A 60,948-nucleotide genomic window follows, 5' to 3' on the forward strand; every position below is an offset into this window, starting at 1 on the left:
ATTTATAGGAACCACTAATAACAACCTTCACTTATTCCGCAGCTTTCTGGTATCGCACTACGAGATGCGTCTTGTTCGGACGTCGGGCGTCGGCATCGGGCGTCATCTTCTGACGTCATCTGACGTGTCGCGTCAGAGGTCACTGGAGGTCGTCGGAGGCCACTGTAGGTTGACGGAGGTCATTGAAGGTCGACAAAGGTCACTGGAGGCTTTTAGACGTCACTATAGTTGTCGGGCGTCAAGTATTGACGTCCATCACTGAGATGCGTCGTCACTAAGATGCGTCATTGACGTTAGTTGTTGCTTGGACATGGACATTAGTTTCCTTGGAATTCTCCATCTTATTCAACCTTAATTGAACACCAAGACTCGTCTAACACACGACCGTCTTGGTAATAGGACAACACTTCGGACTTTACTTTGTGTCGTGAGAATTACGCCCATAACAGTAAGCACTTGCTATTTAGAGAACACATTTCAACAAAGTTGGTTAAACTTTTTATTTACCTTGGGTTTTTTAAAGCAATTTTTTTAGGGAGCCCCAGTAAATCTCTAAGATTAACATTTTAAGTTAATCTCCTCTCTGTAGAATTATTTAGAGTATTAAGACTATTTTCATGTTAATACTCTTAATTTGCTTAGGTAATGGTGTAGCATTTTGGGTTTATTAAGTATTAGAGCAAGTAATACAATTTATACATTGTATAAATTGGGTCAAAGGTTTAATCTAAAAGCAAGAAATTAAAGTGACCGTTGATTTCTTGATCGGTTATATTATTTGCTTTTGAGTATTATGTATACAATTATAATTAAAAAAAAATAAAATTGAATGACGGTTGCATTCAATGTTTGACGGTTGATGTTTCATGCATCATGCCTTTTGGAAGTTTGGTTGCTCTAATATATATATACATATATATGATGATTAAAGTTGTCCGAGAGAAAAAAGCAATAGAAAAAGTCAGTTTTCTGGTTTCCATTCTCTAACAACGTATTGCAAGTTCCCAATATTTTCATCATCACAAATACAAACCACTTGAATCATTGTGATTACAATTTGACTACAACAAATTGTAATTGTTCCGTTTTATCTCCTAAGTGAAATTTTCGTGAAACCCGGTTGTAGTATTAGGGTCAAAATTACACTTTTGGGAAAGTGATTCCGTTCACTACTCGGATAAATTTCTCTGTTTTCATTTCCATATTTCTTTGTAATTTCCCTTGTTTACTATTATCCCCAACAATCCAAAAGTGTAATTTTCTTTACAAAGATGTCTTCGGTGAAGGAGATGATGACCAATTTTCAGAAATTGGAGAAATTTGAAGGTGTGGACTTTAGGAGATGGCAAAAGAAGATGCATTTCTTGTTGACTTCCCTTGGTGTGGCTTACGTTCTTTCAACTCCGAAGCCGGTGGAGGAGGAAAATGAGACGTTGGATGCCGCTCGTAAGAGGAACAAATGGGAAAATGATGATTACATATGTCGTGGTCATATACTTAACGGTATGTCTAATGTCTTGTTTGATGTTTACCAATTTAGTGAATCTGCTAAAATACTTTGGGATGATCTAGAGGCCAAGTATTTGGCCGAAGATGCTTCAAGTAAAAAGTTTCTTGTTAGCAAGTTTAATAGTTTTAGAATTGTTGATGATAGATCAATTATAGAACAATACCATGAAATTCAAAGTATTTTGGGTAGCTTTAGACAACACAACATTAATTTAGATGAGACTTTTATTGTCTCTTCTATCATTGACAAACTACCAAACTCTTGGAAGACTTTTAGGAATGACCTAAAACATAAGAAGGAATCTATTAGTCTTGAGGATTTAGGAGCCCACATTCGGATTGAAGAGGGAATCCGAATCCAAGATGGTCAAAAGGATGGTAATCCTAGTTCATCTACTATAAATATGGTGGGTGATGGTAAGACTAATAATAAGAAGAGGGGAAGTAATTCAAACACAAACAAGGGCAAGAAGCCCAAAGCGGATAGTGATGGTCAAAAATCACGAGCTTGTTGGTGTTGCGCTAAACCCGGTCACTTTAAGAAAGATTGTACCATATGGAAGAAAAAAGTGAGCAAGAATCAAGCTCGAGATGGGAAAGGCGAGCCAAGCCAATCCCATGAGAAACAAGGTAATTCTTGTACACAAGTTTCACTTAATTTTTTTATGGATTATGTGTGTATGATTTCTGAAATCAATTGTGTGCAGGTTGATTGTTCGTGGTACATCGATTCAGGAGCATCGAGGCATGTTTGCAAGGACAAATCATTGTTCAAGACCTTTACGGAGGTTGATGGTGGAGAGATACTCTACATGGGCAATGACTCTACCACTAAGGTGCTAGGCAAGGGACAAATTGAGCTAATATTTAGTTCGGGAAAATCTCTTATTTTAAGGAATGTGTTGTATGCTCCCGAGCTTAGGAGAAATCTTGTCTCCGGTGCTATCCTGAATCGTTTAGGTTTCAAATTAGTGTTTGAATCTGACAAATTTGTATTATCTAAAGGTGGTTTGTTTGTAGGACTTGGCTACTTGTGTGATGGAATGTTTAAACTTAGTATTTGTAATACTTTGAAAGATAATGTGTATGTTGTTAATGATTGCTCTTCTCTATGGCATTTGAGACTTGGTCATGTTAATTATAAAAAATTGCAATTTATGTCTAAGCATGCTTTAATTCCAGCTTTTGATCCAAGTGTAGAGAAGTGTAGAACATGCATGTTGACAAAAATCACAAGGAACCCTTTTCCTAATGTTGTTGAAAAGAACAATGCATTGCTTGATTTAGTGCATAGTGACTTATGTGATTTTCATAGCACTCCTTCTTTAGGGAATAAGAAATACGTGGTAACATTTATTGATGACTATTCAAGGTTTTGTTATGTTTATTTATTATTCTCTAAAGATGAAGCCCTTGACAAGTTTAAAATCTACAAGAATGAAGTAGAATTGCAAACTAACGGTAAAATAAAAAGGCTAAGAACTGATAAAGGTGGAGAGTACTATAATCCAAGTTATTTCCAATCAATAGGATTAATACATGAAACAACCGCGGCGTATACACCACAACAAAATGGTGTAGCGGAAAGGAAGAATAGGACATTGCAAGAAATGGTTAATTCCATGTTGTCCTATTCGGGTTTAAGTGATGGATTTTGGGGGGAAGCCGTTTTAACGACTTGTTACATTTTAAATCGAGTTCCTATGAAAGGGAATGAGGTAACCCCATATGAGCTATGACACAAAAGGAAACCAAACTTGAGTTATCTCAAAGTTTGGGGTTGTAGAGCAATAGTAAAAGTGCCGGAACCTAAACGTAAGAAGTTAGGTGAAAGAGGAGTGGAATGCATTTTTATAGGATATGCGGAACATAGCAAATCCTATAGGTTCTATGTGATAGAACAAAATGATTATTGGTCGGTTCATACCACCATTGAGTCTAGGGATGCATTGTTTGATAAAAGTATATATTCATCAATTCCTAGACAATAAGATATCACTCCAAGTACGGAAGCTCAAAATTTTGATCAAGAAGTAGATGAGCCATCTACGTCATCACAACCTAGGAGGAGTAAGAGGGCAAGGAAAGAAAAATCCTTTGGTCCGGATTTTCATGTGTATTTAGTTGAAGGATCAAGGCAATCGATTTCAACTAAGTTTCCATACATTTTTAATGTAGAAGATGCTCCTATGACATATAGTGAGGCTATGAGGTCTCATGATGCTCCATTTTGGAAGGAGGCAATTAATGATAAGATGGACTCCATCATGGGAAACAACACTTGGGTATTAGCTACTTTACCTCCTAAATGTAAACCTATTGGGTGCAAATGGATCTTCAAAAAGAAATTGAAGGTTGATGGAACTATAGATAAGTTCAAGGCATGGTTGGTTGCACAAGGCTATACACAAAAGCCGGGTATCGATTATTTTGATACATATGCACCGGTTGCAAGAATCTCAACTATAAGGTTTTTAATGGCTCTTGCGGCAATTAAAAATCTTGTGATCCATCAAATGGATGTCAAGACCGCATTCTTGAATGGAGATTTGGAAGAAGAGGTTTACATGCGACAACCGGAAGGGTTTGTTGTGGAAGGCCAAGAGCATAAAGTTTGCAAGTTGATTAAATCTTTGTATGGGCTTAAGCAAGCACCCAAGCAATGGCATCAAAAATTTGATGAGGTTGTGTTGTCTAATGGATTTAAATTGAACAATTCAGACAAATGTATATATAGCAAATTTGATGACAACGGTGAAGGTGTCATAATTTGTCTATATGTAGATGACATGTTGATCTTTGGAACTAGTTTGTCACAAGTTGAGTTGACAAAGGCTTTCCTTAGCTCAAAATTTTCCATGAAAGATATGGGAGAAGCGGATGTCATCTTAGGAATAAGAATAAAGAGGGAACAAGGCAAGTTGATTTTGACACAATCTCATTATATTGAGAAGGTGCTCAAAAAGTTTAATGTTGAGGACCATTCAACATCTCTTTATTCAACTCCTATGGATCCTAGCATTAAATTATTTCCTAATGAAGGTACTGCAATTTCACAATTGGAGTATGCTAGAGTTATAGGATGTTTGATGTATGCCACGACAAGTACAAGACCGGATATTGCATTTGCGGTAGGTCAATTGAGTAGATATACTAGTAATCCTAGTATGCAACATTGGCAAGCAATTCGCCGTCTGTTGAAGTACTTGATGAAAATCATAAATTATGGTTTGTGTTATAGCGGGTTTCCTTCGGTTGTAGAAGGATACTCGGATGCAAGTTGGATCTCTAATAAAGATCATTCATCCACAAGTGGATGGGTATTCCTATATGGAGGAGGTGTCATTTCATGGGCTTCTAAGAAACAAACTTGCATTGCGGACTCCACAATGACATCGGAGTTCATTGCATTGCATTCAGCTGGTAAAGAAGTTGAATGGTTGAAGGATTTAATGCATGAGATACCCTTATTGCCAAAACCGATATCACCAATAGTGATACATTGTGATAACAATGCAACTTTGGCTAAGTCATATAGCCAAGTTTACAATCGTAAGTCAAGGCACATTGGAGTTCGTCATAGCTTCATACAAGGACTTATCAAGGATAATGTCATTACTATTGATTATGTTCGAACAAATGTTAATCTCGCCGATTGCTTCACTAAGGCATTGGCTAGAGATGTAAATAAAAGGATGGCAATCGGTTTAGGATTGGAGGCCTAAATAATTACAAATGAGGGAATCTCAACTTGACGCCCAATAAGACATTGGGTCTCAAGTTCAACGAGATCAATTTCCTTATTTAATAATTGGGAACTTGTTTTTTCGTCCTAGGTAAGTTCCGGATTCTCTGTGATGTATAAGAGGTTGCTTCGCTTAATAGATTTCCTAATATAATGCTTTGTCACAGGAGCATGGTCTTTGGAAGTCTACCTATGTAAGTACGAGGGGTAGCCGCTTCAAGAAGCTAATTTGGGCATAGCTTTGATGTACTTATGAATAGATATGGACTCATGGCTTAAAGTGTCAAGTATAAAATGTATTCAAGTAATAGACTTTGTGTGTAGAGTATCTTCAGGTCTCCAATAAGTGTCGAATTTGGTTCAATTGTTTAGCAACACCAAATGGATACGGATTCTTGGAATGTGTACTACAGTAAGTGGGAGTTCAAGTCTGAGTACACTCTCATTTATGCATAAAGTTGTTTTGTGATGATGAGGTTTTTGCAATGAGTCTTGTATAATACTCTAAATGGGGGAGGATTGTAGAATTATTTAGAGTATTAAGACTATTTTCATGTTAATACTCTTAATTTGCTTAGGTAATGGTGTAGCATTTTGGGTTTATTAAGTATTAGAGCAAGTAATACAATTTATACATTGTATAAATTAGGTCAAAGGTTTTAATCTATAAGCAAGAAATTAAAGTGACCGTTGATTTCTTGATCGGTTATATTATTTGCTTTTGAGTATTATGTATACAATTATAATTAAAAAATAAAATAAAATTGAATGACGGTTGCATTCAATGTTTGACGGTTGATGTTTCATGCATCATGCCTTTTGGAAGTTTGGTTGCTCTAATATATATATACATATATATGATGATTAAAGTTGTCCGAGAGAAAAAAGCAATAGAAAAAGTCAGTTTTCTGGTTTCCATTCTCTAACAATGTTCCCAATATTTTCATCATCACAAATACAAACCACTTGAATCATTGTGATTACAATTTGACTACAACAAATTATAATTGTTCCGTTTTATCTCCTAAGTGAAATTTTCGTGAAACCCGGTTGTAGTATTAGGGTCAAAATTACACTTTTGGGAAAGTGATTCCGTTCACGACTCGGATAAATTTCTCTGTTTTCATTTCCATATTTCTTTGTAATTTCCCTTGTTTACTATTATCCCCAACAATCCAAAAGTGTAATTTTCTTTACAAAGATGTCTTCGGTGAAGGAGATGATGACCAATTTTCAGAAATTGGAGAAATTTGAAGGTGTGGACTTTAGGAGATGGCAAAAGAAGATGCATTTCTTGTTGACTTCCCTTGGTGTGGCTTACGTTCTTTCAACTCCGAAGCCGGTGGAGGAGGAAAATGAGACGTTGGATGCCGCTCGTAAGAGGAACAAATGGGAAAATGATGATTACATATGTCGTGGTCATATACTTAACGGTATGTCTAATGTCTTGTTTGATGTTTACCAATTTAGTGAATCTGCTAAAATACTTTGGGATGATCTAGAGGCCAAGTATTTGGCCGAAGATGCTTCAAGTAAAAAGTTTCTTGTTAGCAAGTTTAATAGTTTTAGAATTGTTGATGATAGATCAATTATAGAACAATACCATGAAATTCAAAGTATTTTGGGTAGCTTTAGACAACACAACATTAATTTAGATGAGACTTTTATTGTCTCTTCTATCATTGACAAACTACCAAACTCTTGGAAGACTTTTAGGAATGACCTAAAACATAAGAAGGAATCTATTAGTCTTGAGGATTTAGGAGCCCACATTCGGATTGAAGAGGGAATCCGAATCCAAGATGGTCAAAAGGATGGTAATCCTAGTTCATCTACTATAAATATGGTGGGTGATGGTAAGACTAATAATAAGAAGAGGGGAAGTAATTCAAACACAAACAAGGGCAAGAAGCCCAAAGCGGATAGTGATGGTCAAAAATCACGAGCTTGTTGGTGTTGCGCTAAACCCGGTCACTTTAAGAAAGATTGTACCATATGGAAGAAAAAAGTGAGCAAGAATCAAGCTCGAGATGGGAAAGGCGAGCCAAGCCAATCCCATGAGAAACAAGGTAATTCTTGTACACAAGTTTCACTTAATTTTTTTATGGATTATGTGTGTATGATTTCTGAAATCAATTGTGTGCAGGTTGATTGTTCGTGGTACATCGATTCAGGAGCATCGAGGCATGTTTGCAAGGACAAATCATTGTTCAAGACCTTTACGGAGGTTGATGGTGGAGAGATACTCTACATGGGCAATGACTCTACCACTAAGGTGCTAGGCAAGGGACAAATTGAGCTAATATTTAGTTCGGGAAAATCTCTTATTTTAAGGAATGTGTTGTATGCTCCCGAGCTTAGGAGAAATCTTGTCTCCGGTGCTATCCTGAATCGTTTAGGTTTCAAATTAGTGTTTGAATCTGACAAATTTGTATTATCTAAAGGTGGTTTGTTTGTAGGACTTGGCTACTTGTGTGATGGAATGTTTAAACTTAGTATTTGTAATACTTTGAAAGATAATGTGTATGTTGTTAATGATTGCTCTTCTCTATGGCATTTGAGACTTGGTCATGTTAATTATAAAAAATTGCAATTTATGTCTAAGCATGCTTTAATTCCAGCTTTTGATCCAAGTGTAGAGAAGTGTAGAACATGCATGTTGACAAAAATCACAAGGAACCCTTTTCCTAATGTTGTTGAAAAGAACAATGCATTGCTTGATTTAGTGCATAGTGACTTATGTGATTTTCATAGCACTCCTTCTTTAGGGAATAAGAAATACGTGGTAACATTTATTGATGACTATTCAAGGTTTTGTTATGTTTATTTATTATTCTCTAAAGATGAAGCCCTTGACAAGTTTAAAATCTACAAGAATGAAGTAGAATTGCAAACTAACGGTAAAATAAAAAGGCTAAGAACTGATAAAGGTGGAGAGTACTATAATCCAAGTTATTTCCAATCAATAGGATTAATACATGAAACAACCGCGGCGTATACACCACAACAAAATGGTGTAGCGGAAAGGAAGAATAGGACATTGCAAGAAATGGTTAATTCCATGTTGTCCTATTCGGGTTTAAGTGATGGATTTTGGGGGAAGCCGTTTTAACGACTTGTTACATTTTAAATCGAGTTCCTATGAAAGGGAATGAGGTAACCCCATATGAGCTATGACACAAAAGGAAACCAAACTTGAGTTATCTCAAAGTTTGGGGTTGTAGAGCAATAGTAAAAGTGCCGGAACCTAAACGTAAGAAGTTAGGTGAAAGAGGAGTGGAATGCATTTTTATAGGATATGCGGAACATAGCAAATCCTATAGGTTCTATGTGATAGAACAAAATGATTATTGGTCGGTTCATACCACCATTGAGTCTAGGGATGCATTGTTTGATAAAAGTATATATTCATCAATTCCTAGACAATAAGATATCACTCCAAGTACGGAAGCTCAAAATTTTGATCAAGAAGTAGATGAGCCATCTACGTCATCACAACCTAGGAGGAGTAAGAGGGCAAGGAAAGAAAAATCCTTTGGTCCGGATTTTCATGTGTATTTAGTTGAAGGATCAAGGCAATCGATTTCAACTAAGTTTCCATACATTTTTAATGTAGAAGATGCTCCTATGACATATAGTGAGGCTATGAGGTCTCATGATGCTCCATTTTGGAAGGAGGCAATTAATGATAAGATGGACTCCATCATGGGAAACAACACTTGGGTATTAGCTACTTTACCTCCTAAATGTAAACCTATTGGGTGCAAATGGATCTTCAAAAAGAAATTGAAGGTTGATGGAACTATAGATAAGTTCAAGGCATGGTTGGTTGCACAAGGCTATACACAAAAGCCGGGTATCGATTATTTTGATACATATGCACCGGTTGCAAGAATCTCAACTATAAGGTTTTTAATGGCTCTTGCGGCAATTAAAAATCTTGTGATCCATCAAATGGATGTCAAGACCGCATTCTTGAATGGAGATTTGGAAGAAGAGGTTTACATGCGACAACCGGAAGGGTTTGTTGTGGAAGGCCAAGAGCATAAAGTTTGCAAGTTGATTAAATCTTTGTATGGGCTTAAGCAAGCACCCAAGCAATGGCATCAAAAATTTGATGAGGTTGTGTTGTCTAATGGATTTAAATTGAACAATTCAGACAAATGTATATATAGCAAATTTGATGACAACGGTGAAGGTGTCATAATTTGTCTATATGTAGATGACATGTTGATCTTTGGAACTAGTTTGTCACAAGTTGAGTTGACAAAGGCTTTCCTTAGCTCAAAATTTTCCATGAAAGATATGGGAGAAGCGGATGTCATCTTAGGAATAAGAATAAAGAGGGAACAAGGCAAGTTGATTTTGACACAATCTCATTATATTGAGAAGGTGCTCAAAAAGTTTAATGTTGAGGACCATTCAACATCTCTTTATTCAACTCCTATGGATCCTAGCATTAAATTATTTCCTAATGAAGGTACTGCAATTTCACAATTGGAGTATGCTAGAGTTATAGGATGTTTGATGTATGCCACGACAAGTACAAGACCGGATATTGCATTTGCGGTAGGTCAATTGAGTAGATATACTAGTAATCCTAGTATGCAACATTGGCAAGCAATTCGCCGTCTGTTGAAGTACTTGATGAAAATCATAAATTATGGTTTGTGTTATAGCGGGTTTCCTTCGGTTGTAGAAGGATACTCGGATGCAAGTTGGATCTCTAATAAAGATCATTCATCCACAAGTGGATGGGTATTCCTATATGGAGGAGGTGTCATTTCATGGGCTTCTAAGAAACAAACTTGCATTGCGGACTCCACAATGACATCGGAGTTCATTGCATTGCATTCAGCTGGTAAAGAAGTTGAATGGTTGAAGGATTTAATGCATGAGATACCCTTATTGCCAAAACCGATATCACCAATAGTGATACATTGTGATAACAATGCAACTTTGGCTAAGTCATATAGCCAAGTTTACAATCGTAAGTCAAGGCACATTGGAGTTCGTCATAGCTTCATACAAGGACTTATCAAGGATAATGTCATTACTATTGATTATGTTCGAACAAATGTTAATCTCGCCGATTGCTTCACTAAGGCATTGGCTAGAGATGTAAATAAAAGGATGGCAATCGGTTTAGGATTGGAGGCCTAAATAATTACAAATGAGGGAATCTCAACTTGACGCCCAATAAGACATTGGGTCTCAAGTTCAACGAGATCAATTTCCTTATTTAATAATTGGGAACTTGTTTTTTCGTCCTAGGTAAGTTCCGGATTCTCTGTGATGTATAAGAGGTTGCTTCGCTTAATAGATTTCCTAATATAATGCTTTGTCACAGGAGCATGGTCTTTGGAAGTCTACCTATGTAAGTACGAGGGGTAGCCGCTTCAAGAAGCTAATTTGGGCATAGCTTTGATGTACTTATGAATAGATATGGACTCATGGCTTAAAGTGTCAAGTATAAAATGTATTCAAGTAATAGACTTTGTGTGTAGAGTATCTTCAGGTCTCCAATAAGTGTCGAATTTGGTTCAATTGTTTAGCAACACCAAATGGATACGGATTCTTGGAATGTGTACTACAGTAAGTGGGAGTTCAAGTCTGAGTACACTCTCATTTATGCATAAAGTTGTTTTGTGATGATGAGGTTTTTGCAATGAGTCTTGTATAATACTCTAAATGGGGGAGGATTGTAGAATTATTTAGAGTATTAAGACTATTTTCATGTTAATACTCTTAATTTGCTTAGGTAATGGTGTAGCATTTTGGGTTTATTAAGTATTAGAGCAAGTAATACAATTTATACATTGTATAAATTAGGTCAAAGGTTTTAATCTATAAGCAAGAAATTAAAGTGACCGTTGATTTCTTGATCGGTTATATTATTTGCTTTTGAGTATTATGTATACAATTATAATTAAAAAATAAAATAAAATTGAATGACGGTTGCATTCAATGTTTGACGGTTGATGTTTCATGCATCATGCCTTTTGGAAGTTTGGTTGCTCTAATATATATATACATATATATGATGATTAAAGTTGTCCGAGAGAAAAAAGCAATAGAAAAAGTCAGTTTTCTGGTTTCCATTCTCTAACAATGTTCCCAATATTTTCATCATCACAAATACAAACCACTTGAATCATTGTGATTACAATTTGACTACAACAAATTATAATTGTTCCGTTTTATCTCCTAAGTGAAATTTTCGTGAAACCCGGTTGTAGTATTAGGGTCAAAATTACACTTTTGGGAAAGTGATTCCGTTCACGACTCGGATAAATTTCTCTGTTTTCATTTCCATATTTCTTTGTAATTTCCCTTGTTTACTATTATCCCCAACACTCTCACAACTTTATGCATTTATTTTTATGCCACTTTATTATTTCACTTTTATTATTTAAAAAATAAAGGTAAAATAATATATGTGAGATGAGATATATTTCAATGTTAATCTCAGATATAAACTTAAATTTTCCCCTTTTTATTTACCTTTTTACAACATAACTCATTTTTATTTATTTATTTATTTATTAAACACAACAGAACTCATATAATTTACTATAAATGGCTCTCTTTTAAAATACGTAGGAAATTTTGCCTCTCTATTTTGTGGGTTATACCAAACTAATATTATTGGCTTAGGGTTAATGATTAATGATTTCATATTCCTTTGAAAGTGGCTGAAAATTGGATTTGGTTGTAGTTTAAAGTATTTGGTAACGTTTTTTTGTTATAAATAAACTTTGATGGTTATAACCCGTAAAATGAGTACTTTTATCGGTTGTAATTGACACATTTTTCAAATACTTATACATTCATATATTTTGGACAATATCAATGACCTTGTGTGACATTTTAAAATCGAGCCATTTATAAACAAAAGTTTTTCTTACAACAAAACTTTACCAAATTCAATGTGTGGTTCCTAGAAGCGTGGGTACCTAGCGTCATACAATCGTTTTGCAGAAAGAACATATTATGCAAATGTAAAAAACATACAGTTGTAGTGAAAAGAACATACTATATAAATATTATGAACATATACCTAAAGTAAAAAGAACATATTTGCACCAAAAAAGAGTGAAAAGAACATATATCCATGTTATTTGATTATCAGTGTAATGTACTTTTATTTGTGATATAATGTCCATTGCTTATTGTGAAATGTTCTTTTAATTTTGTCTTAAAATTATGGTGGATATATATAAATAATGTTCATTACATAATATTTTCATGTTCTTTATTAATATTACAAATGCTCTTTAAATATTTTAAAAAAAAAATTAGATGTTTTTTGCAAAAGAGCTATATGTTTTTTACAAAATAACTTTATGTTCTTTACAAAACAACTACATGTTTTTTCCGCGTTTTTTATCTGTACCAAGTAAGGTACAGGCTGTTGTACCTTAAAATTTTCATACCAAAGTAGCTAATAAGCTTCACAAAACTCAAATAATTAATTATTGATCCACATTCATTTTTTCTTTGTATATAGTGATGAATACCAAATTTTAAGGCCATTTATTTTCGGGAGTCCTGTGTAGTTGCTCACTCTGACTCAGAACCACCTTTGTTTTGAAATAAACTCACATGTTATCTAACTTCGAAGACTAAAAATTAAGGTTTTTGCGACCGAACATATTTTCTTAATTGATATATGCAAGTGTAAAGTGTTGCGATTTTTGTGAAACGAAGAAAGTAAAGTGTAACAACGTTGCTTACTAACTTGTGATTCTCAACATAGATGTACTATGGGGATGTCAATGAGTGTTACTCAAATTGGTAAGAAGGGGTTATTGTCCTTATTGAGCAATATTTCTGTTCACAAGTTATATAAGCTTCAAGAATCAAAATATATATACACCATAAAATATGTTCAAACAATTTATTATGTACAAATAATGCATTCCTTATTCCTTAACCTACATTTAAAAATCGAAGTACTCTTTGTTTAACACCAAACTCAGGATGCAAAACTGATGGTTAATGCCACCATGACCGAGATCATACTCACTGCCTTTAGCAACCTCGAGGATGATGATGATGGAGTAGGGCTTCCATTCTTCGGAGTCTTAGTAATATCGATCATTATTTCGAATCGACATCCACGTTGTGAAGGATCAGTTGTAGTAGTCATTGCCATATTATTGAAATTACATGCACCAGCACTCTGGTTCTTAGTCTGATAGTACATGTTAAACACATAAGACGCGTTACTTCTAGCATCCAAGTTACCACAAGAAGAGCCGTATGCAAGTGAAGTGCAGTCAGCAAATTGGCAAGCATAGCTAATGCTGCTGGCAATAGTTGACGGAGAAGGACTCGCTTGAGGAGACATAACACACCACTTTTTAGGCAAATACTTAACCCCTTTTGCAGGAACAAGGGTTTTACCTCTTCCTATGTTCAATTGATACTTTAAACTGCCATCATAATTGAACATCCCCCAATGCCTCTCAAAGTTCCCTGGATCTACACTCTTTGCATCTTCGTCGATGAGGGAAAATATGTAAACATCTGGTGGTGTATGGCGTTTAGGAGTGCCCTTACCTTGGATGATCCTACTGATAAGCCCTTGGTTAAACTTTTTAGCATTGGCTATGTTTGCATTAGGAGCACCGTCAGTAGGCCACCCTACTTCCCCTATGATAATGGGCATGTTAGGGAAGCCGCTCTTCTCTAGGGCTGCTATAAGGGTATCATAGTTGGCGTCAAAGACATTGGTGTAGGTAACAGGGCCATCGACTATAGGGTGTGATCCACCCTCGAAGAAGGCAAAATCCATGGGGAAATTGGGGTCACTGTTAAGGCTGAGAAATGGGTATATGTTAACCATTATAGGGGCAGCATTATTACTGAGGAATTTGACAATAGATATCATGAGGTCATGTATATCAGCTCGAAAACTGCCTCCTGAAGGAAGAGTGGTATCAGATTGGTAGACATCAGCATTCAATGGGACTGTGGCCTTCACTTTGTGTGCTAAGCCGGCTTTGATAAGGGCAGCTTGGATGTTCTGCAGTGCTGGAAGTGTAGTGTGGGTGAATTGGTCTCCGTAATCTTTTAGAAATGGCTCGTTTCCAACAGCAACATATCTGACATTTTAAAGATGTTAATGTTCATCCAGATTTTGCAGTTCTATGGAAAAAAAAATGTTTAGCTAAACAAATCCATGATATATATAGTGATTACAACGATATATGCACGCGTTATTACCTTATATTAACCCCGCTGTTGGAAACATAAGTGGAGATATTCTGGTTCACCCAGTTGACAGCAGCCTGAACATTCCCAGCAAGGGATGCTAACATGTTATTAGGAATTCCTACCATAACTTCAATACCTGAATTCCCAAGAGCTCTAAGTGCGCCATGATTTGCTTCAAAGAGCTTTACTTTGTTAAACCCATTGTCCTTGAGCAGCTTCACTACTATTTCCGGGGGTAGAGGATGAGTCGAAATCATCCCCCAGTTGACACCCATACCCAGACCGCCTGCCACTAAACATGCACCAATTATAAAGAACAACAAACACCCGTGTGATTCGTGTGATCCCATTTTCTGTAATTTTGTTTTCTAGCATTGATTTGGGGTTGTGGTCGGCCTTGAAGCGATTATAAGTAGGAGTTTGAGTAAATGTTAAAAGACAAACAAATGCTGGAATAATGGGAAAGAAAGGGAAAGAGAATTCATGAAGTTATGATAAGGAATTTGATACCAAAACCTTTGATTCGTAGCCTGCAAGAGGGAAAAAAGGGGAATCTAACAAGAAAAGAATCATATAACATTTATGTAAATTTTTTAAGTTTATACTTTTGTTTGACTTCTTTTGGAGACATGGACACCTTTTTTTTTTTTTTTTAACTACTTTTCTGCCGGATTATTTTATCTGATACCATATAATTGACATTGCCAAAAAAAGTAGAAAGGGCGTCTTTTTTACAGGGGAAATCCAATTGTTCTTCTAATCTAGCAAACTTTCTGCAGCAGAAGTTGCATCACCCTGATTTTGCCTGTAATGCTTTTCACCTTAAATCTGAGTTATCCGGATCACTTTGACCACTGTACTGTTTCAAAAGGCAAAACTCACTGATTTCGACAATTATTTGGTTAAAATTTTTATTAATGGGATAATAAGGAATAAACAGCATAACTCTAACCGTGTTGAGTGTACAAAACTTCACTCAACGCTGGGAATCTCTCAACTAGTTCATAATAATACAATAGGTTACAGATACAGCAGCAAGAGCATAGCCATCATTTGATACGCAAAACTGAGATCCAGTCTCTTGCGAGGCGAGGAAATGAACACTGACCGTCACGCCAATCCTTCTCCCTCTATCTTTTTCTTCATTTTGTACTGCAAAGTGGCGGGAGCACAATCTAACGGCGTCTCCCCTGCAAGATGTTGAGTGGTAATTAAAGATTGCTACTCTGAGTCAATAGTAACTATATATGTATTTGTTAAAAAAGCAAAAAGATCGCGTTCAGGCTCTATTCTTTACTGCCCTTATAGATTTGATCTCAACACATGTTTTATGAGCAGGACAATAAACAAGTTACCTAGAACCTGTAAGTTGTATATAGATCATAGATGTAGCCATGTAGGTCATGTAACCATTAAGGTGGAATGTGACATAGAAGACATCATTGCACCATGTAACTTTTAGGGAAATTTCAAGAGCTTTTAAGTCCTGTACAATTTTCATTCTGGTTTAAGATATATTTGAACATCCCAAGGGGTGCTAATAGGCCTAGCTGGCTCATGAGCAAATTGTTATCGGCTTGAGATTTTCATGGGCTAAGCTCAACTTGTGGGGCTATAAAATATTTGCATTCTATGATTTTACATATTACATAAAATTTACTTGTAATTTATACTTCATTAATGTGGCACAGACTTTACGAGGACCATGCTTACCTAATTGCCCCACAAAGCAAGAATGGCAAATTAATACGTGAAAGTGGTACATTTTGGCCTAATTTAACAATACATGGTAGCAAATTGCATACCCGTACCCAATCTCATACTAGTGTTAAAACCTAAAAAGGATATTTACTTGGTTACAATTTCCAGGTTTTTTACAAAGTTAGGATTGGCTCATTATCACCCCTAGACACCTGCAACAACAACATAAAAAATCTAAAAATAACATGTATAATTACCTAGGGAGTTCTTGCAGTCCAATCTAGCACCATGATCCATAAGGCAAAAAACTATTTCAGTTTGATTGAAAACTGCAGCCTGTAAAAAAGATTGACACCATTTAATCAAAAAGGGGGGAAAAAAAGAAAAACCACACACTAATTGTCAATTTTAACCACCAAACTGCATTCATTTGGAAATTGGAAGTCATCTTCAAAGAGATATTTACCAGGTGAAGCAACGACAATCCTTGCTTGTCACAATAATTTGAATCCACACCCTACGAGAAAGTAGATATATTAGTTTAAGATCATCAGATTCATCGCATCAAAGCAAGAGGGGAGCAAAATATGCAAATACCTTTTTAAGAAGATCCTTGACTCCAGCAAGATCACCACTTTTAATTGCTTCTCTTAAGCCCTGAGAAGCAAAAAGAGCACAAGTAAACTCAATCGAGCGCATAATAAGGAAAAAAGTCAGCCTTGCTACAGGACAATCTACTCTCTAATCTGCATACCTCCCCATTCACTTCATAATTTGCCTGAGGTTTCTCTGAACCACTAGCTGAAGGACCAACACTGACACTTGAACTGCAAGCAATATTAACATTAGGTGGTTACAAGAGAACTTCCAGAAATCCATCAAATTTGAATGGATAATGTTTAGACCATAAGAGTACACAAAAAAAAATTTATAACAAGGTATTTAAAATTGTTTCTCCCTCATAATATAGTTAATGATAAAATAGCTAATAGAAGGTGTTGGATTTGGAGTGTTCCAAAATATGTATCACACAATTGTACAAATCTAAACAGCAATCATACAGTTTCAAAGTTTAGTATGTATAAAGTAGATGTCAGATGTCTTTAAGATCTAACGCACATTCTCAAATCAACTTATAAACTAAGTGTGAAGACAAGTGTGACCATACCCTTGTCTGCTATCTTGAGCAGAACGTCTTTGCCTTGAAATGCCATCTGTCTTCTTTGTTGTTGAAGATAAAGTTGCTGAAGAAGTGGTTACAGTCTGCTTTTGAGCATATGGAAAACAGAGCAAAATAAAGATAACAAGTACGTACTAATTGAACATTTGTGTCAGAAATTCCTCGAGTTTCAGGCACATGAAACAAATGACTAGATAGCAAGTATTAATAAATGTGTCTTAACCTGAACAGGAGCTGCTGGAGCAGGTGGAAGTGAAACCAAGCAAATGCACAAAGGCATACCACATTTGCATTCTGGAATATTTGATACAGGTGGCTGCAGTGCAGATGATGAAGTTGTATGTCCTGAATCTTCATTTAAGTCTAAAGTTGAAATAGCTTCTGAGATGGAATGATTCCTTTGTGTTGTAGGCCCTACACTGCCATCCGTAGATCTACACCAAAATAAAATCAATTTATCGCTCAAAAACTTGTACAACTTCAACAGAAAGAACAAGACAGATTACGAATGAATGTCTCGACTGCTCTGAATAATGATTGAATCTCAAGCATAACGTAGAGATAGGACTGAGAGCCCAAAATTAAGACATGTTAGTGAACATGCTTCATTTTTCTTTCAGTGACATGACAGAGCCTTCCATACTACATGTTGAGGATGGATCTCCCAAAAGTTATTCTAGAGTTACAAGATGCATTAATAATAAAAGTTTCATTATCAGCTCAGCTTAGATTTATCATCAACTACAACTAAAATTTTGTAAGGCTATTCTTTAGGAGGAAAATGAGTTAAGGTTACCTAACACAGAGTTCACGTCAAACACGACAAGGATACATGCAAGCCACTACACTAGAAATAGGCCCCGATGGGAGCATAAGAGATCACACATACATCTGTTTAATAATCACCGGCCAAAGAAAACTATTCATTGAAACATAGTTTTTTTTTTTGGTATGTGAAAATACAAGGTAAATCTCTAACAATGCTACTTGTAACTTGTCTCTACCTTCTACGACAGGAAACAGGAAATGGTTTGATAGCTTCATATTAAAAAGCATCATCTAGTTCTCTAATTGCATTTTGGAAGTACTAGAACAAGTTATCAGAATATCAGACTGATCACTGACCAGTGAACACTTCCCGGTTACATAATTATACACTGTATAAAATCTAGTACAGCATGAGATTGATAGCTGAGGAAATATTCAAGAATATCAACCATCATGTCCAATATTCAAGTGATGTTCTTTTAGGAGTAGGTGCAAGACTACAGGAGTTTTAATAAGAAGTGTTTCTATTACACCGTCCACTCTTCCTCAACTTCTTACCAAGACATATTACCGTCATAGACACCTACCACATAATGGAGATACAAAAATTTCACTACCACGTACTCACATAGAATAGGAAAATTATGGTCCTAAAAAGAAGAAGAAACACTTACTTGGAGAAGTTGAAACAATCAGAACAAACTCTAACATTGGTGTGAATGCCAAATTGTGGTAAAGGCTGAAGAAAAAGCAATTACTAACATATGAGATGCAGTTTGATCAACAAAGACCAATTTAATATATATCAAAAGCTAAATAGGAGACTAAATCATATAAGATCCTTACCATTTGATCAGATGAATGCTCATTACATAGGGTCCTCCCACAACATCGGCAATGATGCTGCAAAAGAAGGAAAGAATGAGAAGAGCAAAGCGAGAAAATAAAGACATATACTTGAGAAAATTACTGGTCTTTGGTAGCACCATCAATTCCCTCTTCTAACTCTTATCCGTCACAGCATTCTTAAACCTTAGCCATTATACCATCAATCTTACTACAATGCCTTAAAAAGGGGGATATACAGTTTACATCGACTGTTTTTAATAATTTCATCAATCATTGTTATAGTCCTGAGTTCCTGACCCTTCTAGTCTTCGAATGAAATTTGTTTCTAAAAATAAAGAATGAGAAATTAACCAGCAAGCAACACACCTTAAGTTCCTGGGGTGAGTAGTGAAACTAGTAGGTAAAGCAAGAGTTAAACATTTCCTTTTTCTTCTCTTTTCATAATTTGTAAGTACACGATCTACAATTCAATTATCAGAAGTACTTTCTTTTTATTAATAGTATTTCAAAATTCAAGGGTTATAATGTTTAAAGTGGCTTATATTGTAGTGTTGAATATTAATGCTACCCAAAATGGAATTCTTGGATCTGCCATTGCTCAACTCCACTAAAAATGGGCAACCTTTCCAACCAAAATGAATGACAAACTACTAAAATGCATACTCCACCACTGTTTAAAGACTTTAAACCCTAAATTTAATCCGCCCCACATTCCACTGGAAAAGGCGAAAAACCCTTCGAGTCTGAATTTGTATCTATATACTAGAACTTTAAACATAACTCAACCATAATTGGTCAAATCAGCACACAAAATCCCCATCAAACTAATTGATCATTGTTTGAACAAAACCGCAATAATTATACTTAAATCAAAGCTTAAAGTTGCTTAAAAAAAAAACCCAATAATCTAGCAGAAACTAACAACATAACCTAAATCCTATAATTCAACATAATTTCCAGCATCCCCGGATAAATTAGATCTGATCATCAACTAAAACATACCTTAAATCGCAAAACTCCAGATAATTCAACAATTGAGCTAACTAAATCACATAAAATTATCCTTCAAAATTATAACTTCCCCAATAAATCAAACATTTAAAGCAGAATTCAACGAAATCAACGGAAAAGAGGAGAATTGATGAAATACACGACGACGAAAAGCGTTGAAGCTGCATTTACAGACGTCGCAGCGGTTAGCTTCCTGAAACGGCGGCGGCTCCGGCATCATAACTCCGGCGCCGGCGAGGTGGATCAGTGCAAAAAAAAAGGTGGTGACTGGTGAGATAATAATACTACTTCCCCCTCGGAGGAAGTACAACTGAATTTATTCTATATTCTGCTTATAATTCCATCCACCTTTATTCGGGCTTGGTTTTATCGGGTATGGTTATGAAAATAAAAGTTTAATCAAAGGTAATTGTAATTTGGAATAGTGCAAACTTTATTATCTTGGTGTTAGGTTTTTTTTTTTTTTTTGGAGGGAAATTATCTTAGTGTTTTTTTAGAAGAATCTTAGTGTTAGTTAAATTACTCCATAAAGTTGTTTTGTAAATGTAAATGCGAGACGGAGTAGAATATAATAGATATTACCTTTTTTTCTTTTTTTACTACTACATATAGTGAATGTGAGAGAGCAAGATCATAACTTATTGACTTAAAAATGTACACCGTATTATGATAGCAGGGAAGGCATTGCCCAATATGTTCAAATTTCAAACTTAATATAATACGAAGTATGAGAAGCACAAAAAACAAAGTGTTCAAAAATAGTTTAAGACGGATATATATATATATATATATATATATATATATAGCGGAGTACTGGATAAATCAACAGAAATAGACTAATCAAAGCATTAAGCATATGCAACCTGAACAAGTCATGAATAGCCTGCATGTCGCAAGTACTACTCAAACACAAACGTGAGGCAGTCAGTCTATCAGAAAAATCGTGCACATGCATAACAACAGCCATACATCTTCATTACAGATCTGATGCCGACGCTTAAGATAAGCCTAGAACCCTGTTGCTTGCTCGCCCGATACAACTTACTAACAAGCAAACAATGTGAAGATTAACATATCTACCAAGAGACCTCGACTAAAAATATCAGCTTTATGATACACGCTATATTATGTGGACACTTAACTAATCAAGAGTTAAACGACATAAGCACATAACAAAGATTAAGCATTAAAAATAAAAAATAAACACGACGCAAAGTAGTATACTCTATGTCATCCTCCTGCTATTTATAATAGTATCCCAAATTCCTAATACCATATTTTGCCATTTTGGTAACCTAATGTCGGTCTTCTCCAATCCATTTCATAAATAGGGGTTGAAAATTTTCAAATCGTTTAACATTAACACAGCAAACTGAACCAGTGTCTCTTCCAGTTCTACTGATCACTTCATCAGAGTAAAATTCAACGAAAACAAATTGCAAGACAGAAGAATTTATTCACAGGAGGATGGAGGTTCCATCAAATACTCATACCGAGCAATGGACAATCTAAGTGGACCTCTATTTAGGAAGTCACTAACATGATACTGGATAACACATCACCAGGCAGACTACATCGGAGCTTGTAGTGCAGAGATTTCAGCAGATCATTACTGTAAATCTCTTGCCTCTTCACAGTCAATTAGTTTACACGACGGTTGTTCAGCAACCGGGTTAAAAGTCAATACTGATAAATACCTAGTTATTTTCATCCTTTACTGCAACAACTAAGTCAATACCGATAAATCACCAGTAACAACTTCAAGCACCTTGTTCTTGTCGTCTTCAACTCCAGCCCTATTACAACCAATGTTTTCGTTGCTGCTTTCTACTTGGTCTTCCTCTACTTCAAATTTTATTTCTTCCACAGCAGCAATGTCCAGTTCCTTCTTTTCATTCACACCAAAATCAACATTTTCTTTGCAGCTTTCAACAAGTTCTCCCTCTATTTCATTATTTATCTCTTCCACAGCAGCAATATCTAACTCCTCCTTAACTTCAACCAAAGCATTCTCCACAGATTCAGCCACATCTACTTCCTTATTATTATCTTTATTTTCCTCAACTGCACCTTTTGGTGCAGGCTTTTTACCTGATGCAGCATCCTCAGCTTTATTGATATTCGCAACTTTTAACAAATGACGTTTGCCATTCTTATGGGCATTCATCACTTTCATAGAGTAAGCTCCAACCTGACAAGAGTCGCAAAAAAATTTGAACTTTTTATTCGATTCAACACAGACAGGTGATTTTTGAGGTGTAGCTGCTTTCTTATTTTTCTTTTTCTCTATACAACTCTCCTTTCCCTGCAAGAGGGTAATCTTATTGTCAGTTGCTGATGGTGCTGGTGCATTTTCAACTTTTTCCAACTGAAAGCATGGGCTTTCAGTTGCGCCAGGTACTTTGACGGGCTTGCCTGTACTAGCACTGCCCATTTTTGGTAACGGGCCAGTACCAAAGCCTGTTCTCTGAGAGCATAATCCACTCTCTCGGGACTTGTGTTTTTTCCCTTGCAGATGATCATCCAACGCCCGCTTGCTTGTAGCAGTAACACGACATAGAGCACAACTCCACTCGTCTTTGCTTTTCGGCTTTTTTGACACATCACATGTGTCGACAGTAGCTCCAATTGGTGGTGTCGTCGCTTTACGCTTCAAATCAGTTGCATTGGGCTTAGCCTGCAATTATGCTCAGAGAAAATACACACAGAAAAGTAAATGGTGAAAGCCCAACAGCACTGCCATGGCCATGACACTTTGAAATTCCAGTTCGTTTCTAAAAGCATAAATAAGACCATGAAAAGAAGGTTCCAAGTTACAAGAAGACACATTGAAATTCCAGTTCGTTTCTAAAAGCATAAATAAGACCATGAAAAGAAGGTTCCAAGTTACAAGAAGACAGATAAAAACAGCTGTTGCAAGGCTCATAGTAACTCATTGGGAAAGAAAATCATCAAGGTACAACATAAATATAATATGTTATTTGTTCACCCTACAAAGAAATAACACCAACACAGAAGTATAGGGATAGCAACAGGTAAACCCATTCATCCATATCCTCATAGTGGACTCTTTGATTCCTTCCCACTATAAGAGAAACTGACAAAGGGCAAGAACAAGCATATAGCAGTGTATGCCCACACTATTATAGGAGAGTGATTAGAATTACACAGTGACTTATCACCAGGGTAGCTGTATAACCAACTTATAGACAACCGTTTATACAGTAGGGTAAAGACAAGACACAAGAGTACAGTAAAGATGACTTCAACATGATGGCTAGCTAGCATGGAGGAGAAAAAGTAACTATCAAGAGGACTTTGTTTCATATATATGTCTATGCATCTGGTAGCAGTACATAATGGGTAATCATCAGGATATTTGACTTCAAGATGGTGGCTGCAGTCTGCAGATACATCCAAGCTGGTATGGGGGATAACAGGTAACTGCCAAGTGTAAGAGTTGATTTCATTTTTATGCCCGTAAATCTGGTAGTAGTTAGATATTTTATAGTTATGGTACCTAACAGTAAGGTGTGGATAGGAATATATTAAACCAGGGATGGGTCCATACTCAGTGTCTTTTCTCCGCACTTGCCCACAGGCTGGTAGGTCCCAAAATCCATTCTACATGTCTCCAAGACTCCAACCTTCCCCAAGATAAATGTTTTCTTCATAAGTCAAGTTCAAGGTCATGTCCTAGGGTAACTTGAAGAAGTAGCATAAACTTACAAGATAATAAGAACAGATGTAAGCATTAACTTACAAGATAATACAAACAGATGTAGAGTACAACTTTCAAAATTCACCCATCAAACGACAAAATATGGCTAAATTCAATATCTATAAAAACAATAATAATAATTTAAGGACAAAAAAAAAAAAAAAAAAACCTTAAATCCCAGTGAATAGAATGCCAGAATTTTAAAGGTAGCACTAAGACAATCATCAAGGCGAGGTCAATCTGTCAAACAAGGTAAATTTAAGCCTCAAACTATAAAAATGAAAGTTTCCTGAATACATACAAGCAGATAAAAGTTCTGGATCATGCTAGTTCTCTGTTACTACATCCACTAATAATTATATAATTTTCCAAAGAGTAATGCAGACTCATAAAATATTGTAAGAAGGATCATCCAAACTAAACAATTTACAATTTTACATGGGAGCATGAATTTAAGGCTCCAAAGATAATAAGAATTTTTTATAATAGAACTTATTGAGCACCTTATGAGAGGCTTCTAACAGCCATCATTTGACAATAATCCCTACCCCAGGTCTTCAAACCAGCAAATTAGGAACAAAGTCATGCAGCCTGAATAAGTCTATCTGTCTTGACATATCACATATCATACCCACATTCAGCAGAAGTACAATACCCATTAAATGTATTGTTAAGCAGTAGAAAGTTAACAAAGTTATACAAGCAAAAGAGAAAGAAAACCACATTGAATCAGTATCTAGAAATTGTCAAAAGAAATTCAGTATCTGTTCTCAAGAGTAACAAGAAATATTGCAATCCATAGATATTTGATGCAATGCCGCATTGCAGCCAACAAACAAAGATTATTGCAAAAGAACTCAAGAATGTGAAGCATCAATTTCGTTTCAGAGATGTGATGCTAAAAGAAGAGCTGGATTAAGAACAATCTACAACATCCTCATCCATAATGTGTCTGAGTAAAAAGTTCTACAATCAATAGGGCAAAATGGCCAATGAAAAATATTCGAAGTCATTGAGGAAAGAAGCAACCAAAAAATATGAGGAACTGTCACAAAAAAGAAAGAGAATAGGTGTATAGATTAGAAAGCCTAAATGAACATATTTACATATGCACCAGATGTATGTGCCATTCATAATTTGGAAATTTTTTGGTGTGCAAGTAAAAAGTTAGAGCAGATAACAGAAAGTTTTGAATAGCAAGCCTTGAAGACTGTATTTTACTTTTCATTGTCAACCTTTGTCCCCGCCCCACATCAGCTAGACAGCCACGTGCCCACGGGGAGAGAGCTACATTTGGTCTGACTCCAATTTAAGATTTTTTTCCCCTGCGCCCCAAAAGGTAAATGATTTCTTGCAAAGCAAATTTCATATGGATCGCAATATTTGAAGGCTAATCTAGAGAAAACAAGAACATTTCTTGACATCTTTCAAAGAGTTCCTCCAATGTTGGTGTGGTTTATTAGCTTCCCCTTTCATTTGAACAGCTCTCTTCACTTACTAAAACTAAACAACACACTTTAAATTGGGGTTGTTAATCATCACTTTTGACAGATGCTCAAAGCATTCCAAACTAGTGTGCTTAGTAATAGCATGATCAATTAAAGATAAAGATAAAGTGTAACAATGAAGCGCTAATAAACTACTGCTTAGTAATTCTTCCAATTCCTTTGACAACTGAGAACTCATGCATTCATCAAAGACCAAAGCACCAATACAAAACACAAAGTTACAGGAGCAGAATGGGATCTCTACAGCCAATAAACAGATAATCATTAAAACATACAAAACAACATAACCTCGTCATACAACACACAATCACACATTTACTGCAAGGTAAGATACAAGACATGGACTTCATTTCTGCAAAAAAAAACTATAAAAAGCCTACTTAAAAAGCTGCATCATACTGCTTATATAAACATAATTAACAGGGGAATTGCTTACAACTTACGACTATAACGCATAACTACATCAATGTACACAGGCATTACATTCATTTAACTACACATGTATTCAACCATTAGCATAAAAGTAGCATACACATTAACTACAAAAATAACAACAATTCAATCAACAAAACAACCAAATAATTCAAAACAACAAAGAAATTGGTATTACTGACCAAGAAGATAATTTTATCCTTATTATTGATCTCTGAAGCAGAACCCTTGATTTCCTTAATCTCCTTCAATCTCACACCCACGGAAAACCCATTCCCATCCACATTCCCAGCAACAACAGGATCCCTCTGAAACGGCAACGCATTGGACCCTTGAAACCCGACTTCCCGGTGAGGCGAAACACCGATTCGATGCTCGAAATTCGTCAACAAAGGAACCCTAGTTTCGAACCGCATTGATGATGATCTAAACCCAAACTCCCCCTCCCCTCGCCTCAACGCCAATTCTCTCTCATACATCAACTCTCTCCTCACTTCATCCTCCAAAATCCTCCTCCTATAAACCTCTTCCGCAATAATTTCAGCTCTAATTCTCTCCTTCTCCAACTCCCTCTGAATCGATTCCCGCATTTCGTTAGGGTTAGGGTTAGGGTTTCGACTATATTCCCGGCGAATTGGGTCTGGACTAGTAAACCCCGCTACAAAAAAAAAAAATTACAAAAATCAACGAAAATTCAACCAAGAATCAAACTTTATGACAAATAACAACATGCAATCAGTAAGAAAAACAAAAACAAAATTGGGATTTTACCTCGAATTGCTTGATGAGTAAAGTAAGAAATATTGCTGACATTCTGGGTGGAAAAATTTGGGGAAGAAGAGTAGTAACTTGAAGATCTTTCCTCCATTGAACGGAATTTGAAATCCATGATTTAGGGTAGATTAAAAAGTAAAAAAATAGGGGATTTGTTCTAGGGTTTATGGAATTTCGAATTATTTTGGGTAGCAGGGTTTATGAATTGTTGTTTACCATGGTGGAAAGTGAGAGTGGAGTGGAGTAGAGTGAAGAGGAGAGAGAAAATGAATAAGCAAATAAATAAAGAAAAAATTAAATAGAAAAAATGGTTACGGGTATTTCACCAAATGCCACTGAGTACTTGCAAAATTCATCAAATGTCATCGCGTTTTTCATAATTCACCAAATGTCACTGAGGATTAGTATAATATCACCAAATGTCATTTTCGTTAGTTGACCGTCACTGTCCGTTAGTTGACCCCACCACTTGCCACGTGTCACCTTCTGATTGGTCCGTTTTTTATAAAAAAAAATTAAAAAAATAAAAATAAAAACAGAAAATCCTCGAAACCATCCAAACCCCAGCCACCACCCCCTCCCTGCCAAACCCCAAAACCCCTGTCGTCGGCGCCCGCTGGCTCCCCTCCCCTTCCCAAACGCACAAAAACGCCATTGAAGCTCACGCATGAAAGATTGAGGAACATGTAAGTTACTCATTTCTTCACCAAATTTCATTAAACTTGTACCAAAATGTTCACAGTTCACTATACAATCGATTGGAGCAAACAATTTTATGAATTGCTTCACCAAACAAAAACCACTAATCCAATTTTTTTAGGGTTCTTCACAAAAATTTAACCATTAGAGGAGAGCAAAAGGAATACCTTGAAGCAAAACATCATGAAAGGAAAGAGGAAAATGGTGGTGGAGTAGAGCAATGGTGGTGGTTTTGCTGGCGCGAGGTCGAGAGAAACAAAGGGGGTGGGGTTTCGGGGTGGTGGAGGAAGGGGGGTGGGATTTCGGATTTTGTGTTTAAAGCTCCGGTGGGTCACGACGAGGGAAGAGGAGGGGAAAGGGAGGGGGGCCGGAGGCTGCCGGCGCTCCTGCCGGTGCAGGTCCTGGCGGTAGGAGTTCGGGGACCGGCGGCATGGCTGGTGGCTGCTGGGGTGGTGGCTGGGGTTTAGGGTTTTCGGTTTTCTGTTTAATTTTTTTAATTATTTTTGGTTATTTTTATTTTTTTTTAATTTTTATTATTTTTTAAAAATCGGACCAATCAGAAGGTGACACATGGCAAGTGGTGGGGTCAACTAACGGACAGTGATGGTCAACTAACGGAAATGACATTTGGTGATATTATACTAAACCTCAGTGGCATTTGGTGAATTCTGAAAAAACGCGATGGCATTTGGTGAATTCTGAAAAACCCAATGGCATTTGGTGAATTTTGTAAGTACTCAGTGGCATTTGGTGAAATAGCCGTTTAAAGTACGAAGAATAATTAATCTGAAGTTTGACGGCAATAATATTTGTTTTACGTTTTTGGCTAAACAAAGAGAAAGAAACGGTTGTTGAATTAAAAATTAGAGAATTTGTCAAGAATAAGTCAACCTTTATGTGATTTGCTCAAAATAAGTTAACCTTTTAATAAACTCAAAATAAGTCGACTTTTAAGAAGTACTAGATTTAAACCTGTGCGATGAACGGGTTTAATTCATAATTAAACTTAACATTTAATATTTAATCGAAATAACAAAATATTAATATATAATATTACTTGTTTTTTTTTTAATCTTATACAATTAAGGTTCACACGTATACAAATAAATTTTAAATCTTTCAGGCTTCCATCATTCTTTGTAAATCAATAGTTGATCGTGCCAGTTGATAAGTTGTAATTAAATCCGCCCCCTTGAATTCAAAATAACATTATTACAAATTAACACTTATGAGTTATGACTAACTTCTTAATTATGATCACTGTTCATCGCATTCAAGAATTACAGGGTGTTCAAATTCTAAAATAAGTTTCATTGCCTGCAAAGATTTTATGTTTATTTGTGTGAACATTAGATGAGTTTATAAAGGATTGAAAAAAAATATTGGATTTAAGGTGGTGATAAAGTTTATTAGATATGATAAATATCTTTTAGCTGAATAAATGATGAACATATTTTTTTTTTAGGAAACAGAGAAAGGATATATTTTTAGTTTCAATGATTTTTCCTTATTTTTTGTTTCAAAACTAATATTTTTTATAATTAAACATGATTTCATATTATTTTTATTAGTATTTTTTTTAAAAAAATATTTTTTTTAATCACTTCTCATATATATATATATATATATATATATATATTTTATCTAATCCAATATTTAAAAAAAAAAAAATCAATTGAACGTGAATTTCATTTTTAAAGTTTAATACGAAGTAGTATTTTTGTATATATATAAGAAATAATAAATTGTTTCTTTTATCTTAGATAAAATTTTCAATTATAAAAGATAATATTTTATTTTTATAATAAATTTAAATCTTTAATTTTAATCACTTTAAATTAATAATTCTACGTGGTATATTCCTATACGCAATGCTCTAAATATACTAATCCTACATGGCGCTCTAATAATTTTGTAAAAATTAAAATCCTATGTGGCTCTCTAAAATCTCGGGAAAAAACCCCTTTTATATATATACTAGTTTTGTGTCAGGGCGATGCCCGGATTGTCCTAAACTTTCTAGCTTGAATGTTAAATACGATCATTTATATAACCCCTTTTAATAATGTAAAGTATTTAGCTTATTTGTATAATAGAGTACTTTTTGTTGTTTTATTTGTAAAGCTATCATTAGTTACTTGATATATTTTTTTTATTGCACTTAAATTATTTCTAATGAATTGAAAGTGTTTTTATCAAACTAAAATTTATTTTTCTGATTAAAACTTATTTTTACTGATTTTCTTTTTTTTATTAAAATATATTATAAATGGATCTTATTTTAAAGAACTTTTTAAAACGAATTTTATGATGGAAATAGTACTGAGTTATAAAATATTAATTAAAAGTTATAATTAATTATATATATATATGAAATATTAGATTTATATCGATAATAAAACACTATATATACAACATTTTTATTTTAAAAAATTTTATCCAAAATTCGCTTACTTAGCGTCCTATGTGTCACAATAACACCTATTTATCGCCTAAGTGGCTCGATACTTGGCGAAAAAATAGAATGTCAAGTGTCGTTGTCTCGTGGCCTGACTGCGAGACCGACTTTATATATTAGCGATATAACATTAGATTTTCTTTTAATAGGTCAATTGACCTACTACCTACCAAACAGTTCATTTTTTAAATTAAAAGTTCTTTATAATTAAGTAATTTAAATATAATTATATTAAATAAACATTGCAAAATAATATATATATATATATATATATATATATATATAGATATAGATATTAAAAAAAAAGCCCAACATCCCCTTCCCCTCAACTACTGCCAGCTCCTGCCAGCGGCCGATGCTGGCGACCACGTTCATCCCCCGGCACTGGCGACCCACTCCCTTCCATTTCCCCCCACCCCACGACACCCTACCCTCTCTTTTACCCATCCCACAACTCCCTTTCCCCGTACAACTGCCCCCTCCCCTCGTTCGCCACCTGAATCGACCCCCTGCCCCTTTCCTACCCAAAAACAACAACCCAAAACCACCATAAACGACACCCTAAAACCACCATAAACGACCCAGAAACGAGAAATGAGTTTGGGTGTCATTTATAGGGGTTTTGGGGGTTGGTTTAGGATTTGGGGGTTGAGTTAAGGGACGGGAATGGGAAAGGGAGGGAATGGAATTGTCGGCGACGGGGGAAGGAGTTGGTCGTCGGTCGCTGGAAGGGGGGGGGGGCTAGCAGTGACGCAGTGTGGTGGCTGGGGTTTTTCAATTTTTTTTAGTTTTTTTTTTTATTATTATTTTATTTATTTGATAATACTATTTGATTGTAAAATGATTTTTTTAAAATGATTAATTAAAAAAGGACCAATTACATAATGACACGTGTTATATTTTATCTTAACAACCGGTTACCTTCTCATCTAATAGGTTTTGATTCATTTTGAGAAGATATCTAATAAAAATCGACTTATTTTAAGTTAATCAAAAGATTGGCTTATTTTGGGCTAACCACGCAAAAGTTGGCTTATTCTTGATAAATTTCCTTGAAAATTTGGGCTTATTTTGTTTGGTACATCATCAAAATTTGTTCCTCGTGTGTGTAGATGTCCTTGATTTGCACAAGTGAGATGACCCACACAAACATGATGACATGACCCAATTCAAATAATCTAACCCGTTTTTGAAGTTGGTGTATATTCGAATTGGCTCGATTCATAATTAAATACTTCTTCCGTCCTATTTTATGTGTCTACTCCATATTTTTCTATTTTTTTTGTAAAAGGTAAGATGAAGGGCCTTACTAAACTGGCACCTCTCACATGTTTAACCAGTTCAGCTCCGCAGGTTAGCGCTTGAGTGTAGAGGGAGGAGGTAAGGGAATCCCCCTACTCCCAGCATTTTGTAGTTAGTGGGGTTCAAACTTGTGACCTTAAAGTCTCAAGGTGAGTTCCCTACCAACTCCACCAAGCAAAGCTTGAAATATTTTTCTAATTGGGTGTCTTAAGTGTTTGTTTCCATTTTTGTATCATGTATTTATACTTTTTAACATACTCCATACTAAACTTCCCTATATACAATATCCTTTAAAATTGGTGCCTACATGTACATTACATAGGCTTTTTCATTACTGTCTCCACTAGAAAACAAATTAACGTACTTTATAATTATTTCTAATGTATTTCACACATGCTTGTTTTTATACTTCCTTCATTTGCATTAAAACCCGTGAAATATGAAAATACATGTTCTTAAAAATATGACGGAGGGAGCATGTACAAATTAAAATATGATCGATTTAAATCTACAACGACTATATTACACCGTAGCAAAATTGTTTTCTAAGAAAATGTATGTGTCAATACTTGAATGGTTGAATTCACAACCTCACATTCATTAATGTAAAGTATTAACCATCACTCCAATGAATGTAGAGGAACTTATGCCTTCTAAGGGCCTGTTCCGATTTACTGAACTGAACTGAATGAATTGTTTATGAGAGAAGGAAATTAGCAACTGAACTGAAATTAAGCTAAACAGAACATGCCCTAAGTCTTGAATAATTATAAAAGATGAGAAAAGACGTTTTTATGAATGTATACTTCCTCTGGTTTTTTTAATTGCATTATTTGGTGTTTCACGTTTAGCAATGCAAAACTTTCAACTAATATATCTTTAATTTGGTATACGGATAAATTAAGATGTAAATATTAAATAGCTACAATTTAAAACTTTTTTCTTATCCCGGTTAAAATTATTTTGTTAAAGGATCAAAGCAACCAATAGCTTAAATTGATGGTTGAAGCCCAATATCGGCTTATATATTCTATCACGCCCCCTCACATGATGCTATCGATACCATACTAAAAGACTAATTCAACCAAAACCTTAAATTGGTGGTTGAAACTTAGGACCGATTTATATACTCTATCATATTTCAATTAAATGGTCTTTTATCTATTTTAATATTTTCGTTACAGGAATGTGTTGTAAATAAATAAAAATGGAGACTGTATCATTTAATCCAAGTACGATCGAAATTTGGGGTTGGATAATTTAATAGAGGTCGGCCATGTATAAAATTAGCATATACAACAAGAGTTAATAATAGCCAGCAAAACTGAAAGCAATTAACAGTCAAAACTAAATTAGTGGATAATCACTTATCTCCGTAGTGGAAGGTCTGTCACTCTTACAACAAAATTATTGTTTTTCATTTTATTTTTATTTTTATGTCGACTATTCATTGCATTGTGTATCTATATTTATGCCACTTGTCATGTGTTTTATGAATCTCAATTTCTCATCATTTAATATAAGCTTAAATATCTGCCTCTTTCTTTTATTATAAAACTCTACTATTTCTCATCAATCATAATATCACCACAAAACTATTTTACAGTACACTTGAAAAAGATAAGTTTATTGGATCAAAAAAATGGCATCTGAAAGCAATCGATGTCATATTGCCTTCGAAATTCTGTTGGCTATCCTTTTGCCTCCTCTTGGTGTTTGCCTTAGAACTGGCTGTTGCAGTGTATGTCCTTTTTCTCTCTTTCTTTTTGGTTGATTTTCTTGTATTATTGTTGTCGGTGGTGTTGCGAGGGAGTACCGAAGGTTAAATAACGTAGACGTAATTTAATCCGATCTAATTTGGTTGTTTATTTTTTTGGTTTAATTTGTTGTAAAAAAAAAAATCTAGGATGAGTAGGATCTACTTTTATTCTATGATATGATATCTAACTTTGACTTTTAGTTTGATTTTGATTAGTTGTAGATATTACTTAAAATAATTGTGAATAGGATATTTTTGGGTCTCTAAAACATTTATTGGTGAATTAATTTTGCAGTGTGAGATGTTGATATGTGTATTGTTGACATTGCTGGGATACATTCCCGGGATCATCTATGCCATCTATGTGATCGCGGTGCAGCCGCAGCCCATCTCTTCGGAAGGCCCATACCACGCACTTCCTCAGTAGATTGACACGGAACACTCGGTTTCGCAGCATTGTAGAAGATATTTTTGATTTGGTTGTATTGTTTATGTTCCTTCCATCTTTGAATCGTAATTTTTGTTTATGTTTGGATCTTCATCTGTTGTACCAAAAGATGCCAGAGTTTTTGACATGTTGGGAGTTGTTGTATGTCTCATTTTAGGTCAAATACGAAGTATATTTGGTTATATTCTTGCCTTGAGTTGATACAACCGTTGCTATATAATTAATTGTGTACGATGGATAAGAGATTCAAATTTTCTTTTTCTATTTGTAATTTGTAATGCGAATATTTGGAACCGAATAAAAGGAAACCCAAATTGTTTGAGTTATGGAGTAAAATGGAATGAATTGCCTACCAATAATCACCAGGAGTTCTCCGAGCTAAGGATTAAAAAAATGGAGAGCTAAAATGACGACTTTGAACACACATTGTTGGGAGGACGAAAAAAATGGTTGAGTTAATACGAAAAAAATAATTATGGAAATTTTATGTGCAAAGCATGAAATTATATGTATGTACTTATTTACATGGTTTCATATATATATATATGTCGAGATATATGAATTCCAAGATTGTCGGTGGAATGATAAGAACTACGAAGTATTTGATAAGTATTCCTAATATTGAATAGTGAATAATTTCCTAACATGGAAATAATGGAAGTATGTGAAATAATTGTAAATGTTATGGATTAAAAGCATATTTTATAATGATCGTAATTATTTATAATCATGAACTTCTAATGAGTATGAATTTTAATGTTGCCAAGTTGTGTCTAATTTATTGATTAATTATATATTTTATGACCTTATATGGCATAATTGACTATGTGATATGTAATATGTTTGAACTGTTGATGAATCTTATTTATATAGGATTCTTAGGCACGTTTATGCTATAGTCTTTTTAGTCGATTTTAGGGTCATATTTGCATAAGTCAATCATATATCGCTCTATTACGCTCCGTTTGTATATTTCTTAGTGTTTCAGGTGATTTCATAGTCATTTGGACACTTTCGAAGGATTTTTAGAGTTGATTCGGATGATAGTTGGATGAAATCCGATGGATTAAGTTGTTGATTAAAGATTCTATGCTTGCAGATGTCGATTTTGATTAGTGTGTACATGGAAAATGGACATAACATCCTCAAGAGGTCGCTATGTGCCAATCTAGATTGAATTTGAGCGAAAACGAAGCAAACACTAATCAACGATGAGGCAAAACAGGACCCTTGTGCACTGTTTCGACCATAACTCGAGTTCTACAGATCGGATTGAAGTGATTCAAGTTGGGTTAGAAACTAGACTTGAAGAGGTTTCCAATGGTAGGTCGCACACCTTCATACAATTCCTAGATCGTAAGTTACAGCCACTTGAAGTCAGGCCTGCAAATCTGCCACTCAAGCGCCCAGCCATCGAGCGATGGAGATGCTGCACACATGACCCTTCGAATCTGCCTGGCCCGCTGGAAAACCATCGGGCGATGGTTGAACGTCGACCTCGTCGCAGCCCTTGATCACTCGACCAGCGGCCACCCATCAGGCGATGGGTTTGGAGTGCGGAAATCGTACAATTCGTCTTCCACCGATTTTGATTCTCTAATCGAACCAATCACATGACAACTTTTGTTATTTTTATTTCCTTATTTTATTTTATTTTATTTATTTATTTTATTTATAATTAGGCTTTAATATAAATACTTGAGAGGACTTTATTTTCTTCTCTTATGCTTTATTTTATGCTTGAACATTTTTTTACTTTTCTTCTCCATTGTTGAACCCTAGATTACTGTTCTTCATTAATTCGATATTTGAGGTATTTCATTCAATCTTTCGTCTTTTATTTTAATCAATTATGAATTCAAGTTTATTTATTCCTATTGTTTTGTCTATTTCAATTATGAGTGAGTAGTCGTTTTCTAGGGCTAAGTGAGGGAAGCCATGTTTATACCTTGATTATTTGTGCTTAATTATTTATATATTTATGAATTAGAGTTTGAATGATTCCAATTGATTTGTACTTTATTGTTTGATTCATGTAATTGGCCAATATCATGAGTCGATTATTTAGCTAATAAAAATTAGAATTGAAAGATCATATTTTTAGAGGCTTAATTACAATTGGCAAATTTGATTATGTTAGCGACCGAACTACATATGTTAATTCGTAAGCGTTAATTCCCGACCGTAGGATTAACAAGTGCTTTAATTATTCGACCTAGTTTATTTATTAATGGGATTGTTTGCATTTCTTGGATTGGTATAAGCATGGTGGACCAAACGTATGCCCTAAACCTTTATTTATTTGAGAATAACCTCATTTTCATTATTGTCCTAGTTTAGTTAATTGATATCAAATCACTCTTCGTTTATTGAATTAGTTTATAATAATTGGGAAAAAACTAATAGAAACCATCTCTCTGTGGGATTCGACCCGTATTTACTAAGTCTCTGCTAACAATAGACACCGTGCACTTGCGGTATAACTTTTTATTCATCAACTGTACGAAGTATGCACATGTGATCATTGTGGTTGAATTTGATACTTTGAGTTTAAAGGATTTGATGATTATTATAGGATCAAGACGGGTTATTTTTGTTGGTTTGAATGACGTAATCGAGGATATATTGAGGAATTATATTGTCGAGTTTTTACAAGTTTTGGGAATGTAGTACGTTAAGTGCATGTGAAAATATTTTGTGTGTGGCAATGACGAGTTAAAATGGTGGAGTGAAATATATATTTTTTGGGAGATATAAACTGTGATATGATATTAACATCAATTTATGGCTGATTACATCAAAAGGTAGAAAGTATTTACATTGTGATGAGTATAATGATGATTTAAAGTCCCAGATGTTTATGATATTGTTCAGAGTGAGAAATTGAGAATACCTTATACAAAAGTTGGAGGATTTTGAGACAGTTAAAGTATAAAGTTGTGAATAAGAAGTATGAGATAATAGTATTTGAAATAAAGGAATTTGTTCGGAATTGAAATTTATTTTGAAGAAATAATACTTTGTGAAGGGATTTAATAAAGGGATTGATTGTTGGAATATATCGGTGATTACCTAAAGGAACCTTAATGGTTTGAGGAAAATCAAATTTTTTTTATCGATTGCCCCTTTAATCAGAATTGAAAAGAGTTAAAGCATTAAGCAGTTTAATCCATATAGATTGCAAAATTTTGACTCTAGGATCAAGAAGTACGTAACCCTCGAATTCTTCATGAACATTAATTTAGATTGCAAAAGTATGAATTTCTGCATATTATAGGAACACTAAAAAAAATCATGTGTTTCTGAGAAAGATCTATGATAGCTATTATTCATAGTCATAGGAAGGAGATGATTGAAGGGGGGTGTGAATTTTTTGAAAGCTTGCCAATTGAAAATTTATAATGGGAGCTACCTTTTCGGTGTCTAGGTGACCTGAATTTTCTATAAAGTGTACTAATTAGTAATTGGGAAAGATCTAATTTCTTTCTTTTAATATAGGTCTTTGTTAGAGATTTTGTTACAAGTGCATTGGCATTTTTGATGAATGGAGAACCAAAAACTATAATAAAATGTCTTACTAAACTTTGCACTTGCAATCGTGGGAGAAAAATATAGAATAATTTCAACTAAGGGTAGGGGTGATGCCAGCTATCTTTAAAATTTTCCATGATCTAGTAAGAAATCATAAAACTTTGATTGTAGACTTAGGCAAAAGAAGTGCAATAGGAAGAGTTGGCCCCATTGATTCAGGCATTTGGTGGATCATATTGCTTAAAGGGTACGCACAAAAAAGCACAAGAGATCCTTCATTGGTTGAAGTATCGGAGTGCCCGAAAGGTGTGTTCCCCATTCTCAGTTTTTATTTTCGAGGGTTTTAATTCATTTCAGACTCTCCTTTGTTTTGATGGGTGTTGCATGCTCCCAGAATGATAAACTCTTGCTTATACAACATGCTATGCGGTTTTTACTACCTTTTCTTGTCATGGTTTTATTACTGTTTTTTTTTCCTATTGTATGATGGATCAATTCTTTGCGAGGATATGCAACTAGGTCTTGTTTTTCTTTTGACTTATTATTCGACTACATACGAGTGCCTAAACTTAAGTTCAAGACATACTTAAGGAGACCTTGAAAACAATACTCATTAAAACGGAAAGTACGATTGGTGAGGTGATCACACCCTAGGGATGGTCACGTTGGCAAGGGGACTTTGCACTTAAGACACTGTACTAGGCTGAGTTTAATAAACAACCATGGTCCAGGTGTAGATACCTCAAAACGAGTTAAATGGGACGGTCATTATAAGAAGTCTATTACTCCCTCCCTTTTTAAAAACTTGTTCCACTTTCTATTTCTAGCCGTTTTTAAATACTTGCTTCATATCTTTATTTGGAAAACTTTTACAATATTTAATTCATTTCTCTCAACTAGTGGACCTAACATAAATCATATTTTATTAATTTTATATTTTCTCTCTTCTAATTCTTTCAATTACTTTTGCTTTTTACAATTTTTTATTCTTCCATCAATCTCACTACCTCCATATTTTATTACTTTATCTAATTTCTCCTAAAATTCCGCGCATGAAGAAATGGAGCAAGTATTTAAAAACGGAGGGAGTAGTACGCAAGAGGTACATACAAAGTCACACCCTTGCAATGTAGTTGGATTGAGACAACCCTCAGTGCAAGGCGAAGCCTAGAGGGCGAGTGAAGGCCCAGCCCCCATGGGCCAGCTTTGAGAACCATAAGTTTTACTATTGGCCCCTACAAAGTTTAGAATATATATAAATGTGTTGTTACTTGAAGATTCTAAAGTAATGGTTGCCACAGTGGTAATGACTTATGGGTAAAAAAATTTGTTGGCAAGATCCTAGGATCAAATGCCTTTTAGTGAACTTTTAATTTTTTTTTAACCTTCAATGTTGAATACTGATGCCCTTGCTTAACTTTTCTACAATTATTGAACTATTAAGCTATTCAACCTATATCCTTGTCAAACAAAAAAAAAAAAAAAGCCTTTAGTGAACTTTTTTTTTATTTTTTTTATTTTTAACCTTCAATGTTGAATACTGATGTCCTTGCTTAACTTTTCTACAATTATTAAACTATTAAGCTATTCAATTTATATCCTTGTCACAAAAAAAAAACCTATTCAGTATACGAAGTATATGATTATCACTATATTAGTAGCTTACTACTACTACTACTACTAATCTCAAAAACAGACAAAGTCATACAACTTACAAAAAATTAGTGGAAGCCGAGATACAATCTGGGCCCCCACTCCTCTAGCTATAGAAAATCCTACCCTAGTAAATATATGAGCAGCAGCACGGGCCCCAATGTCTTGCGTCATCGTGATCTCTTGAACCCGCTTCACCAATGAAACAACCTCCTTCTCTAATTCCCCAAGTGTAGAAAAGAGAAGGGAATGAAGCCATAACTAATCGCCTGACAGCTAGATTCGTACTTGACCCGCTTCCGATAAGCCGCATCAGCCACAACCCGTCCAGGAACAAAGTCAGATAGCCCAGACTGTGTCAAAGGAGAAGACCCTGTTAAGTCAACACAGACGTCGCGACCACGATCTCAGGAATAAAGTAACACATCTGCAGGTCTGAGGGCCCCGTCGTTCCCTCTAGACAACCCAATATTAACCTCCTTTATCGCTGAAATCCCATATCGATAGCAAACATCAACAAGGTTATCCCAAACAATATTATGCCGATGCTTAATACCCACCATACCAGCACACGACATCGCGTGATCACCGAAAATATCCCTAGAAAAAACCCTTGAACAAGCAGAGCATGACGTCGAGACAGAGAACAATGTGAAAGGAATGGTGTCCTTCCAACAAGTGTATTATTCTGATAGAAGGTTCAAAATTATTATAGAGCTAATTCTTCAGTAAGGTCAAGTGATCGGAATGCCTAGGTGGAGGCCGCTTCCGATCAGTAATATTAAGGTACAATTAATATTACAACTTAATCTTAACTGAACCCTCCGGGTCCAACCCAATCGAACAACCGATCCAAGACGACGAATTAATCCGAAGGATTCAATGAGTCGTCGGAGTAAACACTGACGTCGGATATCGAGCCTAGGGCGTCGAAATCGAGCGTCTCAAAATCACAAGCAACAAGTAAGAGCATAGCCGTAGCATCACATTGGCCTAGTCATGTGAGTGCTAGGCTAGGCTAGTTCATCGCAAGCCTAGGCGCACCATGTGTGTGCTAGGCGCGCCATGTGTGCTAGGCGCACAAGGCAGCCCAGTGCAGCAGCATGCTTGCGTGTGGGCGTGCCTTTGCATGGCACAACACCACCGCAACATGCGTGCTTGGGTGCCTAGATGCCATCGCAGCCTTCGCATGGCATAGCATCACCATCGCAACCCATCGCACAAGCACAACACCATCGCAGTGCTAGGCACTTGCGTGTGTGTATGCCTAGGGCTATCGCACCATCGCAGCACACATCACAGCACTATCGCATGGCTAGGCCTGTGCATGTGTGCGTGTGCATGCGTGGCATCGCAGCGAGCAGTATGCTAGCAGCCTCGCTCAACAGCACTATGCCTTCGCATAGCTGCGTGCTTGTGTGCGTGCCTTCGTATGGCAGCACCAAGCACAGCGAGCTAGGAGCAGTGCCAGGCAGCAAGCTTCCAGCAGCGAGGCCCTCGCCCAGCGCCCAACACCTAGCATCATGCGTGGCTCGCTAGCAGCACGCATGTGCTAGGCGTGCTGGCTGGTGTGCGTTGCGTGCTGGGCAGTGATGCGGTGCAGCAGGCTAGCTGTGCTGGCTGGTGCATGCTAGCATGCTAGCTGGCTGCCAGCCCAGCAGTCCTTGCTTGGTGCCGGTTTGAGAGGTGGGGACCAATGCTTGGAGCATGCCTTGGGCAGCAAGGCAATGGTCCCCCCCATGGACATGATCCTCACCAAACTCTCTCTCTCTCCCCTTGACACTTGTTGCCTTGTGATTGCATTTGCTAAATAATTTATTTTGGAATTAAATAAATATCCACTTGGTTGGGATTTTGAGAACACTCTTAAGTGGTGCTATAAAGGCATCTCCATTGTTGAGAATACCTTAAGTTCGTAAAACTCCAAAGTTTATATTTTGTTCGGGTCCCGACTAACCTTCGGGACTTAGGACGATCGGGTCGGGTTCGAGGGTACGAACCGTCGGAGGCCTTGCATTTGCGAGGTTGAAATAAGAGCTCTTTTAGCGAGCGAAGCACGCGTCTAGGGTATAATTCTTTATCCCTTCTTCTTTTAATTATGTATTAATTATATTTTCATGCCTTAATTGCTTTAGTTATCGGGGCGGGTCTTGGGGGGTTTCTTTCCGCGTTGTGAGGGTCACTACGAAACCCTACAGCGGTATCGGAGCCGCGCTCCTTTCAATTATTGCAATTATTTATTAATTAAGGTGTTTTTAAAAGGATTTAAATTATGGTTTTTCTTTTCTAATTGGATTAGAAGCTCGTTTGAATTAATTTTAAAACTCGTATTTTTTTCTCGTTTTGGCTGTCGAGCCCAGATTTTGGCTCAAAAATAGTGTTTTTTTGGGTGGAATCGACATTCTGAGTCAGTTTTAATTCTATTTAAGGGCTGTCCAGAAGCCAAATTTGAACTAGAAACCCAATTTATTGAGGGTTTTTTCGTTTTCAACGAAAATTTTAAAAATCTTTTGTGCCTTGATTAATGCAAGCATGTCAAGGGTAGATTAAATGCATTATTGCATCCCCAATCTATTGCAATTTAAATATCTTTTAAGCATGATTATGGAGTTATAATATGTGCTTAAGTCGATATGTTCTTTTTCAGATAAACTTGCTTTTCACAATTATGCAAATAAATTGCATTAATATGTGAATGTTTGTTGTGAATGTGTAATTTTTAAGTTCCTAGTATGTTAAAGATCTAATCGTTAAATGTTTAAATGATTGGAACTTTAACCCTAAATTCCATGTTGAACTAATTTTGGATTTTTCATATTTGGTTGATTAAAAGTTCAAATGCTTGTGAGTAAATGTTGATTAATCTTCATATTGGAAGATGTAATCTTGTTATTTTACACAAGTATAAAAGTTGGAAAATTTTATCATTGGATGATTAATTTATTTTTCCAACTCCTTATTTGTCAAATCCATTATTAATTTACATATTGGTTAAATTAATTATGGACATAGCTCTTTCAATTTTAAGCATCAAGAAAGACCTAAAATGTTCCAAAGTAATTTTGAAAAATTAGGCTTGTGCACCGTTAAAATTGAATTTAATTAAGTTGGATATTTTATTTTCATTTTTCCTCAAATTGATTCTAAAATAAATTTGGAATTAATTTTGTGTCACACACAAATCGAGATTAAAATCCCGAGAAAATGCACGCAAATCGAGGCAAAAACCCCAATCATCACCAAGGCTAGCCGGGCTGCCCAGCAGCCTGCATGTAGGCTGCCTATGGTGCGCACAGGGTCCATGCCATGATGCTGCGTTGCTGTGTGGCGAGGAGGCTGTTGCGTGCTGCCGTATTGCTGGATGCCTGGCCTTAGGCTGCTGAAGGCTTGTGCGTGTTGCTGGGCAGCGAGGCAGCAAGCCCCAGCCAGCTAGGCCATTGCTGCCTGCGCCGGCGAGCAGCTAGCATGCGTAGCGTGCTGCTGGTGCTGGCTAGCAGAGCATGCCGTGCTAGGCGTGCTTGCTAGCAGCCAGCACCACACGCAACACTAGGCTGCCTAGCAGCCATGGTGCACAGCTCGCTAGGATACGAGTGGGCGGTTTTGGCTTAATTTCGGGCTATGTGTTTTGCAAAAATTTTTGTCGTTTTAAAATATTTATGTAATTATTTTAACGAGGTTAGACCTCGATTTTTTTCGGCTTTTACAAAATTTTTGATTTTGACAAATTTGGGTTAACCGGCTTAATTAATTGGATTAATTAAGTTGGATGCGAAATTTAGTGGGAGGTTAGCTAATTACGTGAACAATTTCACCTTAGTAATACATAATTTATTAAACAACTTTGACTAGGTTTAATTAGGCGCGTTAATCGGATTAACCACATAAGTTAGTTACTAGTTTTGCGTGTTTACTTGATTTATCTCGTAAAATGCATGGGCCATTCACAAATAGTGAATGGGTCAATGAAAGATTGTTTCAAAATAGGTTTTGAGAAAAATGGCAACTAGTGGGACCCGACTAGGATAGAAAATACGGACTGCGTTCCGTTACGTATTTTTGTAAATCTGAATACGGTCTGCGTACCGTTAAGTATTTTTGCACTTTAGATTAATCTTAGTCGTAGTAGCTAGTAATTTTATTTTGGCCAAAGATGTCTCAAGACGGCGTTTTGATAAAGACGAGCCAAGATGAAGGCCCTTGAAGATTTGAAGATTTCAAGCGGTCATGCTAGTTGCCAAATGCATCTATTTTTATGCTTTGTATATATTGTTGTTATATATATACTTGAATGTTAGATGCATGTCTAGGATTTTAAATGTTGCGATGATTAGTTAAGTTCACTTAAATCAACCAACATAGAAACCCTAGGTCCCTTAAAATATTGAGCTAAAATTTGTCGTTCCAAGAACAACAGTTACTGAACTAATGCGCGTATCTGATGGGCTACGCCAAAGCGAGGCATCACTACTTTCCTTGGAACGTAAGGTATACTAGGTATACAAGTTGTCTTGGTAAAGCTCAACGATATCAGTAAGGAGTCCTTAGATGTCGTGGCAAAAGAGATAAAATGTCAAGAATGCATTAGATGCGACGTTTTATCAAACCGAGAGTAGCTTAGAGCTATTATCAATTGGATTGCTTACCTTAAGACATTTAATGATTAAGACAAGCCAAAGCATGCTTAACCATTTCTTGATCTTTAGGATCTCGAAATCATTTTATTCTCGCCTAAAAAGGGACAAATTATAAATGCGTGGATTAAATGCTCAATGAGATTGGAAATTTGCATGAACGCTTTTAAATTTCAAACTTATTGATTATATGAATGGTTTTTAATTTCAAATTCTTTCAATTGTAGAACAATGTCTGCAAGTAACTCAAACAACAACCCTATGTGCCCGGATCTCCCCAACAAGTTGGCATTTTGCCTAAACTTGGTAAACTTCAAGGAGTGGGAGGAGGAACTCAGGAAAACTCTTCGGAGTTGTTCTTTGGAGTACACTCTTGATACTCCCATGCCAAGCTTCTTCTCTAAGGGGATCATGACCGATGAGGCTCAAGAAAAATGGTCCTCCGATTGCAAGAAAGTCTCACGACTTATGGCTAACTCCATCCCGGAAGAATGGAAAGAAAAGCTCTCCTTCTATCTTCCGGATAATTTCCTCAAATCATTAGAGGATGTTGTCAATGTAAGAGTCACCAAGAGTGACAATGGAAACTATGATGGACTCGTGTTTGATTTGACTAGGTCACTGCTCTCAAACATGAAGATAAAGCCACCGAATGTGGGTTGTCTTGCTAAGGAAAGGCGCCGGCTTTGGATAAAGGTCTACAATGCCAAATTGAGACCCGTCATGCCCCTCCGACCTCATGTGCTTGGAATGACTAGGCTCTTTAAACACATGCAGCTTCTCGGAATCTCATTGGAGGATGAGATGGCGGGGCATATCTTGCTTGCTTCGCTCCACTCGGGCTATGATGCACTTAGAGTGCATATAACTGCGGGAAAGGAGACACGCTCCTTAATGGAGGTGGTGCAACTACTTAGCCGAGCCACCGCCTATGGAGTGACTGAGAGACCCTTGAGAGCAAGAAGAAGGGAGTTCAAGAAGGTCAAGGCAAAGATGCGATGCTTCTATTGTGGTGGGCAAGGCCACTACAAGAGAGAATGCAAGCTCTTCCGGGAAGAGGAGGAGAGGAATGGAGCATCTGCCTCAGGTATCTTCCTTAAACACTTGTGAATTAAGCTTATCATAGGTATTAGATACCAAGTATGACTCACTTTATGTTGCCTTTTCAAGGACCAAGTGAGAAGCTTATCAAGTGTACGTGCAAGGACTAGTAGACGACGAAGATGGTCTTTCGGTCGTGCTTGCATGCACTATTTTGTGTATGACATGTAATTAAACTAATCTTAGTTTTCGTCATGCTTTTGAACATACTATGATCTATGGTGTTGGACACCTAGTTATCTTGAATGTAAGACTTTAACAATGGTTGTTTCAAAATTGTCTTGCAAATATATGTTCAATGAAAAGTGCATGATTTTGACACATGATTAGACAAAAGTTGATACCGTTAACTAAGACATCTAAGAATTCACCTTCATTGACAACGATAGTAGATATGGCTATATCCTTATGTCAAATAAATCTGAATCTTTTGAGAAATTCAAAGAATTTCAGAAAGAAGTTGAGAATCAACTTGGCAATAAAATTAAAGCACTTCTATCGGATCGAGGTGGCGAATATTTGAGCCATGAATTCGACGATCACTTGATATAAAATGGTATTCTTTCAGTGTTAACACCTCCCGGAACTCCTCAATGGAGCGGAGTATCCGAACGGAGGAATCGAACCTTGTTAGACATGGTCCGATCAATGATGGGTCTTAGTGAACTTCCTATCTCTTTCTGGGGACACGCATTACTAACCGCGACACTAACACTGAACCGAGCTCCGTCAAAAGCTGTTGAAAAGACTCCATATGAATTATGGACTAAGAAACCTCCTAGGTTGTCGTTTCTCAAGATTTGGGGATGCGAAACATATGTCAAACGATTAATTTCGGACAAACTTTACCCCAAATCAGACAAGTGTTTCTTTGCGGGATATCCAAAAGAAACCAAAGGGTATTACTTCAACAATAAATCCGAGAACAAAGTGTTTGTTGCTCGTGATGGTGTCTTTTTGGAGAAGGAACTCGAACTCGACGAAGTTCGAGAGGACGAGCAACAATGTCAACCTAATAAAACTGACAATCTAAGTGCTTTGGAAGCAGTTGAGAAGATTGGTCAGAATCAAACAGACAATGTAAATGCTCAACCCATTACCCTTCGTAGGTCGCAACGGCCAAGATCTCAACCAGACAGATACCTTGGTATTGTCTTAACCGATGATCAAGACATCCTAGTCATGGATGGTGATGAGCCAGCGACGTACAAACAAGCTATGACGAGCCCCGACTCTGCTAAATGGCAAGAGGCCATGAAATCCGAGATGGACTCCATGTCTGAAAATCAAGTCTGGGACTTGGTGAATTTGCCCGAGGGTTACACACCCATTGGTTGTAAATGGATCTTCAAACTGAAGACAGGCAAAGATGGAAATGTATCAATATACAAAGCTAGACTGGTGGCGAAAGGTTATAGACAAATCCACGAGATTGACTATGATGAAACCTTTTCACCGGTTGCAATGCTAAAGTCTGTCCGGATTATCCTAGCGATTGCTGCACATTACGATTATGAAATATGGCAGATGGATGTCAAAACCGCCTTCCTGAATGGGATTTTGGAAGAAACTTTGTATATGACACAGCCAGAAGGTTTTGTAATCCAAGCAACGCTGGAAAGGTATGCAAGCTTAAGAAGTCCATTTATGGACTGAAGCAGGCAAGCAGAAGTAGGAATCTGCGATTTGATGAAGCCATCAACAAATTTGGTTTTATCAAGAATCCAGATGAATCTTGTGTCTACAAGAAGGTCAGTGGGAGTGACATCGCATTCCTAGTCCTATATGTCGATGACATACTGCTCATTGGAAACAACACAAAATTACTAGAGTCCGTAAAGGGCTGGTTGGGAAAGTGATTTTCAATGAAGGACTTAGGTGAGGCATAGTATATATTGGGAATCAAGATCTATAGGGATAGATCTAAGAGGATGATCGGATTGAGCCAGAGTACTTACATTGATAAAGTACTAGCACGGTTCAACATGGAGAATGCCAAAAGAGGGCATCTACCCATGTCCCATGGCATAACTCTCAGCAAGAAACAGTGTCCACAGACACCTGTTGAGCGAGACAGAATGGATCAGATTCCATATGCTTCGCTAATTGGATCGATCATGTATGCCATGATATGTACCAGGCCAGATGTATCGTATGCTTTAAGCACTACGAGCTGATATCAATCAAACCCAGGAGAGGCGCATTGGACTGCGGCCAAGAATATCCTGAAGTACCTGAAAAAGAACAAGGATAAATTCCTGGTTTATGGTGGCCACAAAGACCTGGTTGTTGAAGGTTACACCGACGCTAGCTTCTAGACTGACAGAGACGACTTCAAGTCACAGTCAGGGTACATATTTTGCCTAAATGGAGGAGCATTTAGCTGGAAGAGTTCCAAGCAAAGCATTACTACAGATTCTACAACTGAAGCCGAATACTTGGCAGCTTCAGAAGCAGCTAAGGAGGTTGTTTGGATTCGCAAGTTCGTTAGTGAACTTGGTGTTGTACCCTCCATCAAGGGTCCGATAGATCTCTACTGTGACAACAATGGAGCTATCGCTCAGGCTAGAGAGCCAAGAGAGCACCAGAAGGTCAAACATGTCCAAAGGCGATTTCACATGATAAGGGAATGGAAATCCGAAGGTGAAATCAGAATTTGTAAGATCAGAACGGATGATAATGTGGCCGATCCTTTAACTAAACCTCTTCCTCAAGTGAAACACAACAAGCACGTTGAGGCAATGGGAATCAAGCACGTTGGAGATTGGCTTTGAATTCCCTGTACATGTGTTTTAATTAAACTGGTCGTTTTAATGTAAGACACTGAATTAAAACCATTCATTTTTGGAGTAATTAATTTTTCATGCAAAGATTACTATTCACTACATTGCATTTAATTGTGGTTTAGAATTAAATAATGAGTCCATTCCATTTATGGAAATATTCAAAATAGGGTATCAAGACCATGTATTGGATAAAGAAGCACCCGTTAAGTGAACATTGAATATTTAAATCGAAAATTGTCCCTAATCGAGGTCATGTTAACTGATGGACGATTAATGACCACCAGAGATTAGTGTGTAGTATGATTTACATCACCGTTTCTTGTGCTGCAAGGACATAGTAGTCATAAATCATTTGCACAGGTGCCAGTTTGGAAATGCACCGGATCGACCTTTGAGAATACTTTATGAGATTTAAAACGTCATAAGTACATTTCTCATTACAGCTATCGGAACTTATTTCCTCGACCATGAGTATTGTGAAGTTTTCTTGTTTGAGTACTAGTCTTTTTGATGTTGCCTAACGTCTGCCGTAACTGGGATTATAACGGCAACACTCGGGAGATTAGGTCCTCTTAGTAAGAGAAACTTACAGTACAAGACTGGGAATGTCCCCTATTAACAATAGGGAACGTGTCTTTGTTGTTTACAAGGCCGCTCGAAGAGCAAGACTGTGAAAATGCATGGCCGTGCTCAGATGGATTTTAGAAATCATCTGCTTATTGACAGTCGAACTCGGAGATCGAGAAACACTTCTGAACGTAATAAGGATGAAGAGGAATCTTACCTTATAGTTCACGAAAAGACATTAAGAGACATAGGAAACGGGCTATACACTGTACGCACACTTGTCCGGAAGGACAAGTGGGAGATGGAAAGGAATGGTGTCCTTCCAACAAGTGTATTATTCTGATAGAGGGTTCAGAATTATTACAGAGCTAATTCTTCAGTAAGGTGAAGTGATCAGAATGCTTAGGTGGAGGCCGCTTCCGATCAGTAATATTAAGGTACAATTAATATTACAGCTTAATCTCAACTGAACCCTTGGGTTCGAACCCAATCGAACAACCGAATCGAGACGACGAATTAATCAGAAGGATTCAATGAGTCGTCGGAGTTTTACGAACACTGACATCGGATATTGAGCCTAGGGCGTCGAAACCGAGCGTCGCAAAATCACAAGCAACAAGTACGAGCATAGCCGTAGCATCACATTGGCCTAGCCATGTGAGTGCTAGGCTAGGCTAGGCTAAGTTAGTTCATCGCAAGCCTAGGCGCACCATGTGTGTGCTAGGCGCACAAGGCAGCCCAGCATAGCAGCATGCTTGCGTGTGTGCGTGCATTCGCATGGCACAACACCACCGCAGCATGTGTGCTTGGGTGCCTAGATGCCATCGCAGCCTTCGCATGGCATAGCATCACCATCACAGCCGATTGTACAAGCACATCACCATCGCAGTGCTAGGCACTTGCGTGTGTGTGCGTGTATGTATGCCTAGGGCTATCGCACCATCGCAGCACACAACACAGCACTATCGCATGGCTAGGCCTATGCGTGTGTGCGTGTGCATGCATGGCATCGCAGCGAGCAACATGCTAGCAGCCTCGCTCAGCAGCACCATGCCTTCGCATAGCTGCGTGTTGTGTGCTTGCCTTCGCATGGCAGCACCAAGCACAGCGAGCTAGGAGCAGTGCCACGCAGCAAGCTGCTAGCAGCGAGGCCCTCGCCTAGCGCCCAGCACCTAGCATCATGTATGTGCTAGGCGTGCTGGCTGGTGCGCGTTGCGTGCTTGGCAGTAATGCGGTGCAGCAGGCTAGCTGTGCTGGCTGGTGCATGCTAGCATGCTAGCTGGCTGCCAGCCCAGCAGTCCTTGCTTGGTGCCGGTTTGAGAGGTGGGGACCAATGCTTGGAGCATGCCTTGGGGAGCAAGGAAATGGTCCCCCCCCCCAATGGACATGGTCCTCACCAAACTCTCTCTCTCCCCTTGACACTTGTTGCCTTGTGACTACATTTGCTAAATAATTTATTTTGGAATTAAATAAATTAGTGCATTTGCACATGATCCCACATTGATCATGAAATGGGATTCAAGTTCCCATTCTCTATAAATACCCACTTGGTTGGGATTTTGAGAACACTCTTGAGTGGAGCTATAAAGGCATCTCCATTGTTGAGAATACCTTAAGTTCGTAAAACTCCAAAGTTTATATTTTGTTCGGCTCCCGACTAACCTTCAGGACTTAGGACGATCGGGTCGGGTTCGAGGGTACGAACCGTCAGAGGTCTTGAATTTGCGAGGTTGAAGTAAGAGCTCTTTTAGTGAGCGAAGCACGCGTCTAGGGTATAATTCTTTATCCCTTCTTCTTTTAATTATGTATTAATTATATTTGCATGCCTTTAATTGCTTTAGTTATCGGGGTGGGTCTTGGGGGGTTTCTTTCCGCGTAGTGAGGGTCACTACGAAACCTACACAATGGAACACCCAACCGGTAGCACAACACACATTGGTAAGTCTTTGCGTTCATCGTTTGACCCAACCCCGAAATAGGGACTGCCCGAAGCCAAGCAGAGGTGTGATCTCCTCGCTGCGATTTCCATAAGGCCGATTGTCGAGGAGATAAAGAAAAGGTGGATTCTGCTAAAGCGGTAACCTTCGTGAAATATATATCTGCCAATTTCTTCATGAATTTCGGGGCAGCGAGCTTACTAGGATTACTCAAAATGTCAGACTCCACCGTTTGATTAAACAGACCCAATGCATCTTCAAAAGCTCGACCAAGACCAACAATACTAGCATAACCTAGAAGCTTAGTCTGCAACCCAGAAGATTGTAATCGAGATGCAAGAAAAGCAAAATGACGAACATCTCCTGCAGAATAAACACCAAGCCCTCCAAATATAAATGGCAAGGTGGGAAGCCGACACTGCCAATCGCCAAACCCATGCCTTAAAGCAGTAACAATACGCTCCAAGGAAGATCGAAGGGCTCCATCGAATGTGCGCCGAGGCGCCTCAATGTACTAGGAGGACAAGTACGCAAGGTAAAGTAGAGTTTAGAAACTCCAGTACATGCCCTAAGCAACAACTCACACTGATGATCATCAAGCTTAGAAAACTTATCCATTAGTGCAATGGTCTTGGTCACCCTCTGCATCACAAGCTCACCACTAAAACCAGGATCGGAACTAGCGGGACCCCCAAGCAACTTAACACCATGTAAAGGTCGATTAATATTAGGGGGAAAGACACCCACAAGCCTCCTGCAAGGGTCCTCTGTAGGCCAGAAAATTTCATTTTTTCCAATATTGAGATGTAACCTAAAACGAGGCCCTTCCTCCATAATCAACTGCAGAACCTTCCCCACCACCAAATTTTCCCCAATAATAGTGCCATCATCCAAATACCACGCCGAAGACATACCTCAAAAGCATCTATAATTTTACATACCAGGGGTTGTAAACCAAAGCAAAAAGTAGTGGACCAAGGGGATCACCCTGCTCGCACCTCCTGAGAAGACCATAAGGTGTGGTCCCCATAATACAATATTGCTGGATTAAAGTAGCAAAATTCAACCCATTGCAAAATGCCCTGACAACGACAGTGAACTTCACGTAACATGACCGCACGATCAACTAGATTGAAGGCATTTTGAAAATCCACTAACAACATTGAGAGGCCAACATCAGAACCACGATCCTCAATCAACCGATTCACAGCATGAAGAATTGCCTCACCACCTGAAGAAACCCCAACACCAAATTGAAGACCATCAAAGTAACTTCCCAAAGACTGGCCAACCATAATAGCACCGACCTTCAAAACTAGACGTCGCCAAACAGTACCCACAACTATAGGAGGAATACCACCACCGGGCTTGACAAGTGGTGTAAGAGGAGCACTAGCAATATACTCTCCTAATTCTATAGGACATCTTCCAGCTAGAAAGAGATTAACCACCGCGGTAATAGAGCCAACCAACTCATCTGAGACTGCCACAGCAGCACCACTCAAGTAATCCATAAGGTGTTGAGCACGTAAACCATCCCTACCACATGATGTGCCACGAGAAAAACTCTAATCCGATCCAAAACTACGGCAGAATTCGTAACAAGATGAAGGTGATCAACAGGTATATTAGGCAAGGATAGAGCTGGAGAAGAAGGGTGCTTTGACTGTAAATCCGCAAGAGTGGCGTCATTATAAGGAATAACACCTGAAGAAGAAAGAACACAAACTGCAGCGGTGTAATGGCTATCACAAATCTTCCTACGACACTGCTTAATATTACGCTCTTCCAAATCAAGTCCTCATCATCAACCACCGACAAAGTAGGAGAATCCTCTGCCTAAGATTCCCCCACAAGCTGTAAACTACCACCCGCTGCACCCCGAGAACAAATAGCACGGGAAATACTCTCTTCCTGATGCCGACGCTTTACCAAAGACCGAGACTCACAACTACTCCGTGGACAAAAGGTTTTAAGGGTGCAAAGAGGTAATACCAACAAAGAGACCCAATTAGAAATGTCATCAGGCTTAGAGATCACCTTATCAAGAGCACCTTTCAAAACCCGAGAAAACCCCAAATGACACCTGGGAGGGTGATGAGTGACATTTATGTCACTCCTAGGGTAGTCTTTTCTAGTAGTTTTAGCAATAATTTGGTTCATTCTAGTGTGCTTTTGTTATGTTTGCCTAATTTATGTAGTCTACCTATGTGTTGTGCAATGTGTTTTTATATGGTTTAGGTAGTCTTTACTCCCCTCCTTCGTTGTATTACGCTTTGCCTTCCTATTTTGTAATTGCAGATTATTGCTGGTGGTTCGGATTGAGAAGGAACTAGAGCAAGGATCGAAGATATTGCACCAGCGGTTTGGCGCGGGCGAGCAACACTAGTAGCGGTCGCGTAGCGCCCGCGCCACTTCCTAGCGCGGGCGCGCGCTGAGCTGGCCTAATCCCCTGATACCCATTTTGGAGCGGGCGCGCTTAATCTGGAGCGGCCGCGCCACCACCTAGAGCGCGGGCGCGCCGTTGTTCAGCGCGGGCGCGCCTATCTGCTGCGATCTGTAACCTAAAATCTGATTAAAACAACAAGGAGGAGAGAGAGAGAGAAGGGGGCAGACGTTAGAATAGTTTTCAGCAAAAAAAAAACTCTCTCTTAGTTAGCACCCTAGTTCATTAAATTAGTTGATTTAGTTTTAGAAACTCTCAAATCTAATCATTGTAGAAGCAAATTTCAAGATTCATTTTAAGATTTTTCAACATTTTGAAGCTTCAATAGTAACTTCTTTCACTTGTCTTTCATTATTTTCGGATTTTTTTTTTATACTATAAGTCACTTGAGTCTTTCTCAATCTTGATATATTGTTGTTGCATGTTAGCTTTATCCACAGTGAATCACTTTTCCCCAATTTTAGAATTACTTATAATCCAAATGGAATTTTGCATGTTACTCACAATGAATTGTGAGTAGTCCTCTTGGCTAGGGGTTGGGTGAAACTCAACCTAATGGTGATTATGTGAGTTTAGGAGTGATTTTGATGATGGATCGCGATTAAATTGGATTATATGGGATTGCTTGTTAGTTCTTCATGATAGGAGTAATTAACCTAGATTATTGAACTTGATGGCATGAAATGTTTGGTTCGACATGGAAATGTGAGTTGAATGTTTCATTACCTATTGCAATGTGATTATGTATGTTTTGTTGCTAAGTTAATGAGGGATCTAATCTTAGTAATTTGAGTTGTTTTCATATCGTTTGATGTTGGTCTTGCATGTGGTCTTTTCTATTCCATTATCCCTATTCCTCCCTATTTGCCTAATTGCTATTGGTTGAGTGAATCCCATTCCCCTAGTGTTTTAATCCCTTGAGTTCAACCCTTAGTTGTAGTTTGTTAGTTAATCACCACTTATACCTTGATTTCGATTTAGCTTGAGCGTTAAGATTATTTAGCAATTGATTCCCGTTCTCCGTGGACCGAACCCTTGCTTGCCATTGTACTTGTTTGAGTGAGGTGTTTGTTATAAATGTGTTTGAATGAGCCTAGATTGTGCGACTGATTTAGCGCTTGTCAAAGGGATAAACTTAACAGTGCGAAACCCCTTAAAGAACAAATAATCAAGGAGAGCCACATCAAAACCACCGTTATGATCTCGCACCAAACCATCCACATGTCCAATGCGTGCAGGAGAAGAGGGAGCTTGCGGCTTGGTGAAATTATGAAGCACAAAACGAACAACACCATCTCCTTCATTGGGGGGTGAAACATCCTCACCTCTACCATGACGACACTTAGAACGTACCGTGTGTGTTTTGTAGCAAACTCCACATAAGCAAATCCCCATACGCCTAAAAGTAACTTCTGCCTCAGTATAAACAACCAAATTAGAAGTAAGAGAATGTCGGGTGATATCTCGCACACCGATACAACAATGATGATCACTAAGATGCTTGATTAGAGAACTTCTTGCTAGTCCATTTCCACTCCCATCTTGACAGCCACTAAGACCGAAAAAGGGACAATGAAACTTCACCGACATGGTTACACACATCCACCACCTAAAACCACTCACAAACAGCACTTAAAATTCCCAAAAAAACCAACCAAAAAACTGCTCCCAAAACGCACTTGAAACTGCACCAGAAATAAACTGAAAAATGCACTCGAATAGTACGCAAAACAACACCTAAACTAACCAGAAAATAGCACCCAAAAAGCACGCAAAACATCACCCTAACTGACCAGAAAAATGCACCCAAGAAGCACGCAAAACAGCACCTAAACGAAAACGTTCGAAGCACGTAACAAAACAGCACCAAAACAGACCCAAAACTGAACAAAAGCTGCACCAAAACCACCCCTAAACTGTTGTGAGAGCAGCCTGAATAATCACAAGAAAATCGAGCCTGAAACTGCCTGCAACCTGGCGCAGTTTTTTGCCTGGAAATCGCCGGAAACCCGCCTGAAAAGGTCGTGGAATATGCTTGAAAAATACACCTAAAACTGCCACCAAATTGCACCGAAAGTGGCCCGAAACTGCACCAAAATTACACCCGAAGCCAAGTGCATTATTATTATTATTTATTATTATTATTATTATTATTATTATTGTTATTATTATTATTATCATTATTATTATTATTATCATTATTATTATTATTATTATTATTATTATTATTATTATTATTATTATTATTATTATTATTATTCTTAATATTCTTCTTATTATTCTTCTTATTATTCTTCTTCTTCTTCTTCTTATTATTGTTGTTATTATTATTATTATTATTATTATTATTATTATTATTATTATTATTATTATTGTTCTTATTATTATTATTATTATTATTATTATTATTATTATTGTTGTTATTATTATTGTTCTTATTATTATTATTGTTCTTCTTCTTCTTCTTCTTCTTCTTCTTCTTCTTCTTCTTATTATTATTATTATTATTATTATTATTATTATTATTATTATTATTATTATTATTATTATTATTATTATTATTATTGTTATTATTGTTATTATTGTTATTCTTCTTCTTCTTCTTCTTCTTCTTCTTCTTCTTCTTCTTCTTCTTCTTCTTCTTCTTCTTCTTCTTCTTCTTATTATTATTATTATTATTATTATTATTATTATTATTATTATTATTATTATTATTATTATTATTATTATTATTCTTATTATTATTCTTATTATTATTGTTATTATTATTATTATTATTATTATTATTATCATTATCAACATCGACCCCCAACAATTGCTATGCACCAACGGTAACCCCCTTTTTTTGGATTATACAAAATGACCTTAGTTATCTTTTTTCTCCTAATGATGACATTAATGATGGTGTTTTAACATAAAATTAAACCATGGTTAACCAAAATAGCGAAATGACAAAAATGCCCCCTTTTTATTTTACCCAACCACCCGATTTTAATTCCCTCCATTAAATTTATCTCTATCTCTCCTTCGTTCTCCCTATTCATTACTCTTCATCTTCTTCCTTCTGGGGCCTTTGCCATCAAAATGTTCATCGAGACACAAAAAAAACGCAGAGCATTGAATGCGAATTCTATAATACCATCAAAAATAGACGGTGATAGTCATTTTTCTTCTGCGGTAAAGTAAAGGGGGATTCAAACTTTTTTGATTTCAAAAATTGCGACTAGGGTATTCAAGTTTGGCTGAGAATCGGGGGTACCCGGTGAAAGATCGAATCTTTCTGCATCATCTTGCCAAAAAGAAGTTCAGGTATGCATCCAAAACCCTAATTTTTATATAATGTTTGAGTTGTGCATGTTATGTACTCTGTTTTGGCATGATCGTTTTGTTGCATGTTTTATGTGGTTGTATTGAAGTATTATGTCCTAAAATGAAAGTTTTTGTTATCTTGTTTACTGATTTTGTGTTATGGACTTGCTTGTTTGTGTTTGTGCTTGGAATATGGTATGGTGTTAGAATGAGTGATGCGGTGGTGTTGAGGTTTCAGTATAAGGGTGTTGAGGTTGATGTGGTAGTTGAGGATATTGACACAGTCAATATAGTTGACCTAGTGATAGAGTATTGGGATAAGGCCGTTGAGAGTAAGAAACCAATTCCAAAACATGCTAGTTTTGCTTATGTTCACAAAATGAAACATGTGGACTTGATTAATGATCAAGACTTGATGAAAATGTTTACTAACTTAAATGGAAAAGACCTTATACATATATGGGTGGGTGAGGCTAATTCACCAAATGAGTTACTGAAGTCTGCTAGGACTTTGAGGGCAAGTAGGATAGCTGCTGAGTTGAAACAAAGTGTAGGACAGTTGGGTACGACAGAATGTGATCCTGAAAAGGGAATCCCTAGGAGAAGTCTAAGGAATCTAAAGGGTAGTTCAAGTTAATCTGTGATAGATGTTGAAAGACATAAGAAACTAACCCCTAGGAGAAACACTTCATCCAATGTCAGAGAACCTGTAGACTTAGTTCCATACCCTATTCCCGAACCTGTTTAATGAGGGAGATAATGAAGCTAATGATGAAAGTGATGGTGAACCTGTTAATGAGGGAGATAATGAAGCTGATGATGAAAGTGATGGTGAACCTGTTGAAAATCCTATACTTGAAATATATAATGCAGTACCTAGTGATGATACCTGGGCTGATTTGATAAGGGAAATGGAAGAAGAACAAGAATACATGAGTAGGGGGAGAGGAGGAGGGAGGGGGAGAGGAAGAGGGAGGGGGAGACCTATAGAGGTAAGGGGAGAGGTAAGGGTAGAGTTAGGGGGGAAGAAGCACCTGTCAGGCTGACAGGAGGTAGGATATGGTATAGTGGACCTGGAAGAGACTTGAAGGCATGGTATAGGAAGCAACTAGAGAATGCAGTAGAGACTGAGGCTGAGAGGTTGGCTAGGGAGAGGTATGAGAAGAGAGAAGAAGAGGTGAGGAAAGAATTTGGGTTACCACTTATAGAACTAGCCAAACCAGTCCAGGTACTCAGAAGAAGTCCAAGAAAAAGGTTCCAAAGCGAGGGTCAGATAGAAGCTAGGACAGATGTGATTGCACCACCTCTATCTGAGATGAATGTTATCACAAGGCAAGCAACAAGGCCCTCTAGGGAGATAGTGACATCTTCTAAATCTTCCAAGACATCTAGCACATTAAAGAAAAGAATTCTAGGGACTACAGCTAGGAGGAGGGGATTGATTATCAGAACAAGTTCTGATGAAGCATCCGAGCCATCAAACCAACTTACTGTGAGTTTGGGTGGAGATGAAGTTATTCTGAGTGGTGGTGAATTAGATTCTGAAGAAGATGAAGATTAGGAAGATGAAGATCAGGAAGATGATAATGTAGATCAGGGAAATGAAGATGAAGATGATATGGATGAAGATGATGTGGGACCAGTTGTTGACAACTTTGACCCTTGGAAAGACCCTATGTGGGAGACTGACAATGAAGCTGAAGATTACTTTGCAAAATTGTACAAAAATGGTAAGTTGTACAATGACGAGTAGTTTGGCACACTACTAGAAATATGCCGTTTTTCGACGGAATCGTTCCGACGGACGTAAATTTCGTTGGAGAATTCAAAATTTCCGATGGAATTTTGGTATGTCAGAAATATCCGTTGGAAAAGATAAGTTGCGACGGAAAATCCCTCGAAAATATTTCGACGGATTTTTTTTACCTCGGAATTTACTGCTTCCGACGGAATATTCCCTTGGAAAATGTTGCCCGACGGAAATTTCCGTCGGAAGCTTAAATTCCGAGGGAAAATAAATCCCTCGGAACATATTAATTTCCTACGGTTTTTGATTCCGTAGGAAAATTCCGACGGATTTTAAATCCGTCGGAATATTTCGACGAAATTTAACCCTTTTCCGACCGAATTTTATATTAAAAAAAAACCTAAATCCTAAAAAGACATAACCCCCCTATTCTCTCTCCTAGTTCTCTTTCCTCTCCTTTTCTCTCTCCCTGTCCCTCTTCTTCTTCTCTCTCCTCTCTTCTTTCTCTTTCTTTCCCTCTCCTCTTCTTCGCCTTTTCTTCTTCTTCTTTCCCTTTCTCGGCCTTATCACTCCTCATTCCTCCTCCTTCTCTTCTCATCCCTCCTTTTCCCCCCTTTCTCTTTCTTCTCGATCTCCTTATCACTCCTCTTTGCAACAACACCACCACTGCAACAACCATCGACAACACCAACCGCGCAAGAACACCACCACCGTAACAACCTCCGACAACACCAACACCGAAAACAGATCTACATTTAATATTGGTTAGAATTAGATCTAGTTTTATTTTGTTCAAATTTTCAATGTATAACTTTTTTTTTGAAATAATTATATATTTAAATTAAAATATTTGAGATAATTGTATAGTATAATTTCTTTTTTGTTAAATTTCGAAATTTGTGTTGATTTTAGATCTGTTTATTTAATTTTGAATTTCTGGTTTTTTTTTTATGTTTTTTTTTTTTGTCACGGGTTAGGGGTTTTTATGGTGGGTGGTGAGTGTTGATAATTTAGAGTGTCGGAGGAGCGCTCGCTCTTCTGTATCGCGCTCGCGCCAGCTAGGCGCGACCCGCGACAAAATCGCGCATAAACCGCGATGAGTTTCTGGAAATTCTGGAAAAGTTTGGAGGCGCGCCCGCGCCATGGCATGGCGCGACCCGCGCCTAAACCGCGCTAAAATCGCGCTAACTTTCTGGAAATTTGAAGATTTTAGGCAAAGAAGGAGGCGCGCCCGCGCTGCTGTGGTGGCGCACCCGCGCCTCTTCCCTCACGCCCGCGCTTCTTGCCGTTTTGCGGTTTTATTCGACGGGTGATTCTATTTTATATGTAATGAGAACATTACTCTCTCTTCTTCTCCCCAAGAATTTCTCCATTTTTCTCTAAATTTTCTTGCAAACTATTTTGAGAAAAACTTCTTGATTTTAGCCTCCTTTGTGAATTATCCATCGGGTTTTTCGATTCTTTGTGCTAAGAACGGAAAGTGCTGTCAATTGTATCTCAAAGGGAATTTCCGGATTAACCCAAGCACCGTGTGGGGGAAATTAATCCCTTTAGAAAAGTATTCATACGCCTTTGACAGTGTATCAAGATCATAGTCTCAAGGGACGTTGCAATTCTCATGTTCATGTGTGGTTCTTCGGCTTGGAGTTTTAGGCAAGTGTAATTAATCTTCTCACTAGTGTTTTCTTTTGAAATTTCTGTAATTTCATAGATTATTATACTTGATTGGAACACCATTGTTGTGTTTGTTTAATTACATTACGTTGTCTTGTAATTATATCTTTAGGTTTTGTTTCCCACACATTTTATTAAGTATTTCTTGATATTTTAAGTGATTTCTAGTTTGAAATTCACTGTAAACCTAACAGTGACGTGGGTCCGGGTTGGTGGGTTCTGGTGGGTGGGTTCGGGTCTGGTAGGTGAAGATGGTTGGTTAGGGTTAAGGTGGTGGATCTGGTGGGGTAAAGCGGGTTAATGGCGGTGGTGGGTTAAGGGTGTGGTTAGGCGTGGGGGGTTAGGGTTTGGGTTAGAGGGTTTTGGTGGGTTTAGGTGTGGTGGGTTACGGTGGTGGGTTACGATGGTGGGTTAAGGTGGTGGATCTGGTGGGTTAGGGTTAGGTGGGTTAAGGTGGTGGGTTACAGTGGTGGGCCTGGTGGGTGAGGGCGAGGTAGATTTTTTTCTTTTTATTTTTTTTTCCGGCAGTAACTAACGGAAAATCCGTGTGGAAATTTCCGACGGATTTGAGTCCGTCGGAAGTTTGTGACGGACTATTCCATCGGAATATATAATATAACGACGGAAACAGTTCCGTCAGAAATTTGCGACGAAATTCCCAATAAAGTCAAACTTGACTCTGACAACCTTAATTCCGCTGGAAATTCTGTCGGAAAGGATCTTTCCGACGGAAATTCCCTCAGAATATAGCCAAATTCCTACAAAATGTAATGCGACGGTGCCTTCCGACGGAATTCCGTCGGAAACCGGTATTTTCGACGGAATTTTAGGATATTCTGAGGGATTATTTCCGTCGTTGATTAGCTGTTTTCTAGTAGTGGCAAAATTGTCATCACGGCATGGCAATTATTCACAGATAAACAACATTTGAGAGATGTTGTGAGGGATTACTGCATACAAAGTGGGTTTTCTGTAGTTGTGCTCAAGGCATCTAATTTGAGGTGGACAGTTAAATGTTCTGCAAGTAACTGTGAGTGAAGGCTGCATACATCTAGGCTTCCTGATGGTGTCACATGGGCAATCAAGTCCATTCAGAATATGGAGCACACTTGTTCTGGTTTAGAGGTGAAGAATCCTATGGTGTCTACCAAGTGGGCTGCAAGAGTGTTGCTTGAGGATATAAGAGCCAACAATGATATCCCTGCCAAATCATTGAACCAGTTACTCTGGTAAAGATATGGAGTACAAATGTCTGCAAGTACTCTATACAGGATGAGGTCAAAGGCTCAAAGGGACTTAAATGGGGGTCATAAAATCTCATATGCCCAGCTTCCTGACTACTGTGAAATGGTGAGATCAACTAACCCAGGTTCTTCTGCATTCTGTGCTTGGACACCTGAAGATCATATTGACAGGCCTTTGCAGTTCTACAGTATCTTTCTATCATTCAAAGGTTGTATAGATGGGTTGCTAGTTGGCTGTAGGAGCTTCATAGGTGTGGATGGGGCTCACTTAAAGGGGAATTATGGTGGTGTCCTGTTGTCTGCAGTAGCACTGGATGCAAACAATGAGCTATTCCCCTTTGCTTGGACAATTGTATCATTTGAGGACACAGATAATTGGAAGTTCTTTGTATGGCATTTGAAGAACTTGCTGAAAGACAGTGGGAGAGGTGATGAGTGGTTCATTATCTCAGACAGATAGAAGGTATGAAACTTAGCCTCAATTTTCTTTGTTAACTTCCGTGAGCATTTCTTTGTCTTACATCTGTCTTTTTTTTTATAGGGTATAGATGCTGCATTAACTGAGTTGTGGCCAAAGGCTGGAAGAAGATATTGCTGCAAGCATCTGGAAAGAATTGGAAGAAACCATTCCCTGGTCCTTTGATGTTTAGCCTGTTCTGGAGGGCTTGTGGGACCTATTCTGAGTTCACATTCAAGAAAGCCATGCAACAGCTGCAGAAGGTCAATCCAGCTGCTTTGATATGGTTGTCTAAAGTTGGGGACCAATCAACATGGACCAAGCACAAATTCAATGAGGCTGTCAAATGTGATGTAAACAAAAGCAACTTTGTGGAAAGCTTTAATGCCACATTGGGTATGGACAGAGCAAGACCTGTTCTGACTTTGTTAGAAGGTAACATATTCTTTGTTATGTACATGTAATGTGTCTATATTAGTGAATGTATCATTAACATTTGTGGTGATTAATGTTAGGAATTAGGAGAACAACAATGGTCAGGATGTGCACTAGGAAGCAAGCTTCTGCAGACTAGATAGATGATGATATATCTCCAAGAATCTAGGCCAAACTTAAAGTGATAACTCAAGAGTCCAGGTGTTGCAAGGCATACCCTAGTGCTGATGGGTATGAGGTCACTGATGGAAAATCAGTGCTCCCTGTCAGTTTTGCTGAAAAAAGGTGCCTATGTGGGGTATGGCAGATTTATGGAATTCCTTGCAGGCATGGCATGAGAGTAG

General features: G+C 37.4%; 4 protein-coding genes across 5 annotated transcripts; 2 read left to right on the forward strand and 2 right to left on the reverse strand.

Moving 5' to 3' along the window:
* Positions 1–13,039: 13,039 nt before the first annotated feature.
* LOC110721855 (glucan endo-1,3-beta-glucosidase 6-like) lies at positions 13,040–15,203 on the reverse strand. Its single transcript, XM_021901068.1, has 2 exons — positions 14,486–15,203; positions 13,040–14,364 (listed from the first exon to the last, which is right to left on the reverse strand). Exons 1-2 carry the CDS (start codon positions 14,824–14,826, stop codon positions 13,233–13,235), a joined length of 1,473 nt encoding a protein of 490 aa, XP_021756760.1. The 5' UTR covers positions 14,827–15,203; the 3' UTR covers positions 13,040–13,232.
* Positions 15,204–15,364: 161 nt separating this feature from the next.
* Positions 15,365–26,689, reverse strand: LOC110721854. 2 transcript variants are annotated; one of them, XM_021901067.1, is made up of 11 exons: positions 26,418–26,673; positions 25,829–26,304; positions 18,972–19,028; positions 18,800–18,864; positions 17,581–17,791; positions 17,346–17,440; positions 16,932–17,004; positions 16,775–16,834; positions 16,644–16,694; positions 16,435–16,513; positions 15,365–15,666 (listed from the first exon to the last, which is right to left on the reverse strand). In XM_021901067.1, the coding sequence occupies exons 1-11, from the start codon at positions 26,533–26,535 to the stop codon at positions 15,587–15,589; spliced, it is 1,365 nt and encodes a 454-aa protein (XP_021756759.1). In that variant the 5' UTR covers positions 26,536–26,673; the 3' UTR covers positions 15,365–15,586. The 2 variants fall into 2 exon arrangements, with proteins under 2 accessions (XP_021756759.1, XP_021756757.1); XM_021901065.1 differs by lacking the exons at positions 15,365–15,666; positions 16,435–16,513; positions 16,644–16,694; ... (4 more) ...; positions 18,800–18,864; positions 18,972–19,028 and adding an exon at positions 21,414–22,662 and having other exon boundaries at positions 26,418–26,689.
* Positions 26,690–32,418: 5,729 nt separating this feature from the next.
* LOC110721856 (hydrophobic protein RCI2A-like) lies at positions 32,419–33,408 on the forward strand. The gene is made up of 2 exons (XM_021901069.1): positions 32,419–32,620; positions 32,934–33,408. The coding sequence occupies exons 1-2, from the start codon at positions 32,522–32,524 to the stop codon at positions 33,063–33,065; spliced, it is 231 nt and encodes a 76-aa protein (XP_021756761.1). The 5' UTR covers positions 32,419–32,521; the 3' UTR covers positions 33,066–33,408.
* Positions 33,409–56,665: 23,257 nt separating this feature from the next.
* LOC110721773 lies at positions 56,666–60,743 on the forward strand. Its single transcript, XM_021900961.1, has 6 exons — positions 56,666–56,777; positions 59,385–59,469; positions 59,524–59,697; positions 59,740–60,140; positions 60,290–60,604; positions 60,685–60,743. Exons 1-6 carry the CDS (start codon positions 56,666–56,668, stop codon positions 60,741–60,743), a joined length of 1,146 nt encoding a protein of 381 aa, XP_021756653.1.
* Positions 60,744–60,948: the final 205 nt, after the last annotated feature.

This window comes from Chenopodium quinoa, unplaced genomic scaffold (assembly GCF_001683475.1).
Source record: "Chenopodium quinoa cultivar QQ74 unplaced genomic scaffold, ASM168347v1, whole genome shotgun sequence".
NCBI lineage: Eukaryota > Viridiplantae > Streptophyta > Magnoliopsida > Caryophyllales > Amaranthaceae > Chenopodium > Chenopodium quinoa.

What these genes read in the sequence shown, in the direction of transcription:
- LOC110721855 (XM_021901068.1), bottom strand. Translation starts at nt 14,826, where the DNA reads ATGGGATCACACGAATCACACGGGTGTTTGTTGTTCTTTATAATTGGT. An exon ending in AACAGCGGGGTTAATATAAG is followed by an intron (nt 14,365 to 14,485) that starts GTAATAACGCGT and finishes TTAAAATGTCAG; the next exon opens with ATATGTTGCTGTTGGAAACG.
- LOC110721854 (XM_021901065.1), bottom strand. Translation starts at nt 26,535, where the DNA reads ATGGATTTCAAATTCCGTTCAATGGAGGAAAGATCTTCAAGTTACTAC. An exon ending in TACTCATCAAGCAATTCGAG is followed by an intron (nt 26,305 to 26,417) that starts GTAAAATCCCAA and finishes TTTTTTTTGTAG; the next exon opens with CGGGGTTTACTAGTCCAGAC. An exon ending in AGGATAAAATTATCTTCTTG is followed by an intron (nt 22,663 to 25,828) that starts GTCAGTAATACC and finishes GCATAATTGCAG; the next exon opens with GCTAAGCCCAATGCAACTGA.
- LOC110721856 (XM_021901069.1), top strand. Translation starts at nt 32,522, where the DNA reads ATGGCATCTGAAAGCAATCGATGTCATATTGCCTTCGAAATTCTGTTG. An exon ending in TTAGAACTGGCTGTTGCAGT is followed by an intron (nt 32,621 to 32,933) that starts GTATGTCCTTTT and finishes TTAATTTTGCAG; the next exon opens with TGTGAGATGTTGATATGTGT.
- LOC110721773 (XM_021900961.1), top strand. Translation starts at nt 56,666, where the DNA reads ATGGATGAAGATGATGTGGGACCAGTTGTTGACAACTTTGACCCTTGG. An exon ending in TGCAAAATTGTACAAAAATG is followed by an intron (nt 56,778 to 59,384) that starts GTAAGTTGTACA and finishes AATTATTCACAG; the next exon opens with ATAAACAACATTTGAGAGAT. An exon ending in GCTGAAAGACAGTGGGAGAG is followed by an intron (nt 60,141 to 60,289) that starts GTGATGAGTGGT and finishes TTGTGGCCAAAG; the next exon opens with GCTGGAAGAAGATATTGCTG.